Source organism: Bufo gargarizans, chromosome 6, assembly GCF_014858855.1.
Source record: "Bufo gargarizans isolate SCDJY-AF-19 chromosome 6, ASM1485885v1, whole genome shotgun sequence".
NCBI classification, from domain to species: Eukaryota; Metazoa; Chordata; class Amphibia; order Anura; family Bufonidae; genus Bufo; species Bufo gargarizans.
Window position 1 is genome coordinate 291564780 of NC_058085.1, and position 72089 is coordinate 291636868.

The 72089-nt window shown below is 43.0% G+C and overlaps 1 protein-coding gene across 1 annotated transcript; it reads right to left on the bottom strand.

The window, feature by feature from the left end:
• Window positions 1-39503: 39503 nt before the first annotated feature.
• LOC122942574 (taste receptor type 2 member 9-like) lies at window positions 39504-40593 on the bottom strand. Its single transcript, XM_044300233.1, has one exon. The coding sequence runs from the start codon at window positions 40518-40520 to the stop codon at window positions 39573-39575; it is 948 nt and encodes a 315-aa protein (XP_044156168.1). The 5' UTR covers window positions 40521-40593; the 3' UTR covers window positions 39504-39572.
• Window positions 40594-72089: the final 31496 nt, after the last annotated feature.

The following is a 72089-nucleotide window of genomic DNA, read 5'->3' on the forward strand; positions in this document are numbered from 1 at the left end:
CTCCTCAGAGGAGAAGACCCTTCAATCAAAGGTTGGTCTGATGCACAGGAAGAGGCCTTTTCTACTTTGAAAAGGGACCTCTCCTCTGCCCCTGTATTGGCTACCCCCCATCCTGAAGGGGAAATAGCCATACAGGCGCATGCAGGGACGGAGTCTATCTCAGCGGTCCTTCTACAGCAGATAGGGTATGACACTAGACCGCTGGGATACTTCTCCAGGTTACTTTCGCCTGTTGAACGAGGGTTCGATGAGTGTGCCAAACAACTGGCAGCCATACACTATGCCGTCAAAACCACTGAGCATATTGTAGGCTTCAGGCCCCTCACTTTGCAGACTCCACACTCTCCATTGGCCCTCCTGCTCCGTGATACACTCCCTGGAGTCTCCCAACAGAGATTTGGGAGGTGGATTATGGATCTCAGTGGCCGGAGCCTACAGGTGAACCACAAAGCCAAGTATGTTCTGTCCCAGTTACTGAACCTAACTGGCACCGAACATGACTGTGGCCAACCAGCGCACATCAACGCACCACAAATTTACAGGACCGATAACCATCCAGAAGACAGAGTCATCTTTGTTGATGGCTCTCGATTTTTCATGGATGGGACCTATGTCACAGGTTTTGCTGTGCTGGATGAGACCACAGGTACCCAGAATCTTGTCAAGTTACCAGGTCACATGTCGGCACAGCGGGCGGAACTGGAGGCAGTCAAGAAAGCCTTACTTCTTCAACCCCCAGGGAAACGAACTATATATAGCGACAGTTCATATGTAGTTTGTTCTCTCACCCTGCACCTGGACACATGGAAAAGACGAGGATTTGTGGATAGCCAAAACAAACCTCTGGCTCATTTGTCGGTCCTGAAAGAACTTTGGGAATGGGGCATGGCACACCCGGCGGAAGCAGCCATCATAAAAATCCCTGCGCATCAGAAAGGGGATGAGCCTTTGACGCTAGGTAACAACAAGGCGGATGAATTGGCCAAACTAGCGGCAGTATCTGGGATCCTTCAGGAAACAGACACTGAGCCAATACCGGCCTACCACATTGCAATTCGTACCAACCTGAGTAAAGGCCCGGTGTCATTTGAGGAGGAACAAGCAAAAGACCCTCTTCTAATGACACACCTCACATCTCCTCAGCATCCCTGGTCAAGACTAGTGTTGAGCGCGAATATTCGAATTGCGAATTTTTTTCTCAAATATCGCAATTTCGAGATTTCGCGAATATTTAGAATATCGTTCTATATATTCGCGAATTCGAATATTCGTCTTTTTTTTTTTTTTTTTATTATTATAATTTTTTCCTTTCCCACTTCCCTAAAGTTGTTCTTACCTGTCCTTTGGATTCCTGGCTTCCTGGCTGCTCCAGTCAGTGGCGTTTTCAACTTACTGCTATATTCAATATTAGCTAAATTACAATCTAATCTATATGTGTATTTTACGAAATTTCGCAAAAGCCGAAATTGCGATGCGAGTAATATAATACGAAATAATCGCATGAAGATTTCAACTTAGCACTGCTATATTCCATATTCTAGCCTAATATGGAATATAGCTGTGCTAAATTAGCACTGCTATATTCCATACTAGGCTAGAATATGGAATATAGCAGTGCTAAGTTGAAATCTTCATGCGATTATTTCGTATTATATTATTCGCATCGCAATTTAGATTTTTTCAAATGTTCTTATTATTGCTCTAACTTCGTCTTTTAGAATATTCGTAATATTCTGAAAGACGAAGTTAAAGCAATATTACGAATATTCTAAAAGACGAAGTTAGAGCAATATTACGAAATTTCGTAAAATACACATACAGATTGTAATTTAGCTTATATAGTGCTATAATCCCTTTTTTTTCCTCTAAGTTTTTTTTTGCCTCTTCTGAACTTAAGTTTTGTAAAATATGTACACTATTAAAAAATATTACTATAGCAGTATATTAGCTTAAATACAATCTATGTGTATTTTACGAAATTTCGTAATATTGCTCTAACTTCGTCTTTTCGAAATTTCGTAATATTGCTTTAACTTCGTCTTTCAGAATATTACGAATATTCTAAAAGACGAAGTTAGAGCAATAATAAGAACATTTGAAAAAGTCGAAATTGCGATGCGAATAATATAATACGAAATAATCGCATGAAGATTTCAACTTAGCACTGCTATATTCCATATTCTAGCCTAGTATGGAATATAGCAGTGCTAACTTAGCACTGCTATATTCCATACTAGGCTAGAATATGGAATAAAGCAATGCTAAATTGAAATCTTCATGCGATTATTTCGTATTATATTACTCGCATCGCAATTTCGGCTTTTGCAAATGTTCTTAATATTGCTCTAACTTCGTCTATTAGAATATTACGAATATTCTAAAAGACGAAGTTAGAGCAATATTACGAAATTTCGAAAAGACGAAGTTAGAGCAATATTACGAAATTTCGTAAAATACACATATTAGCCTAGCCATTGTCAATTAGCATAGGAACGTTGCCTTATACTATCAAGATAAATAATCGCAATACGCGAAAATTTTTATTCGAATATTATTCGCGATAATTGGAATAATTACGAATATTCGATTTCGACGAATATAACACGAATATTCATTCGAATATTCGCGAAATATCGCGAAATCGAATATGGCACCTCCCGCTCATCACTAGTCAAGACAGCAAGGGATCCTGTGTTATGATACCGGTACACAACAACTTCCTCTTCCCGTGGTTCCACAGCATCTGCAAGCAGAACTGACCAGATTGAACCACCAACTGTTTGGACACCTGGGCCGGGATAAACTCTTGTCTCTCCTGAGAGACAAATTATACTGGCCGGGAATGTCCAACACAGTAGAGGAAGTAACACAACAGTGCCTGGTATGTGCTCAGGTTAACCCAAGGGCGTCAGCCCTGAAGCCGGTGTTGCAGCGAGTCCCTCCTGCAGATGGTCCATGGTCCGCACTACAAATAGATTTTATAGGACCTTTACCAACAGGAAGTCGTAACTATCGTTACGCACTGGTGGTAGTGGATGTTTTCTCTAAATGGGTAGAAGCCATCCCCACGGTTAACGATTCGGCTACAACCACTGCACGTGTTCTCTGGGAACAGGTTCTGTCACGATGGGGTATCCCCAGATTGATAGAGTCAGACAGAGGGACCCATTTCACGGGTAAGGTAATGAAGGCGCTTTGTGGTCTTTTAGACATAAAGCAAAGATTTCATGTGCCTTACCACCCTCAGTCAGCGGGCATCGTGGAGCGGATGAACCGGACCATAAAAACACGACTTTCTAAAGCACTACTGGAGAAAGGTTCCTCATGGGTAACCTCTCTGCCAGCCGTGCTAATGGGAATCCGAGCTACCGAGGCTACCAGTACCGGTATCACCCCGTTCGAACTAATGACCGGACGCAAAATGCCCCTATGCCTGCCCAATGAACCCCTGGTGTCAGAACCGATGAAGAACGCCATCGCCAGAGATCTATTTCTCCAACAGGTACAACTAAACCTGAAGGAGTTATTGCCTCATGCAGCAATACGGCTACACAGACCGTATCTACAGGGGGAAACACCAATGCCCTCTGTAGGAGAGCTGGTGATGGTGAAAATCTTCCGTCGGGCCGGCCCCTGGGATGCAAACTGGGAAGGACCCTATCAGGTCCTTGAAGTAATGGGTGACACCATGCTAAAGGTGCAAAGGCCGATGACGACCAAGAAAAAGTCACGTAGGCGGCAGGGAGTTTTATGGATCCATATCGACCAGGCCAAGGCCACCCGAGCCTCCCCAACTCAATAACAGGAACCCTCACAGAGTTGGGTGACCGGGGGGGGGGGGGGTGTGTATTGGTGGGTCAAGGGTGGATCCATGAAACTAATTACACACACATTGAATTAACAGATCACAGGAGGGAGACTCACCAAGGCTACGACTAGCCTGAAAAGATATAGAGATCCTCTGAGCATGGCATATCCCCAACTTGTGGCACTGGTGGTAAGCATGATGATGGCGGGCTCAACCTCTTCGGGGGAGGGCCTGGGAGTTAATAAACCCGGCCTTTTAATGGTGGAATGTTTGGAGGGCAAAATCTTGAAACCATACGAGAACTTTTCCTTTATACCAGGACAGTGGTATCTGTATGGTTCCCAGAGGGAGAGTTTTGCCCAAGGTGTAATTCAACATTATACCCCTGTGGAGAATGTGTCTGCCATACAACATGATTTACATGCCCTCTGCCTCAAAGAATTCAGACATTTTTGGGACTCTGACCCTACTCCTATGAGATCCTCAAGATGGGTGTCTAGGGACCCTCACTTGCATCCTTACAAACAAGTGGAAACCAACACTACCACAGTGTTGTGTACCAAGGAGGGGGTTCTGAGTCCCGAGGATGTCACGGGTGCAGAATATAGTGGCTGGTATATCCTTAAAGCTACCTTCATAAGGAGGGATAGCCAAGATGGGCTGAGGGTAAGGACATATTTTGACAGACCCATTCCGGTAAAGGGCACCCTAAAAGCTTATTGTATGTTAAGAGATTCCCAGATGATTATCACTAGGGAATCCAGTTATGTTCAGGGACATGTGTCCACAGATTACATACGAACCAGTATAATGATGCTAAAGTTAAACTGCAGTAACTCTGGCCAGGTCCTATGGAATGACCAGAGTGGTCCGGTAAAACTGGAAGGCTTTTACCGAGCCACCATTTTAAAAGTACGAACAGATGCCAAGGATCTCAGGTATGCTCAGTTAAAGGGATCTCCATCCATACGGTCTTTTATGATCACCATCATGAGAGACAATTGTGTTCAGGAGGTGACTGGATATTATTTCATCACCTATGCCCACTGGGAACAAGATACCCAGATGGTAACCTTGGACACTAATCCCTGGAGATGGGATTTGGTGTGCAATGGAGTGGATACCCCTACAGTGGATGTATGGATGGACGGTACCCCTATGAATGAGGAATACCGGGGTAGGTATGTGTCTTCCGATTGGAAAGACCCCAGTAGCAGGGATATTAACTTTGACATCAATATAGATGGTTCGTTTAGATGGCCTTTTTGCGAGGCAGTAGATGAAGGGTGCTGGACCTTTACACAATGGGTCTATCTGTCTAAATCCAAACCCGTAGGAAAACTAGTGCTACAGGTTGGAGAAAGTGACCAATGGTATCCGTTCAAAGGTAGAGGGCAAGTTTGTGTAACCGTGGTGAGGATCCCCTATGAAGCAACAGGTCTCCAACCTGTAAAAATGCATTTAGACTCTTGCAACGCCCCTATCCATCAATTGGCAGATCCTATAGCTCCTCAACTGTCATCCCCATGGAAAATCATCACGGGGACAAAATTCGTCCTATTTACTTGGAGAATTTCCGTAGATGACTTCCGAGTCGACCAATGGGATCACAGATGTGGGGAGTTTGTGAGGAACCAAATTGACATGATAAGAGGTTGGATAGAGGCGGGGCAAGAGGTAAGAAAGGATGATCTCACACACAGGAATCAAAGGGGAAGAAGAGATCTGATAGCCATGGGACTAGGCGGAGGTGCATTGGGAGTGGGCGCCCTGAACACTATGGACATGGAAGTCCTGAGAGGTAAACTTGGGGATGTTGCGCGACACGCCGGAGAAGGATTCGAGACCCAGCTTGATGTAAACCACGTCTTAGAGGGTTTGCAGCATTCGCACATAGATGCCACTACCTCTCTATCTTCTGCTTTACGAGAGAAGTTTAGAAGGTTAGTCGTGGGTCTCTTGGAAGAACAGGATAGAGCTCAGCTCGCTCTGGCGTGTACGCAAGTCCAGAGTGAACTCTCAGGCAACCTTAAACATATTTTATCATCATTGTACAGCGGCCACTTTCCATTTAACCTCCGCCAACGTGTAAGTCCTCTTATATCTCCTTTTGCAGCCAATCACACCAACTGGTGGGTAGTACAGTGGCACGGCTGTAGGAATCTCACTTGCACTGCTTCGTCATTGGCTCCTGTATCTGGCCATCTTAGACAAGGTTACAGTGCAATTAACTTAGGGGTTGTCATAAATAACCAGACGGTGCTTCATCCACAGCTCCCCGCGGGCGTTCTAACCTATGAGAAAGGCCATCCTTATCTGTTAGACACAGAGGGATGTTGGAAGAAAGGGGATGCTATCCTCTGTCAAGGTAGTCAGGATCGGGTGTTAAGACACCAATGTTGGAGCACCGAGGGGTCCTGTGAGATGAAGGCCAGCCCAATACCCTCTTCCCTTAAATACTTGGGACAGGGGTATTGGTGCTGGTACCAAAGGCAAAACATGTCTTATACAATCTATGGAACTAACTGCACTGAGAGAGGAGTACTCCTCCCTGGAGCGTATTGCACCCTTAGCCCCGTCCTAGGTTTAGATGTCGCAGAGATACAAGGAAGAACACCAATCACCCCGGAGAAGAGACTCGACATCCGCCCCGACGTACCCGTGAGACTCCAGAAAATTCCTCTTGGCTTTGGGGTAGAACTCAAACATCTCCTGCTGGACTTCAGCCAAGAAGACAAAATACTTAAGAATCTTCGAGAAACAGAGAAACAGGCCACCATCCAACTGACGCACGACAAGAATAAAATTACGGCAATCACAACCGCGTTGGACAAAGACTCCAAGATCTCCTGGTGGGAAAGTCTGTTCGGCTACAGTCCAAAGGCAACATCCTTCTTCAACCTATTGATTCATCCGGTGATAGTTCTTCTGGTTCTGGTAATAATCATGTACACGGGACTGTGTCTAATCTACAGGAGGGTCAAGAGACTTGCGGACCAGCTAAACCAGAACCAGACAGAACTTCACGAAGTTAATCGCAGGAGGCTCAGGATTTAGCTCCAACAAAGTCCTGAAGCCAGAGATCGCATGGACATACGGTTTCCTATGAAGGTCGGGATGAAAATCCAAAAGCCATCCTGTGACCTCATAACATTGTGTGTATGCATACACGTATTGTAGTAGATTTTCGTAGGAGGATTCGGGGTATAATCATAGACCACCCTGTGACCTCATATATTGTGTATAGATTTACATTGATTATTTGCATATGAGTTCCTGTGTACCCATGGACACTCTAGGTGCAAATGGGCGACAGCCATACTACAATATGGCTGGACGCACACGTGCATCCTATAGTCATTTTCCCAAGGACACAAGGGTCTGTTAACTACCAGTGTCTTGGGAGGTATAGAGAGTAAGGCCAGGTGGCATGAGTCTCTATGGGTACACACTGAATTGAATTGGACCGTATTGGGAGGGATATGACATGTTTGTATGAGTGGGGTAGAGTAGATTCCTTAGGGTCAGGCCCCTCATCACTAAGGTATTTGCCGCTTCAATATCGACAATGGTGACTTTTTGTAAGGGTTGGACTGAATGATGGTAGTGCGGGGTTCCTTCCCGCAGGTAGAATTTAGGTACTATGACATCACCTCTCACCAGAAAATCTGACCTGCCTTGTAAAAACCTATGTATCTGTCCCGGAGAGAACCTCTCCAACAACTGAGTCTTCTATTACAATGAAAGTCATTAAAAGGTCAGCCTACGGCCGTCCGTACCCCATAAGGAGGTGCTACATTAATTACCGGCACTAACATTGGGGGTAACGGACGCCAGAAGAACAAAACTGGCAAAGAGAGAGAATACGGTCGCTGAATGGAGTGATCTAAAGACTGCAAGGGTGAAGCCACTCCGGAGTCAGGAATAGACTACGTTGGGAGTGGCTGACACCTGAAGATCATAGGATACCAAGAAAGTTCTCCAAGGAGAAGAAGATGGGGTATTCGGGGGATGGAGACGTTTTAATGAGAGGCAGGATGGAGCACGATGGGTGATGTCCAGGTACCTAAGAGTCAGATTATTTTAGTCCTCCCGGAAATGTCACCAAGGGTAGATTGAAGAGGCAAATGCATGCCTACCCTTCCCCCAAAATGTTTATTGTCGTATTCCCGACAACAGGGGGATTGTTGAGGGAAGGATCATATTTATATATATATATGTATATATGCCGTGACATATATACATATATATATTAGCCCTTGTCAGATATGTGCCCCCTTGTCAGATATGTGCCCCCTTGTCAGATATGTGCCCCCTTGTCAGATATGTGCCCCCTTGTCAGATATGTGCCCCCTTGATGTATAATCAACCCTATAATCCATATATGCTCATAGATGTGCCCCAAGCATCTATGAGCATATATGGCCTAGCCACCTACCTGCTGGGGAGGGGGAGTGGAGGAGACGAGGAGACCGACAGTTGGACAATTAGGTCCAGCGTCGGCCTCTACAAAGGACAGAGGATCAATAAGATCCTCTGCCCTTTGTCACCATCTCCGGCAGCGCCGGAGGTGGTACGCCTCACAGAGACATGGGAACAAAGAGTTCCCATGCCCCTGTGAGTGGCTGACCTCCGGCGCTGTAATTACAGCGCCGGAGGTAAGCGTCCGCTTCACAGGCGGGAGGATCAAAGGATCCCCCCCCTGGGAAGCGCGCTCCGAGATCCTCGGGCCGGCGCGGTGACGTCATATCACCGCGCCGGCCCACGTATTGAGGCTGGCGGTGCGCATGCGCATGGCGCCAATAGGGAGGCTGCGGGCGGGCGCCGCGAAGTTTAAATAGACCGGCGGCGCCCCGCTCAGCAGTCGGGTTAGATACCAGCCAGTAACATCATCCCCTGGACTGACGAGCCCCCTGGACGGACGAGCCTCCCCTGGACAACGAGCATTAACCCTAAGTATCCTGCTCTATACCCCCCCTGCTACTCTATACCCCCCTGCTACTCTATACCCCCCCCTGCTATACCCCCCCTGCTGCACTCCACCAACGCTACCCCCTTCTATAAACCTATCTATCTCCCCCTATACCACCAACGCTACCCCCTTCTATAAACCTATCTATCTCCCCCTATACCACCAACGCCCTTCTATCTCCCCCTATACCACCAACGATCTACCCCCTTCTATAAACCTATCTACCCCCCTATACACCCTCCTAACCTCTTGTCCCTTATTTTCCCCCATACCCTTACTATAATATCCCCTCATCCCCTGTACCCCTGGTGACCCACATCTTCCCCTGTCCCAGGTCCTGTTCCCTGGTGTCTTTACCCCCGCGGCGGCCCTGCTTACCCCAGCAGCACCTTTACCCCGTAGGGATAGTATATAGACAGGTTTGGGTGGGCGTCCGTTAAAGTGTATGAATTGTCGTTAATACTAGTTAGATCTTGGGGTGGATTTGGGACTGTGTTAGTATAGTTAGTACCGTGTTAGTGTATTGTATTAGTGTGTGTATTTATATTGTAGTGCGCGGTTATAACAATATATATCTATCCCCTTGTTATAGATATATATAGTTATAAACCTAATACCTTCTTGGTTTGTAAAGTATCGCCGCAATAGAGTTAGTATATTGTTGGCATTGCATTACTAATGTATTATTAATAAATACCGTGTCATTTATCCCTATTGTGTAACGTGTGATTACTAGTGGTAGTCAGTAAGGCGCGTGCAGCTAGTTTAGTGATTAGTGTAGGGCAATCAGTAGCGATTTGTTATTCATTAAGGCTTAAATAGGCAGAGTCATCACAAGACGATTACGCCTATTTATGAATATTAATTATCGAGATTTGCATAAATATCAATAATTAATATCCCCTTTAACAATGGGTATCACTAATATCATGAAAAGAAGTAAAAAGGGGTATAAACTCCTATAACTACATATAAAACCAAAATCCAATCACTACCTAATGAATACTATTTAGACCAAATAGACTATGCTTTGTATTAAGAGGGTAACGTACTCCTTCTAAATGAGCGGTCTCTGCCTCCAGTGTTGCAGAAGCTTTCACCGCAACTAACCTATCAATAAGGTACCGTATTTCTTCTAATGGAGTGGTTCCTGTCTTCGTTATTGCAGAAGCTTTCACCACACCTAACCTGTCACAAAACTCCTTCCTTAGCCTGAAATGCAGCGATCCTGGGGACTTCAGTACTTCTCTCTCCACTCCCTTTATAGTTCTTTCTTGTACCATGATTGATTTATGGTCTAAGTTTATTTCATTATACCTAAATAATCGGATAGATAGTTTGGGATGGGAATATTCCTTTCGCTATTCGTTTGACATTCTTACATGCATTCTCAGGATCTTGCAATATCATATCATACATACAGAATTTATATCCCATTCACTATTTAAACCTGTGGACTGTACAGTCGTGGCCAAAAGTTCTGAGAATGACACAAATATTAGTTTTCACAAAGTTTGCTGCTAAACTGCTTTTAGATCTTTGTTTCAGTTGTTTCTGTGATGTAGTAAAATATAATTACACGCACTTCATACGTTGCAAAGGCTTTTATCGACAATTACATGACATTTATGCAAAGAGTCAGTATTTTCATTATTGGCCCTTCTTTTTCAGGACCTCTGCAATTCGACTGGGCATGCTCTCAATCAATTCCTGACTGATAGCAACCCATTCTTTCATAATCACTTCTTGCAGGTTTGTCAGAATTAGTGGGTTTTTGTTTGTCCACCCACCTCTTGAGGATTGACCACAAGTTCTCAATGGGATTAAGATCTGTGGAGTTTCCAGGCCATGGACCCAAAATGTTAATGTTTTGGTCCCCGAGCCACTTAGTTATCACTTTTGCCTTATGACGCGGTGCTCCATCGTGCTGTAAAATGCATTGTTCTTCACCAAACTGTTGTTGGATTGTTGGAAGAAGTTGCTGTCGGAGGGTGTTTTGGTACCATTCTTTATTCATGGCTGTGTTTTTGGGCAAAATTGTGAGTGAGCCCACTGCCTTGGATGAGAAGCAACCCCACACATGAATGGTCTCAGGATGCTTTACAGTTGGCATCACACAGGACTGATGGTAGCGCTCACCTTTTCTTCTCCGGACAAGCCTTTTTCCTGATGCCCCAAAGAATCGGAAAGAAGCTTCATCGGAGAATATGACTTTGCCCCAGTCCTCAGCAGTCCATTCACCATATTTTCTGCAGAAGATCAATCTGTCCCTGATAAATTGTTGATTGAGGTGCAATCTTAGTAGCCACAATATCCTTGCCTGTGAAGCCATTTTTATGCAACGCAATGATGGCTGCACGCGTTTCTTTGCAGGTCACCATGGTTAACAATGGAAGAACAATGATTTCAAGTATCACCCTCCTTTTAACAGGTCAAGTCTGCCATTTAACCCAATCAGCCTGACATAATGATCTCCAGTCTTGTGCTCGTCAACATTCTCACCTGAGTTAACAAGACGATTACTGAAATGATCTCAGCAGGTCCTTTAATGACAGCAATTAAATGCAGTGGAAAGGTTTTTTTGGGATTAAGTTAATTTTCATGGCAAAGAAGGACTATGCAATTCATCTGATCACTCTTCATAACATTCTGGAGTATATGCAAATTGCTATTATAAAAACTTAAGCAGCAACTTTTCCAATTTCCAATATTTATGTAATTCTCAAAACTTTTGGCCACGACTGTAGTGTACCCATGTTGTAAATCCATTCTGCTTTCTTTTTATTTATCTGTTTTACCGGATCTCCCCCTCACCATTTTCTACGCACCAATTCCACCCCGGTGAATTTTAGCCCCGAAGGATTTTTTTGGTGCGCTCTTTTAAAGTGTGCAGAGACACTGTGAGTCTCCAAACCTTTTTTAATATTTGTACATACCGGATTCCCAAAAAGTTGGGACACTATACAAATCGTGAATAAAAACTGAATGCAATGATGTGGAGGTGCCAACTTCTAATATTTTATTCAGAATAGAACATAAATCACGGAACAAAAGTTTAAACTGAGAAAATGTACCATTTTAAGGGAAAAATATGTTGAATCAGAATTTCATGGTGTCAACAAATCCCCAAAAAGTTGGGACAAGGCCATTTTCACCACTGTGTGGCATCTCCCCTTCTTCTTACAACACTCAACAGACGTCTGGGGACCGAGGAGACCAGTTTCTCAAGTTTAGAAATAGGAATGCTCTCCCATTCTTGTCTAATACAGGCCTCTAACTGTTCAATCGTCTTGGGCCTTCTTTGTTGCACCTTTCTCTTTATGATGTGCCAAATGTTCTCTATAGGTGAAAGATCTGGACTGCAGACTGGCCATTTCAGTACCCAGATCCTTCTCCTACACAGCCATGATTTTGTGATTGATGCAGAATGTGGTCTGGCATTATCTTGTTGAAAAATGCAGGGTCTTCCCTGAAAGAGATGACGTCTGGATGGGAGCATATGTTGTTCTAGAACCTGAATATATTTTTCTGCATTGATGGTGCCTTTCCAGACATGCAAGCTGCCCATGCCACACGCACTCATGCAACCCCATACCATCAGAGATACAGGCTTCTGAACTGAGCGTTGATAACAACTTGGGTTGTCCTTGTCCTCTTTGGTCCGTATGACATGGAGTCCCAGATTTCCAAAAAGAACTTTGAATCGTGACTCGTCTGACCACAGAACAGTCTTCCATTTTGCCACACTCCATTTTAAATGATCCCTGGCCCAGTGAAAACGCCTGAGCTTGTGGATCTTGCTTAGAAATGGCTTCTTCTTTGCACTGTAGAGTTTCAGCTGGCAACGGCGGATGGCACGGTGGATTGTGTTCACTGACAATGGTTTCTGGAAGTATTCCTGAGCCCATTCTGTGATTTCCTTTACAGTAGCATTCCTGTTTGTGGTGCAGTGTCGTTTAAGGGCCCGGAGATCACGGGCATCCAGTATGGTTTTACGGCCTTGACCCTTACGCACAGAGATTGTTCCAGATTCTCTGAATCTTCGGATGATGTTATGCACAGTTGATGATGATAGATGCAAAATCTTTGCAATTTTTCGCTGGGTAGCACCTTTCTGATATTGCTCCACTATCTTTCTGCACAACATTGTGGGAATTGGTGATCCTCTACCCATCCTGGCTTCTGAGAGACACTGCCACTCTGAGAAGCTCTTTTTATACCCAATCATGTTGCCAATTGACCTAATTAGTGTTAATTGGCCTTCCAGCTCTTCGTTATGCTCAAATTTACTTTTTCCAGCCTCTTATTGCTACTTGTCCCAACTTTTTGGGGATTTGTTGACACCGTGAAAATTTGAATCAACGTATTTTTCCTTTAAAATGATACATTTACTCGGATTAAACGTTGGATCTGTCATCTACGTTCTATTACAAATAAAATATTGACATTTGCCATCTCCACATCATTGCATTCAGTTTGTATTCACAATTTGTTTAGTGTCCCAACTTTTTGGGAATCCGGTTTGTAATATGCTCACTAATTCTTACTTTTAACTTTCCAAATGTTCTGCCCACATATTGGAGTTTACAGGGGCATTTCAAAACATATATAACTCCCATACTTTCACAGGATAAATCACCTTTCACCTTTAACTCCCTTTGGTTTGCTGTCACAGCAAGGGTATTTCTAGTTCTGTTCTTTTTTTCCTCTTTAGATCTATTTTTGCACCCTATACAGAAACCGCACCATGTGAACTTGCCACTGATGGCCTGAGGTTTCTCCTTCCTCAAACAGCTGTGTATAATCTTGTCCTTAAAGGGGTTTTCTCAACACGCTATTTGATACTTACCTGCTCCCGGCGCGCCGTCCACTTCCTGGTTTCGGCACTCGGCAGGGGGCTCCATCTTCATTGATGTCTTCCCCCGGCCGGGCCGCTCGCTGTACTGAACGCGCGCGCCGAGTCCGCGCATGCACCCTGGTGACTTCTTCCTGGCCAGTATAGTATACTTGCCAGGAAGAAGTCACCAGGGCGCATGCGCGGACTCGGCGTGCGCCTTCAGTACAGCCCGCGGCCGGCCAGGAGAAGAAAAGAAGTCGTCTGCGCACGCGCGGCCACCGCGATTCCTGAGAAGAGCGGTGGCCGTAACCAGGGGAGACGGAAGACAACAGTCAGGTAAGTATGGGTTTATTTTTTTCTAAGGGGTGGGGATTTGTTAATGAAATATATTTAGAAAAATGATCACTGTTAAATCATTAACAGATTAAACAGTGATCATTAAGATGATAATACCCCTTTAACTGTGGATGCTCGTTTGAAAATAAACAGAGGTCTATCTGGAATGAGGGGGCCTATTACATCGTAATTTTTTAAAATTCCCCAGTTTTTTTGAATGATGTGTTTAATCTGAGGGCATACTGTAGAATATGTTGAGAAAGCAAATTTATATCTTTCCCCATCTACCTTTATCTTATTTTTTAGCTCCCCACTATCTTGTTGCACTGCTTCCAAATGGATTTTCAGTATTTCCTTCTTATATCCCTTCTCCTTAAATCTGTCTATAATAAGCTCACTTTGTTCATCAAAGTCCTTTTACTGGAAACAATTTCTCGTGGCCCTCTGGAACTGGCCTTTAGGTACGTTTTTTATCCAAGGACTATAGTGGCAACTTTTCGCATCTATATAACCGTTTCGGTCTCTCGGTTTGAAAAAGGTTTTATTACGTATTCTACCCTCTATCACCATTATTTCCAAATCCAAAATATTTACTAATATTTTCAGTGAATTTGATGTTCCAAGTATTATTATTAATATAGATGGTAAAGTCCCTCAGGGAAGTCTCCTCCCCTCTCCAAATAAATAGACAATCATCTACTGTATATATCTCTTCCACATGATGAGGTTGCTGTTCCCCCTCTCTCCATCCAGTAAGGAGTTAATATAAGCAGACTCCCAGTACGCCATGAACAAATTCGCAAAACTCGGTGCGAATTTCGTACCCATCGCTGTGCCTATAGTCTGAGCATAAAAATCATCCCCGTACCAGAAGTAGTTGTGGCTAAGACAGTAATTCATACAGTCCAATATAAATATTTTTTGGTTTTCTTCCAGAGTGTTATCCTCATTCAAAAAGTATCTCACTCCTTCCAACCCAGTCATCTTAGGGATGATCTTATATAAAGATGTAACATCTACTGTTACTAAAAACATATCATCTGTAAATATCCGTTGTTCGCTCAAAACTCTCAGGACTTGGCCAGTATCTTTCAAGTAAGAGGGTATAGTAGGTACATATTTTTGGCGTGTCCACATACCAGGAGCAACCCCTTGCGGCAACCTCCCTTGCCAAGGGCTAGGTGTTCCGCAGTCTGGCGCTTTTTTGAGGAAATTGTGGATGATAAAAGAATTGTCATTTGCAAAATGTGCAGTAGCAAAATGAGCAGGGGCGTGAAGACTAGCAACCTCACCACCACCAGCATGATCCGCCACATGGCATCAAAGCACCCTAATAGGTGGGCCGAACACCTGAGTCCACAATCAGTGTCTGCGGGTCACACCACTGCCTCCTCTTCCCCTGTGTTACGTGCTGGCCAATCCCCTGTCCAAAATGCAGGCCCAGATGCCTCACGCCCTGCACCTGGACCTTCGCAAGCACCATCAGCTAGCACATCTACTTCTGTGGGCCAGCGCAGCGTACAGATGTCCATACCCCAGGCCTTTGAACAAAAGCGCAAATACCCAGCCACCCACCCACAGGGCATAGCACTAAATGCGCACCTTTCCAAATTGCTAGCCCTGGAAATGTTGCCATATAGGCTTGTGGACACTGAGGCCTTCCGCAGCTTGGTGGCGGCTGCGGTCTCCCGTTACTCAGTCCCCAGCCGCCACTATTTTTCCCAGTGTGCCATCCCCGCCTTACACCAGCATGTGTCCCTTAACATTACCCGTGCCCTGACCAACGCAGTTATTGGGAAGGTCCACTTAACGACTGATACATGGACAAGTGCTTTTGGCCAGGGACGCAACATTTCACTGATGGCACACTGTGTGAACGTTGCGGAGGCCAGGAGCGAGTTGTACACAGGTGCTACCAACACAGGGATGGCACAGGTGCTACCGACACCAAGGATTGCGGACCCTACTTCCATCAGGATTTCCGCCATGACCTACATTAGTGGATGCAACACCCCTTCTCCTCCTCCACCTTCTCCTCCACTACCACCTCTGAATTCTCATCTTGCAGCACCAGTCATCCATCAGTCAGTAGCTGGAAGCAGTGTAGCACTGCAGTGGGGAAGCAGCAAAAGGCTGTGCTGAAACAAATTTGCTTAGGTGACAAACAGCACATCACCGCAGAGCTATGGAAGGGTATAAGGGACCAGACTGAGCTGTGGCTCTCGCCACTCAACCTAGAACCAGGTATAGTTGTGTATGATAATGGCCAGAACTTGGTGGCGGCTTTGGAGCTCGGCAAGCTCACACACATACCATGCCTAGCCCAGGTGTTTAACTTAGTGGTTCAGCGGTTTCTCAAAACCTACCCCAATTTGCCTGAGCTACTGGTGGAGGTGCACAGTGTGTCTGCCCATCTACAGCCGGTCTGGCAAAGCTGCAGCAGCGCATGCAATTGCCAGCCCACCGACTGTTGTGCGACATGAGCACGTGCTGGAACAGCAGAGAGCAGTAGTGGAATACCAGCTTCCTTTCCAGTCATCTTCTGCTCTTCACAAGCAACGAATGAGCATGGATGTCTGACCTCTGTGAGGTTTTATGCAACTTTGAGGAATCAACACAGATGGTGAGAGGCAAAGCCGCTATTATCAGCGTAACCATCAAACTTCTGTGTCTACTGAAACATTCGCTGCTCACAATAAAGGAGGACGCTTTGCATGTGGAAGCGTCAATTGGATGACGAGGAGGAGGAGCAGGAGACGGTTGCCTCCGCTACAGAGGGTAGTACCCATAGCAGGTTTATTCCATCTGTTCAGTGTGGATAGGCCAAAGAGGAGGAAGAGGATGAGGAGATTGAGATTCATCCCCCTGATGAGGACAGAGAAGTCTTGTCTGTTGGGACTATGGCACACATGGCTGACTTTATGTTATGCTGCCTTTCCCGTGACCCTCGCGTTATTCACATTTTGGCCAACACTGATTACTTGTTGTTCACCCTTCTTGACCCCCGCTACAAAGAGAACTTCTCATCTCTCATTCCTGTGGTGGAGAGGACGAGCAAAATGGTGCAATACCAGAAGGTCCTTGTGGAAAAATTGCTCCAAAAATTTTCAGCAGAGTACGCAATTCCTTCGGCAAACAAGAAGGGGAGACAAGGAGAACAGTAGTTCCAACAGAGGCAAGGCAACACTCTCCAAGGTCTGGGACCATTTCATGACACCACGCCAGCACCCTCACCCTGATGCACGGCCTAGTGTCACAAGGAGAGAAAAGTTTTGGAAGATGGTGAAGGAGTACGTAGCAGACCGTGTCAGGGTCGTCAATGATCCCTCTGTGATTTAAAACTATTGAATGTCCAATCTGGATACATAGTAACATAGTAACATAGTACATAAGGCCGAATAAAGACATTTGTCCATACAGTTCGGCCTGTCATCCTGCAAGTTGATCCAGAGGAAGGCAAAAAAACCCTGTGAGGTAGAAGCCGATTTTCCTCACTTTAGGGGAATAAAAATTCCTTCCCGACTCCAATCAGGCAATCAGAATAAATCCCTGGATCAACGATCTCTCTCTAGTAGCTATAGCCTGTAATATTATTACGCTCCAGAAATACATCCAGGCCCCTCTTGAATTCCTTTATTGTACTCACCATCACCACCTCCTCAGGCAGAGAGTTCCATAGTCTCACTGCTCTTACCGTAAAGAATCCTCTTCTATGTTTGTGTACAAACCTTCTTTCCTCCAGACGCAGAGGATGTCCCCTCGTCACAGTCACCGTCCTGGGAATGAATAGATGATGGGATAGATCTCTGTACTGACCCCTGATATATTCATACATATTAATTAGATCTCCTCTCAGTCATCTTTTTTCTAAAGTGAATAACCCTAATTTTGATAATCTTTCAGGGTACTGTAGTTGCCCCATTCCAGTTATTACTTTAGTTGCCCTCCTCTGGACCCTCTCCAGCTCTGCTATGTCTGCTTAGCTCACTGGAGCCCAGAACTGTACACAGTACTCCATGTGTGGTCTGACTAATGATTTGTAAAGTGGTAGGACTATGTTCTCATCACGGGCATCTATGCCCCTTTTGATGCAACCCATTATCTTATTGGCCTTGGCAGCAGCTGCCTGACACTGTTTTTTGCAGCTTAGTTTGCTGTTTATTAAAATTCCTAGATCTTTTTCCATGTCAGTGTTACCGAGTGTTTTACCATTTAATAAGTAAAGGTGACTTGCATTATTCCTTCCCATGTGCATAACTTTACATTTGTCAGTGTTAAACCTCATCTGCCACTTATCTGCCCAAGCCTCCAATCTATCCAGATCGCTCTGTAGTAGTATACTGTCCTCATCAGTGTTAATTACTTTACACAGTTTAGTGTCATCTGCGAAAATGTATATTTTACTATGCAAGCCTTCTACAAGATCATTAATAAATATATTGAAGAGAATAGGGCCCAATACTGACCCCTGAGGTACCCCACTAGTGACAGTGACCCAATCTGAGTATTTACCATTAATAACCACCCTCTGTTTTCTATCATTGAGCCAGTTACTTACCCACTTACAGACGTTTTCTCCCAGTCGGAGCATTCTCATTTTATATACTAACCTTTTATGTGGTACAGTGTCAAATGCTTTGGAGAAGTCCAGATACACGACATCCATTGATTTGCCGCTGTCAAGTCTAGAACTTACCTCCTCATAGAAACTGATTAAATTTGTTTGACATGATCGATCCCTCACAAAGCCATGCTGATATGGCGTTATTTGCTTATTTCCGTTAAGATGCTCTAACATAGCATCTCTCAGAAAACCTTCAAACAGTTTACCCACAACAGATGTTAAACTTACCGGCCTATAGTTTCCAGGCTCTGTTTTTGGACCCTTTTTGAATATTGGCACCACATTTGCCATGCGCCAATCCTGCGGGACATTCCCTGTCAATATAGAATCTGCAAATATCCGAAATAAGGGTCTGGCTATGACATTACTTAATTCCCTTAGGATACGGGGTGTATGCCATCCGGTCCTGGCGATTTGTCTATTTTAATCTTTTTAAGTCGCTGTTGCACTTCTTCCTGGGTCAGACAGGACACTTTTAATGGGAAATTTATTTCAACATTCGGCATGTCATCTGACAGTTTATTTTCCTCAGTGAATACATTGGAGAAAAAAATATTTAACAGCTTTGCTTTCTCCTCGTCGCTCTCTGCGACTCCCCCCTCATTACTCTTTAACGGGCCGACACCTTCAGATTTATACTTTTTAACATTTATATAATTGAAGAACATTTTAGGGTTAGTTTTACTCTCTTTGGCAATTAATCTCTCGGTCTCTAGTTTGGCCGCTTTTATTTGTTTTTTACATGTTCTATTTTTTTCTTTATAGTTTTTCAGTGCTTCCGTGCTACCTTCCTGTTTTAGTGTTTTATATGCTTTACGCTCTACGCCTTGGAGGTGCTGGCTTGCCCTGCCACCAGCATTTTGTCAGAGCGGGTATTTAGTGCTGCTGGGGGCATAATAGCTGATAAGCGCATCTGACTGTCAACTGGAAATGCTGACAGGTGGACTCTTATCAAAATGAACAAGGCCTGCATTGCCCCTGACTTCTCTACTTCAGCACAGGAAAGCGGCTGAACATAAAGGCACTTTAAATGTGGCTTTTATGGTGTATTAAATACACTGTGTTCCTATGCACCTCTTCCATCACAAAAAATGGTATATGGTTCAATCTACCTTTTCTCGTTCTCCTTCTCCTCCTCCATAATATCAACATGCTGATAAGGCTGCCCTCGCTACTAAGGGCAGCTCAGCAGCAGGTTTGACCATGGCATCTGAGAGATTAAATGTCTCCGATCGGCATTACCAAAACAGCACGCGCCCGATTGCTATAGTTGCTATGGCGCCCGCTCCGCTCATCTTTTAAGACCTGACATCTGACAGAATAGTACGTCACATGTCGGGAAAGGGTTAAATCTTTTTTGCACTCATAGTTATACCAATGTACCATCATATGATAATGTAAATTTTAGGAGCAGATGTGACTGTCTATTTCTTATATATGTGTCATTAACTTCCATTGGCTGTTAGAATCATTCTGGGCCCACCATCAAGTCTCTTTGCAAGCACATGAGATTTAAGAAAAACACAAAGAAACAAATCAACTAGAGATGAGAAAATGGATTCTAAACTAATTGAATTAAATTAGAATATAAAAATCTAAAAAATTCTACTGTGAAATGAGTCCAAAGTTTTGGCGATTTGCTTTAGACAAATTGTGCAAACTAGCAATCACGCCATTTCAGTGTGAAAATTGGCAGGGAAACATCAGGAAGCATGAAGGTATAGGAATGGATCACATGACCCTTGGAGGGAGGGGGCTTCCTTTGTTTGACAGACAACCTCTGAGCCAATCAGGAGCAGGATTTTGGAAGGTCCTTCAGCCTCTGTGCTGGAAAAATGCCATTCTGAGTGCAGCTTTCTGATCTGAGAGCATGTGTCTTGCCTGTGTCTGCCAAAAAGCAATTACAGACACAGGCCAGTGATCTAGGTGTGATAGGGAGGGTATAAGGCCAGTATAGGGACATATTTGATTAGGTAATAATTTATGGTTTTGGCAAAGAAACCATAGTGAGGGAGGAACTAGGCACTAAGGGGGTCATTTATTAAGATATACATTTTAGACGCTGGTCTTAATACCCCTTTAGCTGGTAATGGGTGCACCAAATTTATGTAGAGGTGCCAGCCTCTACATAACTTCAGTGTATCTACAGCCTGTCTAAATCTACTCCAGCTCCCTTGCTGGCATAGGTTTAGACCATATTCTACACGTAGAAAATGATAAATGAGACAGGCCTGCCTGTCCGCCTCCTTCCCCGCCCACACCACGCCTCCTTTTTTAGACCTAGCATGAGCAGGGAAAAGTCACATGTTTTTTGCGCCGCAATATGCGACAGATATATGCCAAAAGTGGCATATATCTGTTTGTAAATGACCCTCTAACTGTTCTGTTTTACTACAGCTGCTGGTCAGCGAGAAGTTCATGTTGCAGTGCAAATTAAATCAAAATCCTGCAGTAACCAAATTTTTTCTGTAAATGAACTGCAACTTAAAACTAGCTGTCATATGAGACGGTCACCAAACAGGGGCTGTTGCTGGTATGGGGTAACAGTATCAGAAGGTGTGGCCCGCCTTCTCCCTTTTGCCGCCCCACTGCCTCTTCCAGCCTGTTGCGGTGCTGCGGATCCCCCCCCCCTCTGCACTGCTGTCCTCGCTTGGCTTTCCCCCTTGATTTCATCGTCCTCTACCTCCTCTTCCACTTCCTCACTCTAGTCATCCTCCTGACTTGTTGACCTAACAACAACCTCACTTATTGATAACTGTGTCTCATCCTCATTATCAACCTCTAGAGCAGTGATGGGCAAATTACGGCCCGCGGGCCGTATACGGCCAGGCAGACCTTTTTATCCGGCCCGCAGAGTGTCTGGAGGCAGCAGGGGTGGAGAGCTCATCTCCATATTCAACTGTATCGCCGTCCTCAGGACAGCGATACAGATGAATGGTGCAGAAGAGCAGGGGAGAGGCGTCTCGCCTAGTGCCTGTAGCCTATCAGAGGCTGGTGCAGGCGGCGCGATGACATCATCGCGCCACTTGAGCCCAGAGCCGTCTTTAATATTGATTGTACCCTGGGCAAAAATTTACTTGGGCCCCCTGGATCCCGCCTTCCCACACCCTAGCATGCAATCATGCCCTCCACCACAACACACACACAAAAAATACACACACCTGGTAGAGTACAGTGAATGACTGTAAATACTTCCAGTTCTGAAGACTTCAGCGGCTCAGGATCAGTGCTCTGGGCAGCTGGGCTCAGGCTGGAAGTGGGCACCGCTCTGCAGGAAGGAGACCGGGGCTCGGCTCACCCTAGCGTTACAGTGCACCCCAGCACCCCACAGTATGCAGTATAGCACCCTATAGTATACAGCACCCCACAGTATGCAATATAGCACCCTATAGTATATAGCACCCCACAGTATGCAGTATAGCCCCCTATAGTATACAGCACCCCACAGTATGCAGTATAGCACCCTTTAATATACAGCATCCCACAGTATGCAGTATAGCACCCTATAGTATACAGCACCCCACAGTATGCAGTATAGCACCCTATAGTATACAGCAACCCACAGCATACAGTATAGCACCCCATAGTATACAGCACCCCACAGTATGCAGTATAAAACCCTATAGTATACAGCAACCCATAGTATGCAGTATAGCACTCTACAGTATACAGCACCCCACAGTATGCAGTATAGCACCCTATTTTATACAGCACCCCACAGTATGCAGTATAGCACTCTATAGTATATAGCATCCTACAGTATGCAGTATAGCACCATATAGTATACAGAAACCCACAGTATGCAGTATAGCACCTTATAGTGTACAGCACCCCACACTATACAGTATACAGTACCCCACAGTATACTGTACCCCACAGTATACAGCACCCCACAATATACAGCCCCCACAGTATACAGTAGAGCAGTATAGCACTCCACAATATACAGCACCCCACAGTATACAGCCCCCCACAGTATACAGCCCCCACACTATACAGTAGAGCAGTATAGCACTCCACAATATACAGCACCCCACAGTATAAAGTAGAGCAGTATAGCCCTCCACAATATACAGCACCCAACAGTATACTGTAGCTTACAGTATATTAGCATAACAGCCCCTGTCACCTTTTCCTGATGTAATCTTTACAAAAAATGCTCCACAGTTAAGGCAAACTTCTCCTGCAGCAACACTCCTGGAAGAAAGAAAGGACCTTTGATGACCTCATAGCCATGTGACCAGTAATATTGCTAGGATACTGGTCACATGGTGATGATGTCATCTAAGGTCCTTTCTCCTAAGAGAATCACAGCTCTAACCGTTTGCTGCCAGGAGTGCCGGCAGGCAGGCATGGCATGGCAGCACCCCCCTGTTTAGCTGACAGCCTGCCACCCGGCGCAGTGGCTTGCAGGGCTCAAGAGGCAGCTGCCTTGGGCCCCCAGTAGCAACTGGGCCCGGGGAAGCTGCCCCTTTTGCCCCCCTCTTAAAAACGGCCGTGGTCTCCGCAAGAAATGTTCCAAAATTATCTATTTTAGACCAAACCTACCTAAATTAGGCAATGCTCAACTACACCCAGTAAGCAATCCTATCTCATCTACTGAGATACTGAAAGCTATTAACTCTATTTTAGGATTTCGGCGGTCATTTCGCGGCAAACTTTGCTCGTTCGCTGTTCGCCGAACGGGCGAACATATGGCGATATTCGCGCCCGCCATATTCTTTTATATTGTGAAGACATTTGACCCATGACACATTCATCAGGTGGTACAGGACATCCAATTCAGACATTTCAGCACATGGACATAACCCCTACCTTATAAATAAACCTGATCTGGGCACCATTTTGCATTCAGTCTTTTGCCAGTGTAGGGAGAGGTTGCTGTGTGGAGCTGGGACAGACTGTTAGGGACACAAAACGCTAGCTAATAGGGCCACAAAAGTCCTTTTAAGGGCTGGTATAGGTGTGCTATCGATACGTGTGACATACTGAGGGGTGTAATATACTTATAATATACTTTCTGACATAGAATGTATATTATAGTGCAATTGTATTGTGCAGCAGTTGTGTGCGGTTCTGCTGCAATACTGCAGCCACACAGAGTGCCAAACGCTATTGGAACAAATAATTTCTACTGGTGTGATATACCAGTTGCCCCACAAAAAACTGATTGAGGCAGGGGTGTTATATACCAATATATAATATACTTTCTATATAGTGCATTTAGGTAGTGCAGCATTTGTCTGCTGTTTTTCTAATTGCAACTGTTGTGATTAGAGATGAGCGAATCAAAGCTGACAAAGTCAAATTTTCAGGAAAAACTTGATTCTGAACGAATGCGAATTTCCTCACGCTTCGTGGTAACGAATCGCATTATTAGCAAGAGTATAACGTGCCCACATATAGCACATAGTTGGACACTGCATCAGGATGAATGAGGCGTGGATCAGCCAGGATTTCAATACACCAATGCCTCAGACTAGATCATCCATGGTGCCACACCAACATTTTGACAAAGGAGACCGTTTTCTTCTGGCTACCTGCCCCAGCTACTATTCTGATGCAGTTACCCGCCTGATGCCAAACATCTGATGTCAAGTGCTCCTTCTTTCACCCACCATCTTCAGTGAGTACTAGAATTGCCACCCACCTCCACACTATGTCACCTTGCCACTTTGTTTCCTACTGATGCTGCCATGTCCACACTATGTCACCTTGCCACTCTGTGGCATCCTGGTGCTGCTATGTCCACGCTATGTTACAGTGCCACTCTGTTGTATCATGCTGTTGCGGCTGCTGCCATGTCCACACTATGTCACCTTGCCCCTCTAGCCTCCTGATGCTGCCATCTCCACACTATGTAACCTGGCCACTCGCTGGCCTCCACATACTGCTGCCAACTACATACTCTGTGATTGTGCCACTCTGTAGCCTCCTCATACTGCTGCCACCTCCACACTGTCATTGTGCCACTTTGTGGCCTCCTGATCCTGCCGCTACCTCCAGACTTTGTCATTGGGCCACTGTGTGGTCTTTTCATGCTGCTTCCACCTCACCACTCTGTCATAGGGACACTCTGTGGACTTCTCATGCTGTTCACACCCTACCCACTTCATAACTGGGCCACTCTTTTGACTTTCGGCCTGGCTGACATCATTATTTATTTAAACTTTCTTCTGATGTGTCATGTTGTGCATTTTCATACGTATACAATATTATCTAATGACATTATGATCAAAATGTATGCTCATCTCATTGCCTTTAAGAATAAAATCAGCCTGAACCAAAGTTCTATTATGTGGCTGAGGAAGCCAAGATGAGTTCATGGCAAGTTCAGTTTATAAAAAAATAATTGTGAACATAAACAGACATTGTGTTTAAAAGTTATTGCTAAAGATATGGGACCATCGGGTTCGTACCGAATTTTGGGGTGTCCGTGACACGGACCCGAACCCGAACATTTTCGTAAAAGTCCGGGTTCGGGTTCGGTGTTCGTCGCTTTCTTGGCGCTTTTTGAAAGGCTGCAAAGCAGCCAATCAACAAGCGTCATACTACTTGCCCCAAGAGGCCGTCACACCCATGCCTACTATTGGCATGGCTGTGATTGGCCAGTGCAGCATGTGACCCAGCCTCTATTTAAGCTGGAGTCACCTAGCGCCGCACGTCACTCTGCTCTGATCAGTGTAGGGAGAGGTTGCAGCTGCGACGTTAGGGCGAGATTAGGCAGTGATTAACTCCTCCAAAAGACTTAATTCAGTGATCGATCTACAGCTGTGGATCATTGAACTGCTGCTATTCAATTGCTCACTGTTTTTAGGCTGCCCAGAGCGTTTTTCAGTCACTTTTTTCTGGGGTGATCGGCGGCCATTTTGTGTCTTGTGGTGCGCCAGCACAAGCTGCCACAAAGTACATTTAACCATCAATAGTGTGGTTATTTTTTGGCTATATCCTACATCAGGGTCAAGCTGTCACCAAGTGCATTTAACCATCAATAGTGTGGTTATTTTTTGGCTATATCATACATCAGGGTCAAGCTGTCACCAAGTACATTTAACCATCAATAGTGTGGTTATTTTTTGGCTATATCCTACATCAGGGGAAAGCTGTCACCAAGTGCATTTAACCATCAATAGTGTGGTTATTTTTTGGCTATATCCCACATCAGGGGCAAGCTGTCACCAAGTGCATTTAACCATCAATAGTGTAGTTATTTTTTGGCTATATCCTACATCAGGGGCTTGGCTGTGCTTGCTATTTTATTGAGGGGTGAAATACAATTGCCAAAATAGCAGTACCCTAAATCTGGTGTTTCAGCTGTGGCCGGCCAATTGTAATACTGTCTGCTGTCTGGCAAAGGATATATTTTTGTTCAGGGTTGAAATACAATTCCCAACTTAGCAATTTCCTAAATTAGTGGTTTCTGCTGTATCAGGGCTACTTTAAATCTATTAATTAAAAGGGTATATAAGATTCAAGGTGCAGATAGGGTCATTCTCAATAACTTCACACACACGCTACTGTGCAATTCCAAGTCTAATTCTGTGTGTAAACGTATACCTGTCACCCAGCGCCTAAATACTAGGCCTCAAATTTATAGTCATCTAAATCTGTCATTATTGCTGTGGCTGGTCAAGTTATTTAGTGTCCGTCAAAGCACAGTTTTTGTTCTGGGTTGAAATACAATTCCCAATTTAGCAATTCTCTAAATTAGTGGTTTCTGCTGTATCAGTCCTACTTTAAATCTATCCCTAAAAGGGTATATTAGTTTCAAGGTGCAGATAGGGTCATTCTCAATAACTTCACACACACGCTACTGTGCAATTCCAAGTCTAATTCTGTGTGTAAACGTATACCTGTCACCCAGCGCCTAAATAATAGGCCTCAAATTTATATTCATCTAAATCTGTCGTTATTGCTGTGGCTGGGCAAGTTATTTAGTGTCCGTCAAAGCACAGTTTTTGTTCTGGGTTGAAATACAATTCCCAATTTAGCAATTCTCTAAATTAGTGGTTTCTGCTGTATCAGGCCTACTTTAAATCTATCCCTAAAAGGTTATATTAGATTCAAGGTGCAGATAGGGTCATTCTCAATAACTTCACACACACGCTACTGTGCAATTCCAAGTCTAATTCTGTCCGTAAACATATACCTGTCATCCAGCGCCTAAATACTAGGCCTCAAACTAAATCTGTCGTTACTGCTGTGCCTTTATTAGTGTAATAAGGTACCTAAATAGATAGCCAGATAGTGTTAGGAGTCTGTAAAAAAAGGCCTGAATTTGATTTCAGTACATGGGGCCAAATGATATTTTTGTTATTGTGGTGAACGGTAACAATGAGGAAAACATCTAGTAAGGGACGCGGACGCGGACATGGTCGTGGTGGTGTTAGTGGACCCTCTGGTGCTGGGAGAGGACGTGGCCGTTCTGCCACAGCCACACGTCCTAGTGTACCAACTACCTCAGGTCCCAGTAGCCGCCATAATTTACAGTGATATTTGGTGGGGCCCAATGCCGTTCTAAGGATGGTAAGGCCTGAGCAGGTACAGGCATTAGTCAATTGGGTGGCCGACAGTGGATCCAGCACGTTCACATTATCTCCCACCCAGTCTTCTGCAGAAAGCGCACAGATGGCGCCTGAAAACCAGGGAAACTGTCTGAGCCTCAAGTTATGCAGCAGTCTCTTATTCTGTTTGAAGACTCCGCTGGCAGGGTTTCCCAAGGGCATCCATCCACCTAGCCCTTCCCCAGCGGTGGAAGACATAGAGTGCACTGATGCACAACCACTCATGTTTCCTGATGATGAGGACATGGGAATACCACCTCAGCAGGTCTCTGATGATGACGAAACACAGGTGCCAACTGCTGCGTCTTTCTGTAGTGTGCAGACTGAACAGGAGGTCAGGGATCAAGACTGGGTGGAAGACGATGCAGGGGACGATGCGGTCATAGACCCCACATGGAATGAAGGTCGTGCCACTGACTTTCACAGTTCGGAGGAAAAGGCAATGGTGAGACCGAGCCAACAGCGTAGCAAAAGAGGGAGCAGTGGGCAAAAGCAGAACACCCTCCGCCAAGAGACTCCGCCTGCTACTGACCGCCGCCATCTGGGACCGAGCACCCCAAAGGCAGCTTCAAGGAGTTCCCTGGCATGGCAATTCTTCAAACAATGTGCTGACGACAAGACCCGAGTGGTTTGCACGCTGTGCCATCAGAGCCTGAAGCGAGGCATTAACGTTCTGAACCTGAGCACAACCTGCATGACCAGGCACCTGCATGCAAAGCATGAACTGCAGTGGAGTAAACACCTTAAAAACAAGGAAGTCACTCAGGCTCCCCCTGCTACCTCTTCTGCTGCTGCCGCCTCGGCCTCTTCTGCTGCTGCCGCCGCCTCGGCCTCTTCCTCCGCCTCTGGAGGAACGTTGGCACCTGCCGCCCAGCAAACATGGGATGTACCACCAACACCAGCACCTGCGTCACCAAGCATCTCAACCATGTCACACGGCAGCGTTCAGCTCTCCATCTCACAAACATTTGAGAGAAAGCGTAAATTCCCACCTAGCCACCCTTGATCCCTGGCCCTGAATGCCAGCATTTCTAAACTACTGGCCTATGAATTGCTGTCATTTAGGCTGGTGGACACAGACAGCTTCAAACAGCTCATGTCGCTTGCTGTCCCACAGTATGTTGTTCTCAGCCGGCACTACTTCTCCAAGAGAGCCGTGCCTTCCCTGCACAACCAAGTATCCGATAAAATCAAGTGTGCACTGCACAACGCCATCTGTGGCAAGGTCCACTTAACAACAGATACGTGGACCAGTAAGCACGGCCAGGGACGCTATATCTCCCTAACTGCACACTGGGTAAATGTAGTGGCGGCTGGGCCCCAGGCGGAGAGCTGTTTGGCGCACGTCCTTCCGCCGCCAAGGATCGCAGGGCAACATTCTTTGCCTCCTGTTGCCACCTCCTTCTACTCAGCTTCCTCCTCCTCTTCTTCCACCTGCTCATCCAGTCAGCCACACACCTTCACCACCAACTTCAGCACAGCCCGGGGTAAACGTCAGCAGGCCATTCTGAAACTCATATGTTTGGGGGACAGGCCCCACACCGCACAGGAGTTGTGGCGGGGTATAGAACAACAGACTGACGAGTGGTTGCTGCCGGTGAGCCTCAAGCCCGGCCTGGTGGTGTGCGATAATGGGCGAAATCTCGTTGCAGCTCTGGGAATAGCCGATTTGACGCACATCCCTTGCCTGGCGCATGTGCTGAATTTGGTGGTGCAGAAGTTCATTCACAACTACCCCGACATGTCAGAGCTGCTGCATAAAGTGCGGGCCGTCTGTTCGCGCTTCCGGCGTTCACATCCTGCCGCTGCTCGTCTGTCTGCGCTACAGCGTAACTTCAGCCTTTCCGCTCACCGCCTCATATGCGACGTGCCCACCAGGTGGAACTCCCCCTTGCACATGCTGGACAGACTGTGCGAGCAGCAGCAGGCCATAGTGGAGTTTCAGCTGCAGCACGCACGGGTGAGTCGCACTGCGGAACAGCACCACTTCACCACCAATGACTGGGCCTCCATGCGAGACCTGTGTGCCCTGTTGCGCTGTTTCGAGTACTCCACCAACATGGCCAGTGGCGATGAATCCGTTATCAGCGTTACAATACCACTTCTATGTCTCCTTGAGAAAACACTTAGGGTGATGATGGAAGAGGAGGTGGCCCAGGAGGAGGAGGAGGAAGAGGGGTCATTTTTAGCACTTTCAGGCCAGTCTCTTCGAAGTGACTCAAAGGGAGGTTTTTTGCAACAGCAGAGGCCAGGTACAAATGTGGCCAGCCAGGGCCCACTACTGGAGGACGAGGAGGACGAGGATGAGGAGGAGGTGGAGGAGGATGAGGATGAAGCATGGTCACAGCAGGGTGGCACCCAACGCAGCTCGGGCCCATCACTGGTGCGTGGCTGGGGGGAAACGCAGGATGATGACGATACGCCTCCCACAGAGGACAGCTTGTCCTTACCTCTGGGCAGCCTGGCACACATGAGCGACTACATGCTGCAGTGCCTGCGCAATGACAGCAGAGTTGCCCACATTTTAACGTGTGCGGACTACTGGGTTGCCACCCTGCTGGATCCACGGTACAAAGACAATGTGACCACCTTACTTCCTGCACTGGAGCGTGATAGGAAGATGCGCGAGTACAACCGCAAGTTGGTAGATGCGCTACTGAGAGCATTCCCAAATGTCACAGGGGAACAAGTGGAAGCCCAAGGCCAAGGCAGAGGAGGAGCAAGAGGTCGCCAAGGCAGCTGTGTCACGGCCTGCTCCTCTGAGGGCAGGGTTAGCATGGCAGAGATGTGGAAAAGTTTTGTCAACACGCCACAGCTAACTGCACCACCACCTGATACGCAACATATTAGCAGGAGGCAACATTTCACTAACATGGTGGAACAGTACGTGTGCACACCCCTCCACGTACTGACTGATGGTTCGGCCCCATTCAACTTTTGGGTCTCTAAATTGTCCACGTGGCCAGAGCTAGCCTTTTATGCCTTGGAGGTGCTGGCCTGCCCGGCGGCCAGCGTTTTGTCTGAACGTGTATTCAGCACGGCAGGGGGTGTCATTACAGACAAACGCAGCCGCCTGTCTACAGCCAATGTGGACAAGCTGACGTTTATAAAAATGAACCAGGACCTGTCCATCCCTTGTGCAGATTAGACATTAACTACCTCCCCTTAACCATATATTATTGTACTCCAGGGCACTTCCTCATTCAATCCTATTTTTATTTTACCATTATATTGCGGGGCAACCCAAAGTTGAATGAACCTCTCCTCTGTCTGGGTGCCGGGGCCTAAATATATGACAATGGACTGTTCCAATGTTGGGTGACGTGAAGCATGATTCTCTGCTATGACATGAAGACTGATTCTCTGCTGACATGAAGCCAGATTCTCTGTTACGGGACCTCTCTCCTCTGCCTGGATGCCGGGGCCTAAATATCTGACAATGGACTGTTCCAGTGTTGGGTGACGTGAAGCATGATTCTCTGCTATGACATGAAGACTGATTCTCTGCTGACATGAAGCCAGATTCTCTGTTACGGGACCTCTCTCCTCTGCCTGGGTGCCTGGGCCTAAATATCTGACAATGGACTGTTCCAGTGTTGGGTGACGTGAAGCATGATTCTCTGCTATGACATGAAGACTGATTCTCTGCTGACATGAAGCCAGATTCTCTGTTAAGGGACCTCTCTCCTCTGCCTGGGTGCCTGGGCCTAAATATCTGACAATGGACTGTTCCAGTGTTGGGTGACGTAAAGCATGATTCTCTGCTATGACATGAAGACTGATTCTCTGCTGACATGAAGCCAGATTCTATGTTACGGGACCTCTCTCCTCTGCCTGGATGCCGGGGCCTAAATATCTGACAATGGACTGTTACAGTGTTGGGTGACGTGAAGCATGATTCTCTGCTATGACATGAAGACTGATTCTCTGCTGACATGAAGCCAGATTCTCTGTTACTGGACCTCTCTCCTCTGCCTGGGTGCCTGGGCCTAAATATCTGACAATAGACTGTTCCAGTGTTGGGTGACGTGAAGCATGATTCTCTGCTATGGGACCTCTCTCCAATTGATATTGGTTAATTTTTATTTATTTTATTTTTATTTTTATTCATTTCCCTATCCACATAGAAACATACATAGAAACATAGAATGTGTCGGCAGATAAGAACCATTTGGCCCATCTAGTCTGCCCAATATATCTGAATCCTATGAATAGCCCCGGCCCTATCTTATATGAAGGATGGCCTTATGCCTATCCCATGCATGCTTAAACTCCTTCACTGTATTTGCAGCTACCACTTCTGCAGGAAGGCTATTCCATGCATCCACTACCCTCTCAGTAAAGTAATACTTCCTTATATTACTTTTAAACCTTTGCCCCTCTAATTTAAAACTGTGTCCTCTTGTGGTAGTTTTTCTTCTTTTAAATATGCTCTCCTCCTTTACCGAGTTGATTCCCTTTATGTATTTAAAAGTTTCTATCATACCCCCTCGGTCTCTTCTTTCTTCCAAGCTATACATATTAAGGTCTTTTAACCTTTCCTGGTAAGTTTTATCCTGCAATCCATGGACCAGTTTAGTAGCTCTTCTCTGAACTCTCTCTAGAGTATCTATATCCTTCTGGAGATATGGCCTCCAGTACTGCGCACAATACTCCAAGTGAGGTCTCACCAGTGTTCTGTACAGCGGCATAAGCACTTCACTCTTTCTACTGCTTATACCTCTCCCTATACATCCAAGCATTCTGCTTGCATTTCGTGCTGCTCTATTACCTTGTCTTCCCACCTTTAAGTCTTCTGAAATAATTACTCCTAAATCCCTTTCCTCAGATACTGAGGTCAGGACTGTGTCGAATATTCTATATTCTGCCCTTGGGTTTTTACGCCCCAGGTGCATTATCTTGCACTTATCCACATTAAATTTCAGTTGCCAGAGTTCTGACCATTCTTCTAGTTTTCCTAAGTCCTTTTCCATTTGGCGTTTCCCTCCAGGAGCATTTGTTTGCAGGGGATTTATCTACATGTTGCTGCCTTTTGCAGCCCTCTAGCCCTTTCCTGGGCTGTTTTACAGCCTTTTTAGTTCCGAAAAGTTCGGGTCCCTGTTGACTTCGAACCCGAACATTTCAGGGAAGTTCGGCCGAACTTCTCGAACTCGAACATCCAGGTGTTCGCTCAACTCTAGGAGTAAGTCAACTCCCTAAGACATATCTGTCTGGAGGGAACAAGGTTACTTGATAAGGTTTTTATGTCCTTGAGGCACACCTGCTATATGAAGTTCAATTTATATATTCATAATTATATTATATATATCTCTGCATGGTATATTTAGTTTACAACATATGTTAATCAATAATTCATATAATGTATTATCTATGTGTAACAATTTATCGATTTATATATATATATGTCATACCATGTATTTACCATTTAGAAGGTATTGTAGAAGCTATAGAAACAAGTAAGTTTATGTTTAATTGGATTTCTGGGAAGAGTAAATGCCATTTCAAAACAATAGTTATTCATGGATGTAGATAAGTGAAATGTACAAGTTCCGATGCCAAGCATCAAAGCAGTTATATAAAATTTTCATCAAGTCAATTTATATTTCAAAAAGATAGGAGAAGACAGTCAACTCCAACAAGTCCAGGATATAGGTAATTAAAAGTGTCAGGGAAAGACCTTCCTCAATGATTTATATAGAAAGGTCAACAAGGTCCTGAAAACGTATTATTAGATATTTAATTTTGTATGCTTAAAGTTGTGATGTTCATTTACAATACTGCAGTGCCATCTGGAGATGGACAATATTATATTATTTCATTATTTGTTCTTTACCATATTAGGAGTTGATATGACATCATGGTGTTATTAGCATGCAAGTACACCCACCTTACCTGATTGGGAATCCCTAACCTAAAGGGGATGATTCTTAGATAAGGGGGGGAATAATTACTAGTGTGTGGGGTAGCAAGAGAGAACTAGAGAGAGAGGGAAAAAAAATCCATATATCCATTGATCCATTCATTTAATCAAAAAGAAAAACTTTATCAGAAGAAACTTGGATTATTCTTTTTGGATTACTAGGAAAGTTCTTCAGAACTAGTCCCATCTGAACTCTGTCTACCTTTGACCCGGTAACGTATATTTTGTTTACTATTCATGATATTAATAAGATATTTATCTCGGTATATAGCCAAGAGTTCCCATACTGTGGGAATATATAGTGTTAAGTGCCTCCATAATGCTGATTATTCTCTTAGCAAAGATGCATATTGTTAATGGAAGATCTGACATTATTTGAAAAGAGAGCTAAATCCTTGGAAAGTTATTTTCCTTAGTCTGATTGCCGAGCTGAATATTTTATCATATTAATATCATATATTTTTGATTGGTCAACGGAAAACAGAGTCAAGGGATATAAATCTGTAAATCCGTGTTTTATTGTTATAGCCTGTTTGATAACAGAAGATACTAAGTTTCTCTTGGTATATGAGTCTGTTTGTTAAAAGTATGACACTGGTTGTCATCATACTGTGCTGATCAGATAGGGGTGTGTCAACACCACCGTGTGGTACATTTTGGGTGTTACTTTGTAACTTCATCATTTGTTTTGCAGTTGTATTGTTTTATATTCTTGGTTTTTATAATAAACGATTATATATTTTGCATATACAATTGTTCCTTTGTTTCACTGCTTGCACAAATCAAATTAAGATACTTGATAAAAAGAACTTAGAGGCGTTTTTTTTATGTCCGCCTGAAGGATAATATAAAAAAAAAAATGTATCCTCTCTTTTATATGAAGATTCTTTCATATAGAAGATATATGACAGTCAGAAGGAAGGAAAAATGAGACGCACAACAGATCCTGTCTGTGTAGCAGCTGTAAGGCCTGTATGGTCCCATCAGACCATAAGCCAGAAGAAGCGCACACACGCGCAAAACGGCTGTTGCTCATTGCTGTGTTTGCACTGTATGCACCCCCCTCCTGCAATGGAATAAAGTGTACCTTTCTACAATCAGTGATTGCCGCTCGTTTTGAATATTCTCCTTTGTTTGAAGATATTTGCATATTTACTGCTGCTATAGGCTGAGCACCACCGGAAGGCATCACTCCTCGGTATTGGTATCCAAAATAACTATAGGTGCGGTGTAGTGCCACTGGTTACCTCTTCTACATTCTGATATGTATGGTCCCATCAGAATTGGCTTATAATTTGGTAGACAAAACACAGAAGACATAAAAATATTCCATTCACGTGTCATCTCTGTTTTAGATCCACTCCTGTTTTTATTTGCATTAGCAATACTGAGCAAATGCTGACCGGGTAAAGGCATATGCTCCAAAGACAGGATCCGTTTTTTGTGGATTATTGTTCTGACGAATCAGAGGAAGGGCAAATTAATCAGTGACGTCAACACAAACTTACTGCTGACATCCTCTCCACTCAGGGGGCTCTACTTTTATAAGCGTGTAATAGAACGGGTTATGTAGACATCTATGTGGAATCAGCTGACAAGGGTGTAAAACAAGTGCACTTCTTTTTGACACTAACATCGACCTATAAGGCAGAGTTCATACTTGAGTTATTAGGATAGTTTTGGAAAATTAAGGTATACTTTCTTATCATTTTAATCAAGTTTTGGTTTAATAAAATCAATGTTAAAATATTTAATAAATTTTATAATAAAAATTAAATGTTGCGTAAGACAGGAGAGAATCGGCCGGTCTTCTGTTTATTCAACAACGTGGTGTTGCGATAGAGAAAGCATTCCAAAAAAAATATTACTCTCCACCTGGAGCTGAATTCTTTCAAGATTGATGCAAGTGCGGTATTGGCTGCTCATACAGCAAGATACTTCTGGGGGAACCTGCCTGGCATGCTTAGGCCTCTACTAGCGACAGACAATGAGAAGAAGACAAAGCTTCAAGATTGCTTGGAACCCGGAAAGTTGCAAATTTAATCACAATTTAAACCAACTAGGGCCCAGTCTCTTCGTCAGGGGTTCCCAGTCATCATGGAATGGAAATTAGGGCATCCTTATTATATTTAATAAATGTAATAATAAAATGTTTAATACATTTTATAATAACAATTTAATTTTTCCTAACACAGGAGGAGGAGGACATCCTGTGGTGCACGGAGATGGAGATGGTCTTTGGATTCCCACACAGACGTCTCAGAAATGAACCGCGGCTCCCAAAAGCAGCTCCTGGGAAGATCATGGAGCGTCCTGATCATCGTCATCTATTCGCCCCACTTTATTTTGGAAGTGTGTAGAACCCGTGTGGGACCCCCATATATATGGAATAAATTTCATAATAAAATAAATTTAATAACATTTCATTTTTTTATTAGTAAAGAATCTGACAGTCTTCAGTTTATTCAACGACGTGGAGGGTGTTGCAATGGAGAAAGCATTCCAAAAAAACAATTTCTCTACACCTGGAGCCAAATCCTTTCAAGATTGATGCAAGTGCAGTATTGGCTGCTCATCCAGCAAGATACTTGTGGTGGACCCTGCCTGCCATGCTTAGGCCTCTACTAGCGACAGACAATGAGAAGAAGACAAAGCTTGTTCTTTTCTGAACATTGAATGAATAATTTTTGGGGCCTATACTCCACTGGCATGCAGTAAAATTCATATCTAATGACTGTCTAATATGCCTCCAGCCACATAATCACTTGATGTTTTCTGTCCGGTGAATGCCTAATGTTTAGGGCCTGTACTCCCGTGGCCAGTGGCGTAACTAGAGTGTTATGGGCCCCAGTGCAAACTTTGGATCGGGCCCCCCCCCCCCCATTTATACAAAGAAGCGGCAGAATTTCTTACTAAGGGCTCTTTCCCGTGCGGCTAGTCCGCTGCGTGAATGAGAGCCAAGCCCCATTCCGGACAGCAGAGACAGCTCCGTGCCTCTCTGTGACCTTTTTACTACAAAATCACAATGAGATAAAGTTGTCACCGTGATTTTGTAGCAAAACGATCACAGAGAGGCAAAGAGCATTATCAATCATGTTACTACTCAGTGTCTCTGCTGTCCGGAGCGGGGCTTGGCTTTCTTTCACACAGCAGTTTAGCCACACGGGATCCGCTCGTGTTAAAGAGCCCTAAGCCCAATGCATGGCTACACTCACCCAGTCCTAATAAAATCTGGTCCTACCTCATCCAGGGTGTCTCTGGCGTCGGCGTGATGTCCGCTGGATCCAGAACAAGGTTCCTGTGGTGATAGAGAAAAAAAGAATAATCACATAAGGAAGGGATGGTGACTGCCCCTATGAAACTACTAGCAGGGGGCACTGTGCTGGCCTGGTAGACTGAGCTATGCCAATGTATAGCAGGGTAATTTAGGACATTTCCCCTAAGTGCAACCACACAGTACTAATGTCTACATTGTGGCCCCTCACAGTACTAATGCCCACCTTGTGGCCTTTCACAGTAATTAAGCCCACCTTGTGGTCCCTTCACAAAAGTTATGTCCTTCTTGTGGCCCCTCACAGCAGTTATGCCTACCTTTGTTCCTGTCACAGTAGTTATGCCCAGATATGTGTCCCTCACAGTAGTTATGCCAAATATGTGCCCCCTAACAGTAGTTATGCCAAATATGTGCCCCCTCACGGTATTTATGCCAGATATGTGCCCCCTCAAAGTAGTTATGCCCAGATAAGTTCCCCCTCACAGTGGATATGCCCAGATATGTGCCCGCTCACAGGGGTTTGCCCAGATATGTGCCCTCTCACAGTGGTTATGCCCAGATATGTGCCCCTCACAGTGGATATGGCCAGATATGTTACCCCTCACAGTAGTTATGCCAGATTATGTGCCCCTCACAGTAGTTATGACCAGATATGTGCCCCCCTACAGTGGTTATGCCAGATTATGTGCCCCTCACATTAAATATGCCCACATATGTGCCCCTCACAGTGGTTATGCTAGATTATGTGCCCCCCTCACAGTAGTTGATATATGTGCCCCCTCATAGTTATGCCTTTATATGTGCCCCCCTCACAGTAGTTATGACATATTAGGTGCCCCCTCAGTAGAGATGCCCACTTTTGTGCCCCCTCACTCTAGTTGTGCCCATCAACCCCCTTCCCCTTTGCCCCCAGTCTGCAGTGTTAGGAAAAGAAAATAAAAAAACACATACTTACCCTCTTCCCTGGTGTTGCGGTGCCACACTCACATGGCACTGCTGGCTGTGCTGAAGGCAGTTTCCCGGGCCTTCAGAGCTCCTCCCACAGCCAGCAGCGCGATGTGCGGCCAGCAGAGGGAGCTCTAGAGCTCCTGCTTCACTGATGATCTGGATACAGCCTGGCAGTGACAAGAAATGCCGGGCGGACTGTATGTGAGTGAGTGAGTGCGCGCGTCCCCCCTCTTCCTCCTCCCCCCCTCTGCGCAAACCTCCCCCACCTTGCTTCATATTAAACATGTAATGGAGCACCCTGATGGGGGCCCGGCATTGTCACTGTACTTCATGCTGGGCCCCGTCACAGCGCTTCATTACATGTTAGTACAGCGGGCCCCTCCCCCCGCCGGGCCCGGTCGCAGTCGCACTCCCTGCGACCGCGATCGTTACGCCCCTGCCCGTGGCCTAAAATAAAACATTTCTAGGCTCCAGCAGGGCACATTTTTGAGAGTTTCAATTTAAGACGCATAAAAATGGCCCCTAATTAAAATACATATTTTTTGTGGGAATTTTTGCCATTGATCCCCCTCTAGTATGTCACTGTCCATGTTGTGGGACGATTTGTGCACTTCTTGTAAGTATTTGGTGGCTGAAAATAGGAGCTGAAGTTTTTTCAGGTTCGCCTGCCATTAAAGTGAATAGGGCCTGCCGCGAACTTGCGGTTCGCGAACCGTCCCGGCCGATGTTCGTCCATCACTATTTCAGGGTACAAGGCACCTGGAGCCGATTGCTTTACCAAATATTAGTATAGAAAGTTATCCCATTTATTTACTTCAATTATATAAAGTGGACATATTCCACAACACTTTACAGCCATTATCATTGCTTGCGGTCCCCCAATGAAGCTCACAATCTAAGTTCCCCGTCTGTATGCCTGAGTACCTGGAGGAAACCCACCTAAACACGGGGAGAACATACAAACTTGATACAGATGTTGTTTTTGGTCGATATGAGCCTTGGTCTTTAGCGCTGAAAGGCTTCAGTGCAAACCACTGAGCCACCTTGCTGCCCATCCCATCTATTTATTCCCAATCTGCATTTAGCAGCCAAAACTGATAAATTCTCCTATGGCTAGTTTCACACTAGCGTTCATCAGTATCTCATCAGTATTGTCTGACTCTCTGTATCCGGCATTGCTGGAAGCTACATGGATGCTGTCAGACCCCATTAACTATAATGGGGACCAGTGGAGACCCGGCCACAACTCGGCAGAGAATCGGCTGGACAATTATCGCTGCATGAACACCAGTGTGAAACTAGCCTAAGAAATATTGACAGCTTTGATCATCAATATTCCCAAACCAGAGACATTCCCAGATACTCTATGTTTTTGTTGCCCTTTTTAACTTTACTGTTGATTGCTATGGACTTGTTTCCATTGTTTCTGAATGTAGACAGCTGGTTATCCACCTTCTGATGTCAACTAAACTGATCATTATCAGGTACTGGAAATTCTCATCTCAACCTCACATAAATTAAGTTATTACTTTGGTTAACACAACATGTGTACATGAAAATATTTTTTCTTGCACAAAATTCTTATAAAAAAGTGGGAGGTTTAGATTAACAGCACATACAGTATTACTCAGCCTTTTTTTCTTCACATGATAACTATCTGCAGTCATGTCTTTGTTTCATTTTAGCTTTCATTTTTTGTTTTTGTTTTTCATAGCATGTATTCTCTTCCTTATGAGAATAGTTTTGTGATAGTCTGACAAATGTTATCCAAGGACTATATTCATGTACTATTAATCTGTGGAATTAAATATTGAAAAATATATTTAGCTTCTTATCTCTATCCATGTTACTTATTTTATAGCATTTGTACTGTGATGCTTTAGTGTAACCTGATCATTCTTTGAGACTAACATCTGTTATACATGTAGTTCAATAATGAAAGGTGGAGCATATATTTACCATACCCATCTTCTTATCTCCATCCATATTCCTTATGTCATAACATATTGCACAATATTTCATATGCATACAATTTTAGGATCTTGCAGGGGCACACATAAACATACACTGTCCTTTCGATGACCAATTAACTCATAAAATAATTGATAAGTAAATTTAAACACTACAGAAAAAGGACCATTTATTTGTTACAGAAACAATAGGATTATACACATCATAACATCTTTTATAGTTCAATAATGAAAGGTGGTGACAATCATTGTGTAGATTAATCAGGATATAGAGAAGAAGTAAAAATTGCCTAGTAGTGGAGGGTCAACATAGATAATGTTAGTAGGTAGTTATAGTAACTTCAGTGTTAGCAGCAGTTAATCTCATACATAAAAGGTTCTTCATGCTGTTTGATAACTTCCGGTTCCCCATTATCAAAATTATTGAATTAAATGTTGGAAAACTGGAAACCACAATAAATGAAAGGAAAAATATTAAGCTCCTAGCATTCTCCACTTCACTAAATAATGAACTCAGAAAACCAAAAAATATCAAATACAGTAGAAGAAGAGAAGTCACTGTTTTAGCCGCTGATAAATGAGAATGAATTCTTGAATTTCCTGAACCTTCATTGCTTTTCTTCATGCGTATCATATGCTTACACAAAGAGGTGATGATGGATCCAGCAGTGATAAATATTATAGAAAAAGCAAGAGCAGCAAACAACATATACATCTCAAATAGACATTTGCATTTGCTTTTAAGAGTGGCAGAAAATAATAATGTTGCATTGTGAGCTGTAAGAGCAGGCATAGGCTTAATGTCCATGTATAGATCCCAGTAGGCTGGTACCCCAACTGACCAAGATACAGCAACAGAAATAATGAGTAACCATGGTACAACTGCAGGAATCTTTGCCTTGAGCTTGTGAAAAAAGGAGCTGCTGAAATTGATTATCTTAATGAAGTAGTAGAAGCATAGACAGGTGGAGCACCAAAGGCTTGAGAATGCCAATGAAGACATGATGATGACCAAAGGATTTACCACCCAGACTTGTATGTAGAACTCCACAAACATGAAGCTGGCGACCTCATTAAATGCAACTGCTCCTTGGAAGAAGAGATTGATGAGGGCAATGCTGTTGATTATAAGTGTTGCTGGGTTGGAATCATGGGTTTTTAACCAGTCTTGGAAATTAACTATCAGGATGAATAAATTTGCTAATACGCCAGTCACTAGAAACAAGGTATGAATACCAACTGCCAAATGAGGACCAATAAAAGACATGCTGAGTCAAGTTGGCTTGGGAATGATACCGACTCCTTCCTTGTAGAAGTATGTCATCTATTGACCTGTGCAACGAGTATTCCGACTTCAATAATGCATATGCATTTTGTACAGTCAGTTTATCATACTTCCTTCATCTTGGTAATGAGAAAATGCAGATTAATCATAGATGATTGCCCGTATATGAAAAGTCGCTTTGATCTTTTAAAAAGTGACAAAAGAAAAGGCAAATATAGTTGACAGATTCATTTGGGCGTTTTCTTCCTGTGTACAGCATATTGTATGTGTTGTTGCTAGCACATGGCAATTACTTTAACCACAACCTGTTTTGGATACAGCATTGTAAATAGATATTACCACCCAATACTGCACATAACACGGCACATGGAAATGTTTGCAAATTAATCAGTTCCCATTGTGACATGACCATACAGTATGCAAAGAATACGGATTTCTCTTTTATAGCAATTATGACCACACAGGGCATGAATAATGGCAACTTCTATTATTTTTACAGTGAAGCTCACATGGATCTGAAAATTACTTTAACTCACTGCTAGGTAAGTGCAGTGATCTCAGTACAGGGCCGTTTCTAGGGGCGGGCGGGACGGGCGGCCGCCCGGGGCGCTGTCAGAAGGGGGGCGCCGGCAGGGGCGCCCTCTTGTCGTTTCTCGGCCATGCTCCCTGGCTCCCTCCCTCTGACATCTCGCCTGACCTGCGCCCGAGTGCCGAGTCCTCTCACTCTTCAGACAGTGCGGGCGGCACTTACTGACGTCACGCGCCTGCTCCTCCCACTAGGCGGCGCAGGTGCGTGACATACAGTTAGTGAGTGAGCGCCGCACTGCCTGCCTGTTACCGCCCGCCCTGAGCCCCTGAGCAGTGCTGATGCCTGCTGTGAGGCGAGTGATGGTCTGGGGGGGCATTAATTACAATGGGGGGGGGGGGGAGGGCATTAATTACAATGGGGGGGCATTATTACAATGGGAGGGCATTAATTACAATGGGGGGCATTAATTACAATGGGGGGCATTAATTACAATGGGGGGCATTAATTACAATGGGGGGGCATTAATTACAATGGGGGGAATTAATTACAATGGGGGGGCATTAATTACAATGGGGGGGCCACTGTGGGAGACATGAAAATGGGGGCCACTGTCACTGTGGGGGAAATTAAGTTTAATAAGGATCACTATGGACATTATTTAGAATGGAGGCTGCTGTTGGTGTCATTACTCATTATAACTGTATAATGTCTGATAGGCCTAGTCCTGAGCTGAGTTATATTACCCTGCCCATGCCCTGTATAATAATGTACCTATCCCTGATACCCCTTAGTTATATTACCCCGCTGGAGTAATATAACTAAGGGGTATCAGGGTACATTATTATACAGGGCAGGGTAATATAACTCAGGACTAGGCCTATCAGACATTATACAGTTATAATGACATCCACAGCAGCCTCCATTCTAAATAATGTCCATAGTGATCCTTATTAAAAATAATGTCCCCCCACAGGCAGGCAGTGCGGGCGGCGGCGCTCACTCACTGTACCTCACGCACTGCGTGACGTACAGTGAGTGAGGTGAGCACCGCCGCCCGCACTGCCTGCCACCGCCCGCCCGGAGCAGTGCTGAGAAAGAAGCCTGCGTCTATGGGACAGTGGGTCACTGGGTGCGTCACTGTGACCGTCCGGGGTGGGGGGGGAGATTTTTTGACACTCGCCCTGAGAGAAATTTTACCTAGAAACTGCACTGTCTCAGTAACACAGGACTGTTACATCACAGGACCTGTAGTTTTAGATCAGAGTTGTCAACCACACAGTAGTGCCACTTACATTCATAGTTTATTTAGTTTGATTTATGTTTTGTGATGCTAGATCGACAACGTACCCAGTGAATAATAACTGGAGTTGCCTATAAATTGCCGGAGTGTCATAAAATAAAGCATCAAGTTGGACTTTAATCTTGTCGTCTGCAAACGAATCTGTCACCGCCGCCCTGGTTGAGAGAGCAACCCCTTACAATTGGTGGAGGATGCGGACAAGAGCAAGTTGCTAGGGGTAACGGCATGACACTTGATGCGTTATTGTCCTGGGTGAAAGCTGCAGCTTTGCAAAGTTCGTCGACTGCAATGGAGGAAATCCTGAAGCAGCAGGTACTGGCCCAGGCCCAACAGCAGGAAACCAATCGTTTACTGGTGGAGCAGATTGCTGTATTAAGAGAGACTGTTGTAGCTCCAACCCAACGAGTGGCGGTAAGCCCCCCAGAGACTTTTAATGTGAGAAAGGCTGTGTAGCTGAAGATGACATTGAGGCCTACCTATCACGACCGGCGTGCCTATCACATACGTGACACAAAGGGAGGGAAAAGGGAAGGCTCTGTCCAAGGGAGAGGGAAAGGTGGTGACCCCTATCTCACCTTGAGGCTGGCACCTGACTGCCCTGACGTCCCTAGACGGGTTCCTCACCCGTACGCCGATCGCGTGCCTAAAACCCTGGCTTTCCCTAAGATGAGCCCTAGATAGTGAATAGGGTGGTGGGAACACTAGTCCGCACCACTAACTCTAAAGGAAAACACCAAGGGGAGGACAGACAATACAGACAACATATAATCCCAGGTGGGCGACAACAGAAGACAACAAAAAGCCCAGCAGGGATCTGGAGGGTAACACTCTGGAACAACAACCAGGATTCACAGCTCCAGTGGGTCAGTATAGAAGTCCAGGCAGGAAGCTCTATATCTGGCAACCAGAGAAGTGAGAGAGGATAATATAAGGAGATTGGGAGTGACAGACAAGAAACAGCTGAGGAGGAGAAGCTACGGATCCCTGAGTGAGACAAAAAGGATAGTAAGGTAAACACAGAAAACTATCATTAAGAAACAGCGTGATCTTTAGACATAGAGCGCGCAGCCACCCGCTGTGACTTCCTGACCCCGGGTATAACGGAGCCAGACGTGGCTCTTGGCACCCTCGTGACACTACCTGACAGTGTTTGAGAGAGTGGCAGAGAGAGAGACCACCATTAGCAGAGTGGGCAGAGGTCCTTGCGCACTTTCTGTCCGGTGAACCACAGAAGGCCTACTATGACCTCAGGGAACAGCACATCCGGGACTATGCCAAGTACAAAATGGAGGTCCTGGCTTGCTTGGGCAGTTCGTGCCCAGAGGGTCACGTGGAGCTACACCATAGACATGCCTGCCCGGTATCAGATGTATGATCCATCTAGTATGAAAATAGCTGGAACCCGAGTCTTCTACACCGGCCCAGATCGTGGAGAAAGTAGTAAAATAGTAACATAGTACATAAGGCCGAAAAAAGACATTTGTCCATCTAGTTCGGCCTGTCATCCTGCAAGTTGATCCAGAGGAAGGCAAAAAGAAAAACTATGAGGTAGAAGCGAATTTTCCCCACTTTAGGGGAATAAAAAATTCCTTCCCGACTCCAATCAGGCAATCAGAATAACTCCCTGGATCAATGACCCCTCTCTAGTAGCTATAGCCTATAATATTATTACACTCCAGAAATACATCCAGGCCCCTCTTGAATTCCTTTATTGTACTCACCATCACCACCTCCTCAGGCAGAGAGTTCCATAGTCTCACTGCTCTTACCGTAAAGAATCCTCTTCTATGTTTGTGTACAAACCTTCTTTCCTCCAGACGCAGAGGTTGTCCCCTCGTCACAGTTACAGTCCTGGGGATAAATAGATGATGGGAAAGATCTCTGTACTGACCCCTGATATATTTATACATAGTAATTCGATCTCCCCTCAGTCGTCTTTTTTTCTAAAGTGAATAACCCTAATTTTGATAATTTTTCAGGGTACTGTAGTTGCCCCATTCCAGTTATTACTTTAGTTGCCCTCCTCTGGACCCCCTCCAGCTCTGCTATGTCTGCCTTGTTCACAGGAGCCCAGAAATGTACACAATACTCCATGTGTGGTCTGACTAATGATTTGTAAAGTGGTAGGACTATGTTCTCATCACGGGCATCTATGCCCCTTTTGATGCAACCCATTATCTAATTGGCCATGGCAGCAGCTGCCTGACACTGGTTTTTGCAGCTTAGTTTGCTGTTTATTAAAATCTTAGATCCTTTTCCATGTCAGTGTTACCGAGTGTTTTACCATTTAGTATGTACGGGTGACTTGCATTATTCCTTCCCATGTGCATAACTTTACATTTGTCAGTGTTAAACCTCATCTGCCACTTATCTGCCCAAGCTCCAGTCTATCCAGATCGCTCTGTAGTAGTATACTGTCCTCTTCAGTGTTAATTACTTTACACAGTTTAGTGCCATCTGCGAAAAAAAATGATATTTTACTATGCAAGCCTTCTACAAGATCACAGACATTTTCTCCCAGTCCTTTATTCTCATTTTATATACTAACCTTTTATGTGGTACAGTGTCAAATGCTTTGGAGAAGTCCAGATATACGACATCCATTGATTCGTCGCTGTCAAGTCTAGAACTTACCTCCTCATAGAAACTGATTAAATTAGTTTGGCATGACCGATCCCTCATGAAGCCATGCTGATATGGCGTTATTTGCTTATTTCTGTTGAGATGCTCTAACATAGCATCTCTCAGAAAACCTTCAAATAGTTTACCCACAACAGATGTTAAACTTACTGGCCTATAGTTTCTAGGCTCTGTTTTTGGACCTTTTTTAAATATTGGCACCACATTTGCTATGCACCAATCCTGTGGGACATTCCATGTCAGTATAGAGTCTGCAAATATCCGAAATAAGGGTCTGGTTATGACATTACTTAATTCCCTTACGATGCGGGGGTGTATCCCATCCAGTCCTGGTGATTTGTCTATTTTAATCTTTTTAAATCGCTGTTGTACTTCTTCCTGGGTCAGACAGGACACTTTTAATGGGGAATTTATTTTGACATTTAGCATTTCATCTGACAGTTTATTTTCCTCAGTGAATACATTGGAGAAAAAAATATTTAACACCTTTGCTTTCTCCTCATCGCTCTCTGCGACTCCCCCCTCATTACTCTTTAAAGGGCCGACACCTTCATATTTATACTTTTAATATTTATATAATTGAAGAACATTTTAGGGTTAGTTTTACTCTCTTTGGCAATTAATCTCTCGGTCTCTAGTTTGGCCACTTTTATTTGTTTTTTACATGTTTTTTTTCCGTGCTACCCTCCTGTTTTAGTCTTTTATATGCTTTCTTTTTGTCATTTATTGCTTTCTTTACAGTTCTGTTTATCCACATTGGTTTCTTTTTGTTCCTTAACCTTTTATTCCCATATGGTATGTACCTCTCACAATGAGATTTTAGGATGCTTTTAAAGATATCCCATTTTGTGGCTGTATTTTTTTTTTTTGGAGGACTTTGTCCCAGTTAGTTAGGCCTATGGCCTCTCTTAGTTGGCTAAATTTAGCTTTTTTGAAGTTTGGTATTTTTGTTCTTCCCTGTAGAAACGCTTTTTTAAATGATAATTGGAAGGTTATTACTTTATGGTCACTATTTCCCAGGTGTCCTCCAACCTGCACGTCTGTTGTTCTGTCAGGCCTATTGGTTAATACTAAGTCCAGTATGGCCGTTCCTCTAGTTGGGTCCTGAACCAGTTGGGAGAGGTAATTGTCTTTGGTTATTGTCAAGAACCTGTTTCCTTTATGAGATATACAAGTTTCAGTTTTCCAGTCTATATCTGGGTAGTTGAAGTCCCCCATAATAACCACCTCATTATGATTTGCTGCCTTGTCTATCTCATTTAGTAGTAGATTTTCTGTGGACTCTGGTATATTAGGTGGTTTATAGTAAACTCCTATTACTAATTTATTATTGTTTTTAGCTCCATGTATCTCTACCCACAGTGACTCCACATGTTCATGTCCCTCACTTATATCTTCACGGAGTGTGGGCTTTAGACAGGACTTTACATAAAGGCAGACCCCTCCCCCTCTCTGGTTTTGACGATCCTTTCTAAACAGACTGTAACCTTGTACATGAACTGCCCAGTCATAGCTATCATCCAGCCATGTCTCAGTTATTCCCACTATGTCATAGTCCTTCTCACACATCACTAATTCCACTTCCCCAGTTTTATCAGTTCCTCAGTTTACCCTACACCTTTCCTTCTGAACTGTTCTAGTACCTCCTTCCATTCCTCCCCCAGTCCCACTACCTTGCCTCCGGTCTCTATCTGCACTATCTTCGCCTCCTATAATGTAATTTCCCTCCCCCACAGTCCCTAGTTTAAACACTCCTCCAACCTTCTAGCCATCTTCTTCCCCAACACAGCTGCCCCTTCCCCATTGAGGTGCAGCCCGTCCCTACGATAGAGCCTGTAGCCGATAGAGAAGTCGGCCCAGTTCTCCAGGAACCCAAACCCCTCCTTCCTACACCAGTTCTTGAGCCACTTGTTAATCTCCCTAATCTCCCACTGCCTTTCTTGTGTGGCCTGCGGTACAGGTAGTATTTTGGAAAATACTACCTTTGAGGTCCTTGCCCTAAGCTTTTGACCTAAATCCCTGAAATAATTTTTAAGGACTCCCCACCTACCCCTAACTTTGTCATTGGTTCCGATATGGACCATGACTGCTGGATCTTCTCCAGCCCCTCCAAGTAATCTGTCAACCCGATCCGCTATGTGTCGAACTCTAGCGCCAGGTAGACAGCACACTGTTCGGCGATCACTGTCTTTGTGACAGATTTCCCTATCTGTTTCCCTAATAATGGAGTCTCCCACTACCAGCACCTGTCTGGCCTGCCCTGCTCTCCTGCTCACCTGCTTACTGTAGATGACATTCCCCTGAATGGCAGAGGAAGTGTCCGGCTGCAGCAGTGCCGTCCCTGGACTGACATCCCCCTCATCTGCCAAACGTGCAAACTTGTTGGGGTGTGTCAGATCAGGGCTAGCCTCCCTGGCACTCTTCCCTCTACCCCACTTTCTAACTATTACCCAGCTAGCTACCTTACTTTCCTCAGCCTCCTCTCTGTCACTCTCCCCCTCATCTACCCCAAAGAGTGCTTGCTCGGTGAGAAGCAAACTCTTTTGCAAATTGTCAATGCCTTTCAGTTTTGCAACTTGCACGTTTAGAGACTCGATTTGCGATTCCAAACTGGTAATTTGCTCACATCTTGAACAAAGATATACACCCTATTTTAGAGCCCTCCCTGCAGAGCTATAGCAGTGGGTTGGACATGGGGACCCCAAAACTGCTGACCAGCTCGTTAACCTGGTGGAAAGGTTCCTAGCAACTGAGGACTAGCACTGTTATGTCCCTGCCGCACCAACATCTCTCTGGAGTATCCGACCCGTATCATCTATGGGTAAGAGAGTTACGGCTGTTAGGGGTGTATGGAAGGGTGCAAGAGGGAGCAAGGCTCTAGAGGTTGGGGGCGTGGGCCTAAGACTGAGTCCCATGGGCAGTCTGATCCTGGAGAGGTCTTCCCACCGAGGAGACATTCGATGCTCCAGTGCTGGAGGTGCCGTGAGTGGGGACACATTGCTGCCCATTGCCCTCTTACCTCAAAGCCCATGGAGTGTGAAACTAGCTGGAGACAGTCGCTCTATGCGGTGCTAGTCTGTGCGGCCTCACCAGGACTAGAGGCTGAGCCGCAGATATGTACTCTGGTGGTAAATGACTGCTCCATTAGGGCTTTTTCGGACTCTGGTAGTCTGGTCACCTTGGTGCATGCCAGCTTCGTGGCTGGGAATTATGTGCTGGACAAAAGCATAAATGTGCTGTGCATCCACGGGGATGCCAAGTCTTACCCCGTGGCTCGGGTTAAGCTGGTGACTCCGACTAGGACTGTAACCTATAAAGTCGGGGTAGTAAAAAGACTGCATGATGTGATTCTGGGCAGAGACTTCCAATTGTGACTCTTATGCAGCCAGGGAAGAAACCCCTGCAGAATCTGTGCCTTCCCCTTTAAATGGTGTAAGGGAAAAGACCATTGAAAACAATGGTGCAGGTGAGGTTCATAATAAAAATGTGAAGTTGTATGAAATATATGATGATGATGATGACACTTTTCTGTTGCAGGTGTTAGCGGGGATAAAGGAAGCTTCCCCATCGGGGCAAAATGTATTGGACTTAGAAGTGTCTCGAGGTAATTTTAGAATGGAGTAATTTAGAGACCCCACTCTCATGAGTGCTTGAGGAAATTTTACAGTGATATATGGTGTACCACAGGAACCAGAAGCTGACCAGAAATTTCTGAATCGATTAACTAAATTAACAACAAAATTCTGAAGCAGCTTCTGGTACCAAAACCCTATCACCGTATGGTACTAGATCTGGCACATAGTCACTTACATGGCAATCATTTGGGCGCTAGCAAAACACAAGAGAGAGTACTACAAAGGTTTTACTGGCATGGAGTGTATAAGTAGGAAAAATTATACTGTGACTTATTGCCCCACCTGCCAGAAAACTGCCCTGGCCCCACATTTTTGTAGTCCTTTAGTACCTCTTCTCATCACTGAGGTACCTTTTGAAAGAATTGCGATGGATTTGGTGGGTCCCATTGTTAAGTTGGCTAGGGGACACAGTATATCTTGGTTGTGTTGTACTATGCCACTCGGTACCCGGAAGCAGTGCCCCTACGAAACATGGACATGTGGCTCAAATGCAAGACCAGATAGCGACCGTGATGCCCATAGTTAAATAGCATCTGCAAAGAGCTCAGAAGGCTCAAAGGAAAATCTACAACAGATCTGCCAGGGTAAGGAGCTTTAATTCCGGGGACAGAGTCCTGATCTAAATTATCACTGTAGAGAGTACGTTTCTGACAAAGTGGCAGGGTCCCTATGATATTGTGGAAAAAGTGGGCGAGGTGAACTATATGGTGCACCAACCAGGAAGGGAAAACCCTTCCAGATTTACCACATAAATCTGATCAAGTCGTGGAAAGATCGGTAATCCTTGGTGGCCACACAGACCATGACTAAGGAGGTGTCGCAACCAATTCCCCCGGTAAAAATTTTATCACCATTGACTGACTTAAAGAAAGGCCCTAAGTCGGTGAAGTGGACCCCAGAGGCAGAAAAGCCTCTGTCAACAACCAGTGCTCATTTCCCTGGATTACAGAAAGGCGTTTCTGGTCCAGACGGATGCGCCTGATGCAGGCTTGGGAGCGGTCCTGTCACAACTAGTAATAAATGGGTAGGAGCACCCAGTGATGTACCTAAGCAGGAATTTGACCCTGGCAGAGAAAAATTATGTGATAGTGGAACGAGAATGTCTGGCCATTAAATAGGCTCTGGAGTCACTTAAATATTACCTGCTGGGGAGAAAATTTTGGTTGGTGACAGCTCATGCTCCTTTAACCTGGATGAAACAAAATAAGGAAAAAATGCAAGAGTAACCAGGTGCTTTCTCTCCCTGCAAAATGATAATTTCAAGGTTGAGCATAGGCTGGGGAAATTGCAGGGAAACGCAGATGCATTGTCCAGGATACACTGTATGGTGGCTGAAAGTGCCCAGACCTCTGGTCTGGAGAAGAGGGGGCGGATACAGTATGTGGTAAAGTGTATAAAAAAGTCTTGGAAGGGGTGTATATCTTACCCAGTTTCCTCAACTAGGTGAGGTAAGTAAAATCCAGAAAAGCTAAAGTGATTTTAGCAAAGTGTAGGTTGCTGAGACAGTTTTGTTAAATGTTCAAGGGCTGGATTTTATTTGGATTGGGAAGGTAAGTTTGGTAGTGGGACCTCCCCAGTCTACCCCATTCCAGGGCAGATTTTTCCCCTAGCCTGAGGGATCCTCAGGTGTAGCCAGCTGGGATCGTTAGTGGGAAATAAAAGCACAATCCAGGCTGTCAGTCAGGGGGAATTATGCCTGGAAGATGTCTAGGAAGCTGGCTGCCTTGCTGGCTAGAGACACCGGATTCTCTGTGTGTGACCTGCACTCAATAGGTGAGCTAGGAGCTAATCTGTATTAGTTAGAGCCCAGATGAGAAGGAGTTTATTTTGTTTGATTTATGTTTTGTGATGCTGGATCTACACCGTATCCAGTGAATAATAATTGGAGTTGCCTATAAATTGCCGGAGTGTCATAAAATAAAGCATCAAGTTGGACTTTAATCCTGTTGTCTGCAAACGAATCTGTCATGGCTGCCCTGTTTGAGAGAGCAACCTCTTACACAGTATTCAATTAGCATACAAAAGGGTGCAACAGAAGCATGTGTGACAAGGAGAAATTGTCATGGTGGGGAGTGGGGAAAAACCCCCACTGTATAATGAAGGGAATAAAGGAAGTAACCAGGCCAGTAAGCAAGGATAGGGAAGATGAAAACCTATACAACCCTCATTCTAGCCCTGATCTCCTTACTGTATGAGCGCCCCCTAATGGTGGGAGGATTTATACACTGGAACCTGGGCCCTACTGACCCTAACAATCCCTAGAATAGGGGTCAGGAATAAGAGACAACCAGGTTCATCCACGACACGGATGAACCGTAGTCTCCCACGGGCCTAGCAACAAAGGAAAAGGATACCAAGTAGAATGACAGGTAAGTAACCAGTGGCCAGAGACAGATGAACCAAGAACAACACTAAACCTGGTCACTTACCTGCCGCAGCTGCTGGAAGGCACCAAAGAAGAACACACCGTAGAAAACTGGAACCCATACAAACGCACTTCAATCCAACACCGGAACCAGAACTCTAGCGACTGCACATCCTAGACTTCTGGTTCACTCCTCCAGGAAACCAATAGGGCCCCCGTTCGGAGGAAACAACAGACTGGGGAAATGTCCAGCAGACATGCTGGACACTACATCAACAAACCAGACATGTAACAACATACTAAACATACACCACACCCAGAACATAAACCCACACCAGACATACAACAAGAGAGGTGAGGGTACATAGAGGATACAAGGGGACACAATTTATGTCCAACAAGGTGCCCCTCAAGGACAGGGCAGATTCACTCAGATGAGGGGCAGAGCTCCAACACCAAACAAGGCTTGAGTACTCCAGCCAGGAAGCCACTGGTAATACCCACAAAATGGCCACACCCAGGACACACCTAAATCCCCACCAGCTAGAAGAAGATGAACCCCTCGCTCACCAAACAGCAGGGAGTCACACCTTAAAGGGTAAGTGCGAGTGCAAACCGAAAACTACACGTTGCCCCCGGCAATCAGTCTGCACGGCAACCGTGTCACGGTCAAACAACAATACGACCGTGACAGAAATGTTAGGTTAGGAATAAAGAAAATGCTGTCCAAAACATATAAACAGCATTTTTCTGCTCACACATGCTTCTACCATACTTGTACCCCTTTTTATGCATCTCATTTGTGCTGTTGCGCTGTTTCTAGAGACATGAAAATTTGCGCACAGCAAGGTGAGCTGATCAGCTGTATACTATATAAATACTTACCAATGAGTGCAATTTTCTCATATTGCCATTGCTGTTGGGAAAATTGAAGGTGCCCCAGAGTGCCATTACCACTCTTTGCTCCTTACTGCTGTCTCCAATGTACTAATTTATGTAATCAGAATGTATTTCATGCCATCTCTAAATAATGTGCATATTTATTCCTGTGAACTGTTTATGTTCATGTAATTATCTGGTTTACCACAAGATGGCAGAATTTCTGGCAGAGCTGTATTAGATAGAGTGGAACCTTTCTTCCACTCTATTCCACTCTATTCCCCTCTCTAGAGGGAAGAGTTATAGATTAGTTAGGAGTGAATTCCAGCCTACCTTTCCTAGGGAGAGGTTGTGTGTCTAACTTACCCCCTGCTAGGGGAAGTTCCTTAATCAGACCTTGTCCCTGCCGGACACGCCCTGCCTGTGAGTTCTAAATGGTTGCATGTCCCCTCCTGGGCTTGCATTGCCTATGCTGTTATGGAATATAATGGACACTTGCTTGTCACTTACAAAATGGTGTCTGTCCGAGAGGCAACTGCTAGTATGCATTCTATTATTGAAACTATTTGCAGCAAAAACTTGAAACTGTCAGGAATTCCTCTGAGTCTATTATACATATGCCTTAAACTTATTTCCTGTTTACATTCCTTCTTGCTAAAAGACCAATCATGTGAGCCCACTCCTCTCACTAATATGGAGGGTATATAATGTGAAGCCCCACCTAATAAATTAGAGTTATGCTTTGACCTTATATAGAGTGTCAGTGTTATTTCTCTCGCCGTGCATGCACGTATCTATCTATCTAATTTGGAGCAGTGTATCAACCTATTGATCAGAACCAGAACAAAGCCAAGCTAAGGAAGCTTTAAACCAGGAAGAAGTTTTTCTAGGATTACAGTGAGAGTCAGACTACAGAAAGCTAAGTAGCAGCCTACAACAGAAAGCAGAGGAAAAAGTTCCTATTTAAAGGGTTTCTGTCACCCTAGATGTGAAAATGTCACCTGAATTTAACTCTGCATTTCTTTTTTTAAGTATGCTCCTGTTTTCGTGTAATGTTAACTTTTATTATATGCAAATGAGCCTCTAGGAGCAGGAGGGGTGTTGCACCTGCTCCTAGTGGCTCCATTCGCCCACCTTATTTCCACGCACTTCTGCCTTGATTGACAGGGCCAGGCCAACATTGGTTCTCCTGCTGGCCCCGTCTGCCGTGTAAATCTCGCGCCTGCTACTAGAAGACAGTCAGCAGCTACTGGCAAGCCAAGATGTGGAGGAGACATCCGCCGCTTCCTCCACTAGGCAGGCAAGTAGTGATGAGGAGACTGGCATGGGAGCTGGTGTTGCGAGCGTTCAGTCAACTGACCCAGAGACGGTTGCGGAGGACATCTGTACATGATGATAATGATGTAGCTGATCACACTTGGGAGCCAGGTGACGAAGGGGCTTCCTCATCAGGAGAAGAGAGTGGCAGCTTATCTTGCCCAGACAGGATCAGTTTTTTGGGGGTTATTGTTCTGACGGATCAGAGGAAGGGCAAAATAATCAGTGATGTCAACACAAACTTATTGCTGACACCCTCTCCACTCTGTCGGGGGGCTCTACTTTTATAAGCGCTTAATAGAACAGTTTCTGTAGACATCTATGTGGAATCAGCTGACGATGGTGTAAAAGGAGTGCGCTTCTTCTTGGCGCTAACATCGACCTGTAAGGCTGAGTTCATACTTGAGTTATTTGGTCAGTTTTGGCCACGTGACTGCCCAAATAAGTGAAGTGTGCAGTGATTCTAAGGGTCCATTCACACGTCCGCAATATCGTTCCGCATTTTGCGGAACGGAATTGCGTACCCATTTATTTCTATGGGGCAGCACGATGTGCTGCTCGGATCCGGAATTGAGGATCCGCACTTCCGGGTCCGCAATTCCGATCCCGAAAAAAATAGAACATGTCCTTTGCGGACAAGAAAAGGCATTTTCTATGAGAATGCCGGCGATGTGCGGTGCGCAAAATACGGAACGCACATCGCTGATGTCCGTGTTTTGCAGATCCACGGATCCACGGATCTGCAAAACACACACGGACATGTGAATGGACCCTAAGAGCGACGCCTGTCATCTGTATGTCATACTGACTCAGTATTATTTCACTACCAAAGCAGACTCCCTATGCGTGTTACTGCAAGGCACAGTGTTCTACATGATTATAAAGGCTATCAGCAGCCAGGAAATAGCAGTTTTTTAACACGATTAAAAAATTAGCTCATCTCTGGTAAAAATGTCATTGGATAATTGAAAGAAGTCCTTGTTGTTTTTTTTCTCTATAGAGATTGAAAAGATTATAATCAAAATGTATCTTCGATACTCCTACCAGACTGCATCATTTATTTCCTCTTCATTCAGTTTTCTGTTGGAGGAATTGTAGGAACGTGCACTCTTCACACCAGATACTCTGGAAATGTAAGGCCCCTTTCACGCGGGCGAGATTTCCTCACGGGTGCAATGCGTGAGGTGAACGCATTGCACCCGCACTGAATCCAGACCCATTCATTTCTATGGGGCTGTGCACATGAGCAGTGATTTTCACGCATCACTTGTGCGTTGCGTGAAAATCGCAGCATGCTCCTCTTTGTCGTTTTTCACGTAACGCAGGCCCCATAGAAATTAATGGGGTTGCGTGAAAATCGCAAGCATTTGCAAGCAAGTGCGGATGCGGTGCGATTTTTACGCACGGTTGCTAGGTGATGATCGGGATGGGGACCGGACCCGAACATTATTATTTTCCCTCACCATGATCCATCACCATAGTGATGGATCATGTGACGGACAATGTGATGAGTGTAGTGACGTCATCAAAGGTCCTATTCCTCACAGAACAAGATAGAAGAGATGCCGGCTGCGCGAACAAGTGGATTAACGTGAGTTAAATTATTATTTCATAACCCCTCCAGCGCTATTGTACTATGCATTCTGTATTCAGAATGCTATTATTTTCCCTTATAACCATGTTATAAGGGGAAATAATACAATCTACACTACAACTAACCCAAACCTGAACTTCTGTGAAGAAGTTCGGGTCTGGGTACCAAAGTCAGTTTTTTATCACGCGCTTGCAAAACACATTGCACCCGCGCGATATAAACTGAACATCGGAAGCAATCGCAGTCAAAACTGACTGCAATTGCGTACCTACTAGCGCGGGTTTGCCGCAATGCACCGGGACGCATCCGGACCTAATCCGGACACGCTCGTCTGCAAGGAGCCTAATTGTTTACAACCTTTATGGTCAGCAAACTTTATAATAACTGTTATTCTTACATGAAAATGTGTGGTTTTGTCACCCTTTTTAGCTTTAATGTTGATTGTGATTGATTCCATTTTTTTCTGAATGTAAGCTGCTGGTTGCCCAACTAAACTGTCATTACCAGACAGTGGAAATCCTCATCTCAACATAACATCAATTTTTACTTTGAGTGAAACAACCTGTGTACATGAAAAAGGTTCTGTTCTTACACAACATCCTTATGTAAAATACAAAAAAATTGGGAGGTTTGATTAATAGCACATATTACCCTGCCTACCTTTTTTTTCTTCACATAACTATCTGCAGTCATGTCTGTTTCTTTTTTTTGTTTTGTTCTTAGAATGTATATTCTTCCTTATGGGAATAGGCTTTCATGATATTCTGACTAGTTATGAGCGGCAGAGGCTATATTTGAATTTGCAATATTTCACAAATATTTTGTAGAATATTCGTTATATATTCGTGAATTCGCGAATTCAAGATTATTTTATTGAATTCGAAAAATCGGCAATGTAAAAATCGCGTAATACGAATTTGTAACGTGAAATACAGGAGTGAGTCACTTTGGCTACATTTTTCAAGCTGCTAGAAGTTTCATGAGTTTCTCCTGAGACTGGAGAAAATGGTTGGCACGGCAGAACATTACAATAGATTTATATGCAGATAGAGTGCTCCAACATATTCACGATTGCGCTAATCGGCAGTGATTAGAATATTTTTTGGCACTACGTTCAATTTCACATTTGAGCAGGTCTGACTACAGATTACAGATTGGTGCACTAAGTGTTGTTGTGAACTTGACATTGCTTGCTTCTCATTTGCCCACAAGCATGTGTTCAGATGGAAAAAAAATGCAGACTATTCGATATAACAAATATATAGCACTATATTCTAAATATTCGTGAATTTTTGAAGTGGCAATATTCGCGATACAAATTCGCTATTCAAATATTCGCGCTCAACCTTAATTCTGACAAATGTCATCCAAGGTCTGTACTCGTGTAGTGTCAAACTCTGGAATGGAATATGGAAATATATACCGTACCTATCTTCTCATCTCCATCTATATTACTTATGTCATAAAGTATTTCATAATATTTCATATGCATCGAGTTTTAGGATCTTGCAGGGGCACATATAAACATACACTGCCCTTCCAATGACCAATTAACTCATAAAATAATTGCTATGTAAATTAGAACACTACAGAAAAAGGGCCATTTATTTGCTACAGAAACCACAAGATTATACACATCATAACATCTGTTATAGTTCAATAATGCAAGGTAGAGACAATCACTGTGAAGATTATTCAGGGTATAGAGAAGAAGTAAAAATTGTCAATTAGTAGAGGGTCAACATAGTTAAAACCCTCTAGTAGGTACTAGTTACAAAAACTTCAGTATTAGCAGAAGTTGATCTCATACCTAAGAGTTTCTTCATGCTGTCTGATAACTTCCGGTTCCCCATTATCAAAATGATTGAATTAAACGTTGGAAAACTGGAAACCACAACAAATGAAAGGAAAAATATTAAGCTGTCAGAATTCTCCACTTCACTAAATAATGAACTCATAGATCCAAAAAATATCATATACAGTAGAAGAAGAAAAGTCACTGTTTTAGCCGCTGATAAATGAGAATGTATTCTTGAATTTCCAGAACCTTCATTGCTTTTCTTCATGCGTATCATATGTTTACACAAAGAGGTGATGATGGATCCAGCAGTGATAAATATTATAGAAAAAGCAAGAGCAGCAAACAACATATAAATCTGAAATAGACATTTGCATCTGCTTTTAAGAGTGGCAGAAAATAATAAAGTTGCATTATGAGCTGTAAGAGCTGTTGTAGGCTCAACGTCCATGTGTAGATCCCAGTAGGCTGGTACTCCAACTGACCAAGATACAGCAACAGAAAAAATGAGTAACCATGGTACAAGTTCAGGAATCTTTGCCTTGAGCTTGTGAAAGAAGGAATGACTGAAATTGATTATCTTAATGAAGTAGTAGAAGCACAGGCAGGTGGCACACCAAAGGCTTGAGAATGCCAGTGAAGACATGATGACCACCAAGGGATTCACCACCCAAACTTGTATGTAGAACTGCATAAACATGAGTTTAATTACCTGACTGAAAGTAACTGCTCCTTGAAAGAAGATATTAATAAGGGCAATGCTGTTGATAATAAGTATTACTGGGTTGGAATCATGGGTTTTTAACCTGTCATGGAAATTAACTATCAGGATGAATAGATTTGATAATACGCCAGTCACCAGAAATGAGGTATGGATACCAACTAACAAATGATGACCAATAAAAGACATGCTGAGTCAAGGTTGGCTTGCGAATGATACCAACTCCTTTCTTCTAAAAGTATGTCATCTATCTATTGACCTGTGCAATGACTATTCCTATTCCAGTTATGTATATGCATTTTGTATGGTCAGTTTGTCATACTTCCTTTTTCTTGGTGGTGGGAAAATGCAGGTTAATTGTAGATGAGTGCCTATGTATGAAAATTAGCTTTGCTCTTTTAAAAAAGTGAGAAAAGAAAACAAATTCATTGGATGTTTTCTTCCTGTGTACAGCATATTGTATGTGTTGTTACTAGCACATGGCCATTTTTTTAACCACTACCTGTTTTGGATCCAGCATTGTAAATAGATATTACCATACAAAGCTGCACGTAACAACATAGCACATGGAAATGTTTGCAAATTAATCTTATTGTGACATACCATATGCAAAGAATGTGGATTTCTTATTTCTAGCAACTTTGACCATGCACAGCATGATTTCTAGCATCTTCTATTATTTTTCTGGTCAAGAGCACATGGATCTGAAAATTAATATAACCTCTTAATTGATGGGCCCATTTTTGGTTCATTTTCCATTCATATAGCTATATGAGGGCTTATTTTTTTGCGGGATAAGTTGTATTTTTAAGGGCACCATTTAATTTACTATGTGTGTTCTTGGAAAATGGGGAAAAAATTATTTGTGGGGTTAAATTGAAAAAACAAAACAAAACACTATTCCACCAAGGTTGTTGGGGGGGTTTGACATCACAGCATTCATTGTGTGCTAAAAAATCACATGACATTCTTATTCTGCGGCTCAATAAGAATACAGTGATACCAAACTTGTATATTTTTTTTTTGTACTACTTAAAAAAATAGAAACCTTTGAAAAATCCCCAAATTTTTTGCATAGCCATTTTCTGACAGACAGATGTTTTATATTTCTATCCACAGAGAAGTATAGGGCTTTTTTTTGGGACGAACTGTAGTTTTTATTGGTACAATTTTTTTGTGGTACGTACGACTTTTGAATCACTGTTATTCAATTTTTTTGGGGGAAAGGTGACATAAATATTTTTATAGTTCAGACATATTTTGATGCAGTGATACCTAAACTTTTTTTTATTTTTAATATATTTTTATATGTAAACTAGGGAAAGGTGCTGATTTAAACTTAATATTATTAATATTTAAATGCTTTTTATTTTTAAACTTTTTATTTAAAAACTATTACCCCCCTTTGGGGGCTAGAACCTGGAATCTTTTGGTCTCTTGTCCTATTCACCCTAAAAGAGATTTACAGGGTGATTCAAAGTCTGCTACTCACTCTGATTGATTACATTTCCTTGTAGGGTTATTTATGATCAGAAATACGCCTATGTTAGGCATATTTCTGGCACAGATTGCAGCTAAAAGGTTATTTGCACTGCAATCTGCGACTTTTCCCTGCTCACGCCAGGTCTAAAAGGTGGTTGTAGTGTGGGCGGGGAAGGGGCCCATCTCATTGATCATTTTCTATGGCCGTTTTAGGCCAGGAAGCTGGCTTACATTTAGACTGGCGCTGGATACACCGAAGTTATGTAGAGGCTGACGGTCTTAATAAATGACCCCCTTTGTTTTCTGGGTTTGATATTTTAATGCATAACAATAAAGTATTACATATTACCCTTTTTGAATGATTTAAGCTCAAGCGAGTTATCAGTGAATTCTTTATTGTGCAACTGCTGAGCAGACAAGAATAATTCCAGATTCAATGAATTCATTCACACTACCTTCTCTGATCTCATTCTATAAATACTAACTTCTAGAGGCCACAAAAAACATTGAACATGTCCTATTCTTGTCCGTCTTACAAACAAGAATAGGCATTGTGACTAGTGATAAGCAAAGCGAGCTTTGGATCCTAGGTCCGAAGTTTCTTCACTCAAAACTTTAGATTAATGCTCTATGGAGATCCAGCTCCATACAGCATTAAAATGTATGGCATCCAAACTCGGCTTCAGTTCCGACTAGTGTTTTTCCACTTTAAAAATCAAATACCAAAGTCAATCAACAAAATCTTGCGCAACTTCGGAGGCTATACATTTTAATGAAATGGAGATCCATCTCCGTACAGCAAATTTGATGTTTTGAGTTAAGCTACTTTGGATCTAGGATCCAAAGCTTGCGTTGCTCATCACTAATTGTTACAATGTGTAATCCATGTTTTTGTGGACAGAAAAATACATGCAGTCATGTGAATGCACCCTTAATAAGATCCAGAGCAATGTTCTTCATAAAACTTACACCTTGAATTCCATTCCATACTTTTGTAATTGCAATTATACATTTAGCGCCACCTGCTGTTTGTTTTTATCTTATTTATTTGTCTGGCTCATTGAGATGGTCACACATGCTCAGTGTCATCCTGAACAGCGAGAGAGATGCAAGAGAATGGTTGCGCTTCCTGAGCTGCAGCAGAAAATAAACTACCCCTGAGCTGTCAGCTTGATATAAATCTAGCAGAGCAATGAATTGAGCAGCTCTGGATCCATGTGCGGTACAGGGCTGGTTCTAGCTTTGTTACATAGAGATTCGCATGTACTATATGATGTCTGATTTAAATGTTTTACATTAGTCATGGAATTAGTCATGGAATTTTCTTTTGACAAAAAAATAAAAATAAAAAGGATACAGCGGCTCACTACTACTTCGTATGGATAGGTGCTCACCCTCAGGTCCTACCCTCAGGACCAGAAAAATTGGTGTAACGTAAATGTATAGATGAGGGGGCACACTCACAAGGAAAACACTATTGGATGATGTAAATTAAATTTAATAAAATAAAAACAAACCCCTAAAATACACATAAAACATACATCAAAAATTCTGAATATGCAATATGCAGCAATCAAATGCAATGAATAACAGCAAATAGCACCAATGTCCCACTTGTAGTTCTAGGTAAAGGGATCGCTGCCGTATTGTTAGGTATCTGACACACAATATGATGGTAAGATAACCTATAATGTTCCAATTGGAAATTGATGGAGACGTCTAAATTGGTAGTAATCAGTGTCCCTCACTGTAAATACAGCAATGAAACCCCTTAGGGTGATGTTAGAAAGCCCGCACTGTGCTGCAGCTATGGTGCTGTGGCTCTGGACAATATTCCAACTGGAAATCAGGTATAGATGTCTTAATGTTGAAGTCCTGTGCCTTTAGATACGTATGGCACTGCATCCACTTGGGGTGCTAATGGTAACTCGGATCAGAAGTCAAAGTCCGGTATTAGAATTATACAGAGATGCGTGTACACCCTCCAAGTTACTTACTGGTTCTCGCCGCTATAGCTTCCTATTCTGACCCCTTCTTGCTGCGGAACTGCAGCGCTGGTCTCCCAGGTAGCCGTACACGGCCGGCTGTGGCGTCCCACGTGACCTGGTCTCTGGGGTTCCGGGTAGACGCTTGTATATGACGTCACCAATGTGCGGCTGTAACTTTGATAGTGGAGGTAAATCGCTGATGTTTTTAGATCGCTGGTATTTTTCGATCTTGCTGATGTCCAACTTCTTTTGTCTGTTGTTTGGTATCCACGCTCACTCTGATATGCCAGACGCGTTTCAAGGTCTTACACCTCTTCCTCAGTGGCCACCGAGTGAGTGGATTCTCACTCCTTAAATATCGTATTGTTCCACCCATCAATTAGCTCTCCTGTGCTTATTCTAATGCATGGGGTGGATTTAGTTGCTGTTTTTCTTCCATCGTAATATAAAATATCACAATTTAAATAACATTCACAATAATGAATATAATAAAAGTATAAATATTACCATATATCTTAAAACATACTTAAACTGTTCTATGGGTAATCTGCATAATCAGGACTTAATTTTTAAGAAAACCGCATTAGAACCGCATCAATGTGAATTGCGTCTCACATGCGGTTTTCATATTTTTATATCCAGCAGGATCCAATAGTCCCTTTTAAGGTCAATGGACCCAAAAACGCATCAATCTGTGTTGTTATTTGGTGCGTCTTTATGCTTCCTTATTCTTATTTCATCAGTGCACTCATTTTTAAGGGGTAGTATCTAGGGGAAGCTGCTACCCCTTAAAAATGAGTGCACTGATGAAATAAGACGGCTACCTGGGAGACCAGCGCTGCAGTTCCGCAGCAAGAAGGGGTCAGAATAGGAAGCTATAGCGGCGAGAACCAGTAAGTAACTTGGAGGGTGTACACGCATCTCTGTATAATTCTAATACCGGACTTTGACTTCTGATCCGAGTTACCATTAGCACCCCAAGTGGATGCAGTGCCATACGTATCTAAAGGCACAGGACTTCAACATTAAGACATCTATACCTGATTTCCAGTTGGAATATTGTCCAGAGCCACAGCACCATAGCTGCAGCACAGTGCGGGCTTTCTAACATCACCCTAAGGGGTTTCATTGCTGTATTTACAGTGAGGGACACTGATTACCAACAATTTAGACGTCTCCATCAATTTCCAATTGGAACATTATAGGTTATCTTACCATCATATTGTGTGTCAGATACCTAACAATACGGCAGCGATCCCTTTACCTAGAACTACAAGTGGGACATTGGTGCTATTTGCTGTTATTCATTGCATTTGATTGCTGCATATTGCATATTCAGAATTTTTGATGTATGTTTTATGTGTATTTTAGGGGTTTGTTTTTATTTTATTAAATTTAATTTACATCATCCAATAGTGTTTTCCTTGTGAGTGTGCCCCCTCATCTATACATTTACGTTACACCAAAAAAATAAAAATGGATCCCTGGTCAAACATATTGACTTGATTTTGAAAAGAATTAGCAAATTATGTTGCTTAATTGCCAAATGGTTAAATGTTTTTGTAAACCTGGTATAACATACAGCAGTTAAGCTTTGTGATTGCTTTGCATAATAAAGCAATTCTGTGTCTAAAGGTGGATTTACACATGGTGAGCAGAAGCCGATTTTAGGAAGGAAGCGTTCCTCTCCGACAGTCCCCTGCGTTTTGAGTGGAGGTGAAGCAATTACATTGTAGCGATATCCTCCACAGTATGAGGACGACCAAATTCTGCTGCTATAGCTTGTCCTCATGCAAAATTATTGCTCCTGGGCAGCAGAGTGCTGTTTAGACAGCATGATCTGCTGTTCGGGAGCGATGATTGAAGTGTCCGCACCAGTGATCATTTTATGCAATGAAAGATAATTTTTCTTGTTCATCAGGTTATCTGCAGAACTTTTAGATGGATTATTGTGAATGAGCATAGGAATGTTCGTTCCCGATAACCAACCCAAACATTGGGCCATCTAAAGCTACCTTACAGAGGACCTGTCACCGCTTCTGACATGCCTGTTTTAATAGCGTCATGTATTCCCCATGTAATAACAATTCTGGAGCTTCTATTCTTATGGCTCTATGTTGTGCCATTCCTTTATTATATCTACTAGAAGTTATGAATGAATTGCTAGCAGTCTGCAGTAAGGGTACAGAGGGGTGGTAACCAGTTGGGGGGGGTGTACCTGTACAAACTCTATCCAATCAGTGCTGCCATTATCAGACACCCCCCCCCCCCCCCAACTTGTTACCACCCCTCTGTACCCTTACTGCAGACTGCTAGCAATCCATTCATAACTTCTAGTAGAAATAATAAAGGAATAGCACAACATAAAGCCATAAGAATAGATTCTACAGGATTATTATTTCATGAAGCTGTTTAAACAGGCATGTCTGGAGTCGTGAAAGGTCATCTTTAAGTAATGTGTTTAGATTCACTTAGTCTTGAGTGAATGAAAACAGAAGAAAGAGCTAAACTCAATGGATAATGCTCTTTTCACACTACATTTGGAGAATATGCCATGGTGTATGTGTTTCCCAATGCACTGTTGGACTGGAATACTTTTGGCCCACTAGTGGAATTGATTCTGAAGGAACAATCTTCTATCCATTAAAGAAATATAATAACAATAATACCATAAATATACATTATATTACCTTTTACTGTACCCCAGTATAAGATTCTGTGCATAGTAACAATGATTTACATACACATTACACACATGTACACATTCATATCAGAGATATATTCATATACAGTACAAATATACATATATATATATATATATATATATATATATATATATATATATATATATATATATATATATGTGCATTACATACAAACACATCAAACACATTACGTGCATTTATATACAGAACATTGCATAGATATTAGACATACAGTACAGACCAAAAGTTTGGACACAACTTCTCATTCAAAGAGTTTTCTTTATTTTCATGACTATGAAAATTGTAGATTCACACTGAAGGCATCAAAACTATGAATTAACACATGTGGAATTATATACATTACAAAAAAGTGTGAAACAACTGAAAATATGTCATATTCTAGGTTCTTCAAAGTAGTTACCTTTTGCTTTGATTACTGCTTTGCACACTCTTGGCATTCTCTTGATGAGCTTCAAGAGGTAGTCACCTGAAATGGTCTTCCAACAGTCTTGAAGGAGTTCCCAGAGATGCTTAGCACTTGTTGGCCCTTTTGCCTTCACTCTGCGGTCCAGCTCACCCCAAACTATCTTGATTGGGTTCAGGTCCGGTGACTGTGGAGGCCAGGTCATCTGGCGCAGCACCCCATCACTCTCCTTCATGGTCAAATAGCCCTTACACAGCCTGGAGGTGTGTTTGGGGTCATTGCTCTGTTGAAAAATAAATGATGGTCCAACTAAACGCAAATCGGATGGAATAGCATGCCGCTGCAAGATGCTGTGGTCTCCATGCTGGTTCAGTATGCCTTCAATTTTGAATAAATTCCCAACAGTGTCACCAGCAAAGCACCCCCACACCATCACACCTCCTCCTCCATGCTTCACAGTGAGAACCAGGCATGTAGAGTCCATCTGTTCACCTTTTCTGTGTCGCACAAAGACACGGTGGTTGGAACCAAAGATCTCAAATTCGGACTCATCAGACCAAAGCACAGATTTTCACTGGTCTAATGTCCATTCCTTGTGTTCTTTAGCCCAAACAAGTCTCTTCTGCTTGTTGCCTGTCCTTAGCAGTGGTTTCCTAGCAGATATTCTACCATGAAGACCTCATTCACACAGTCTCCTCTTAAAAGTTGTTCTAGAGATGTGTCTGCTGCTAGAACTCTGTGTGGCATTGACCTGGTCTCTAATCCGAGCTGCTGTTAACCTGCGATTTCTGAGGCTGGTGACTCGGATGAACTTATCCTCCGCAGCAGAGGTGACTCTTGGTCTTCCTTTCCTGGGGCGGTCCGCATGTGAGCCAGTTTCTTTGTAGCGCTTGATGGTTTTTGTGACTGCACTTGGGGACACTTTCAAAGTTTTCCCAATTTTTCGGACTGACTGACCTTCATTTCTTAAAGTAATGATGGCCACTCGTTTTTCTTTACTTAGCTGCTTTTTTCTTGCCATAATACAAATTCTAACAGTCTATTCAGTAGGACTATCAGCTGTGTATCCACCTGAATTCTCCACAACGCAACTGATGGTCCCAACTCCATTTATAAGGCAAGAAATCCCACTTATTAAACCTGACAGGGCACACCTGTGAAGTGAAAACCATTTCAGGTGACTACCTCTTGAAGCTCATCAAGAGAATGCCAAGAGTGTGCAAAGCAGTAATCAAAGCAAAAGGTGGCTACTTTGAAGAACCTAGAATATGACATATTTTCAGTTGTTTCACATTTTTTTGTTATGTATATAATTCCACATGTGTTACTTCACAGTTTTGATGCCTTCAGTGTGAATCTACAATTTTCATAGTCATGAAAATAAAGAAAACTCTTTGAATGAGAAGGTGTGTCCAAACTTTTGGTCTGTACTGTACATAGATACACACACATTGCACACATTTGTACAGATCACACACATTGCACACATTTGTACAGATCACACACATACATACACATTACACACATATATAGACATTGCACACATATATATTTACACACATTATACACACTTTCATTCCTCATATGGACATTCCTCAAGTAGGCACAATGTACACAGTGCCTAATCAGAATTGAGTGTATTAGCAGTGAGCCCAACAGAGAATACCCTGGTACCTTGTTGGGTTAGTATGACACTAGCCAAACATACAGCATATGCATCTGACATTTGCAACTGCATCACCTTTATATGAAAAGTGCATTTTACCTTGGCTTTTATTAGACATGAAATGTATTTTTAATATGTGATATACAAACATCATTTTAAAAAAATACATAAATGTTAATAACTTTTAATCACATTTGGGTAAAGTGAATGAAACCTTTTCTTGTTAATATAATATTCTTTTCTCCATAAGAAGCAGTTCATACATTTTATTAATGCATGTATGAATTTAGATTAGAATATAAGAAAATATTTCCTTATAGTAAATAGATAAAGATAAATATGAGAAAGACAAATATGAGATTTATATTAAAGTTGGCCAATAAGTCAAATGCTTTTATCATTGCCTATGTTTGCAATGTTTTATTAAACATACTAAAAATGTTAAAACTAACGTGTAGCTACAGTGACTCACTTTAACTATACCTAAAATTTGTTTGCGAGTATTTGTTATTTTCCAATTCCCTGTAATTCAATATTGGAATATACTGTAGTGAAATGTAACAAAACACTAGGAAAATATTAAACTGCTCACCATTTCCATTGCATTAAATAATAACTTAAGAGTCCACAAAATTTAAGTAAATGAAAAGGAATGTGACTGTTTTTGAGCTAATAGGTATCATATGCTTATATAGAGAGGATATGAAGACCTTAGCTGGGAAGAAAATAATGATAAAAGCCACACCAGATAATAACATGTACATCTGAAAAAAGCAGACATGTTTGATGTTAAATTTGAAAGAAATGAATGCTGTATTATTCCCTGTATATTTAGCTGTAGGAAATGAGCTATCCCAGGTATATGTCCCCTGTAGACCTTCAGTCCAAAACATTCAATATCAACAAATTATAGAATTACCATCCAAAGGACCAATGCTGAAAGCTTAGCTTTTAACTTTTGGAGATGTTAAACATTGTTAGCTATAGCTATCATAACCAGAAGGGTATGTACAGTCAATCAGACAGGTGGAATAATTCATAAGATCAAAGAAAAATAATATTTGTATTGTCTACTTGGTCTCTGATAGTAAGTTGCTCTATTGTAAATTCTACTAGATTTGGGTTGTTATATCCTGTTCAACATTTGGTTGTTTCTTAAATGGACAATTACATCAAACTTTTTTTAAATCACATATCACCAACCTATATTTGATTATTCTATGCAATCTTTTTTTTAAATAAAAAATGGGTGGATGGTTTTCTGAATATCATTTTTTAATTCTCTCCATGTATTCTCCTTCTTGTCCTTTAAATTCCTCTTTGTTTGGACTTTAGCATGGCAGACAGTCTCACTTAACTTACTCAGTCAGGCTGTAATTCTGACCAGATACAGCCTCCCTATAGTGATTTAATCAGAACATCACACATTACCCTAATCAAAAATATGCCATTCTATGGGCATCTTTATCTAGGACTATCAAAATAACAATTTAGAGCTGTTGCCTTACATGTAACCATGAACTGCATTGCAGATGCACATAATATAAATTAATAATATGAGTCATTTGCAAAGATTTTTTATGTAGCAACAAAAACTTCAGTATTGCCAGATACATTTTTTACACCCAAGACATACCTCAACTTGTTTGATAGCTTTCTGTTTCCAAAAATCAAAATCACTGCATTTGCTGTTGGGAAACTAGAGGCTACAACAGAGGAAACAATAAAGACTGCACTTCCTATATCTTGGACTTCAGTAAATAAAACATTAAGAGTTCCATAAAAAATTAGGTAAAGTATCAGAAGAGAAGTCACAGTTCTAGCAGCTGATATATGAGCTGATAACTGTCCACGTCTGACACCTTCATTATTTTTCTTGATTTGTGTCATGTGTTTGTGCAGAGTCTTGATGATGGCTCCAGCAGTAAAAAGAATGATGGTAAAAGGAATGCTAGATAATCCTATAAACACATTAAACATGCAGCCACATTTGCTCTGAAAATTCAAGTTATTTGATAAAGTTACCTCCGTAGCGTTACCAGTTTGTCTGTAAAAGTCCCAGTAGGCTGGCAGTCCAACAGCCCAAGACATGATGTTAGATAAAACTAGTAGCCAGGGCACAATTACTGGAAGCTTTGCTTTCAGCTTGTAGAATACTGTCCTATTTAGATTGATTATCTTCACATAATAGTAGAAGCATAGAGTAGTAGAGCACCAGAGACTGGAGAATGCCAGAGAAATCATAATAACAACCAGTGGGTTGACTACCCAAATCTGAACAAAAAAATCCACAAACAGGAAGACACAAATCTCATTGAAAACAAAAGATCCTTGGAGGAATAAGTTTATAAGCTCAATAGAGACAATGATCAAGTCAATTGGGCCCAGTTGATGATTTTTTTGCCAGTCTAGAAACTGTACTGCTAAGATAAATAGGCTTCCAGTCGAACCAGTAATAAGAAAAAAGACATGGAAAACTGGAATAATTGCATTAAAATTAAACATGTTGGACCTCAATAAAATGCAACAAAAAAAAGTCAATTAAATAATTTTGTTTTGGCTGTTATTTTTTCAGAGTACAGACTTCTTCATATCTTGCCTCACTTTGGGTTTTTATCCTTCTATGACATTATACGAAAACATATCAATAATTACCTATATAATACTTCTGTGCTTTCAAGCTTTCTCTCTGCTGGTTGGAAAGGTTGATTTTTGCTAGGACCATTGAAATGTATCATTTGAAAGTAAAATTTGGATAAAAAGAATGTATAATTTATATCATATGGTAAGATTTCTGAAGATTAATTGTTGGTGCTAAAATCTCAACTGAAATAATGGTATATCTGCCCTGCATTTTATAGAAGGACACAATGGTATGAAAATATTTGCAAATACACAATCAATTTGTCATTTATGCATTCTCCTAACATGACATAGAGTAGACATTACACAAATCCTGAGGCTTTCATTCTGTTTTCCATATTGCATGATGCATAACAACAGATAAATAAGTTATCTCTGAATCAACCCCAGGCGGCAACTCATGGACTCCAAATCAGTTTTAAAATGAGCTTCTGCTCTGCCATTGGGATCCCTTATTATGAAAGAACCTGGGCTCACTAAAGGGCTTTATAGTACTGATTGGCTAGTCTGATCCTGGTTACATGTACCCCACATCAGGAGTTAAAAAATCATAAGAAATATACTTTCCTGTTGTGCTACATAAATGTAAGTAAAATATAGATATAATTTTAGGAATATTTTCTGCTGATAAATAGAGATGACTGATTTTGATTATTTTTTTTTTACCTCTTTGGCATTTCTTTCTTCTTTCCTTCAATGTCTTACAGAAGGCAAACTAGGATCCCTATTAGAATATGTACCTTTCTGTAAGACACTTGGAAAAGCAAAATTTAACGGGTTTTATTTTTCTTTAACTGAGTGCTGCAGGAATTAATTATTTTTTTAAACATCCCCTCGGTTGCCCCGATATGATCATCCAGACTTTTTGCGCCTAATATATAAATGCAGAACATCGGTACAGGGAGGAGGAGACCTTAGCTCTCCTCAGTGGACGTCCCATTCTCCCTGGCTGTAACTTTGTCCAATCACAGCAGACCGCGTCACAGCAGGGAAGAAGGGGAGTTGATCTTGTGAGATTTGGTAAATCTCTTGAGAACAGGCTACTGTATGTAAGTACTATACATTCACAGAGTTGTTCATAAGCTACCCCTTTGTTGTCTTGATTGTACTTAGGGTGATTGTTTTGTTGTAATGTGAAACTTTGGCCCAGTTTGAGGTACAGTGCACTCGGCATAAGGTTTTCATTAAGAATATGTCTGTATTTTGCTCCATTCAGCTTTCCCTCAACCCTGACCAGTCTCCCTGTCCCAGCGGCTAAAAAGCATTCCCACAGCATGATGCTGCCACCATGATTCACTATAAGAATAGTACAGGAATAGTATTGGGCAGTATTGGTTTCTTCCAGACATGATGCTTAGAATTGACGCCAAAAATTTCAGTCTTGGTTTCATCAGACTAGAGAATCTTGTTTTTCAATGTCTGAGAGTCCGTTAGTTGTTATTTTGCAAACTCCAGGTGATCTTTGATGTGTCTTTTTACTGAGGAAAGGTTTCTTTCTGGCCATTCTTCCATAGATCCCAGATAGGTGGAATTCTGCAGTGATTGTTGACCTTCTGGAAATTTCTCCCATCTGCAGGATCTTTGGTGCTCAACCTGTTACCATTGGGTTTTTGGTCACCTGTCTTACCAAGGCCTTTCTTCATTAATTAGATTGGTGAGATGGCCAGCTCTAGGAAGAATTATAGAGGCAGCTATATTCTTGGAAACTTTCTGTAGAGCAGAACTTTTTTGTATCCTTTTGCAGATCTGCGCCTTGATACAGTCTTTTCTCTGAGCTTTACGGGCAGGTATTTCCCCCTTCTATAGACCTTATATAGACATGGGTGTGTTTTTTAAAATCATGTCTAGTCAATTGAATTAACCACAAGTGGACACCAATCAAAGTGTAGAAACATCTCAAAGATGATCAAGAGAAACGAAAGACCCCCTGATCTAAATTACAAGTGGTATAGCAAAGGGTCTGATTGTTTTTTTCCATGCAGAATTTTTGTTTTTCCTTTTTAATAAACTGGCAAAAATTTCTAAAATTGTGTTTTGACTTTTGCATTATGGAGTACTGAGTGCAGATTAATGGGGGGAAACAAGATTTTATTTTATTTTAGCACAATGCCACAACATAACAAAATGTGAAGTGTGAAGATATTCCGAATGCATTGTATTTGGGTCACACTCAGGGGACGTCCAGTTGGGACTTCATATCTAGTGTCTGTAGCCTATCAGGCCGAGGCAGGCAGCCCGATGATGTCATATTTTCTGTACTGACACACATAATAAGAAACCATATTTTTTTCTACTGCCACACATTATAAGTTTTTCTCTTCTCTATTGAAACCCTTTACAAGGGGGGCATTTTTTCTACTGGCATTTATAAGGGGGCATTTTTTTCAACTGCCACACATTATAAAGAGGCATTTTTTCTGCTGGCAAACATTATAAGTAGAGATAGTTTATCCACTGGCACACATTCTCACCTGGCATTTTTCTCTACTGGCACACTTCTAAGCGGGCATTTTTCTACTGGCACACCTTGTAAGGGGGCATTTTTTCTACTGAGTAGAAGGGAAGCATTTTTCTACTGGCAAACATTATAAAGAGGCATATTTTATCTACTAGCAAACATTATTACAAGGCCTTTTTTTTTCTACTAGCATACATTATAAGGGGGCATTTTCTCTACTGGCACACATTGTAAGGGGGCATTTTTTCTACTGATACACATAAGAGGGGATTTTTTTCTACTGGTGCAAATTATAAAGGGCATTTTTTCAACAGGCACACATAATAAGGGGGCATTTCTTTCTACTGGCACACATTGTATAAGGGCATTTTTTCTACTGGCAAACATTATAAGGGGAATTTTTTTCTACTGGCAGACTTTATAAGGGGACTTATTTTATCTATTGGCACACAATATAATGGGGCATATATTATCTACTGGCACACATTATAAGGTGGCATTTGTGCTCTACTGGCACAAATTATAAAGGGACATTTTTTATCTACTGGAGCACATTATAACAAGGCCTTTTTTCTATAGGCACACATTATAAGGGGGAATTTTTCTCTACTGGCACACATTATAAGGGGGCATTTTTCTCTACTGGCACACATTATAAAGGGGTATTTTTCTACTGCCATGCATAAGGAGGCATTTCTCTCTCCTGGCACACATTATAAGGGGTAAATTTTTCTACCGGAAGACATTATAAGGAGGCATATTTTCTCTACTGGCACAAATTATAAGGAGCATATTTTTTCTACTGGCACACATAAGAGTGCATTTTTTTCTACTGGTACACATTATAAGGGAGCATTTTTCTACTAGCATACATTATAAGGGGACATTTTTCAACTGACACACATTTAGGGGGCATTTTTCTACTGGCACACATTATAAGGGGACATTTTTTTTATGGCAAACACTACGAGGGTAATTGTTTCTACTGTCACACATAAGGGAGCATTATTCTCTACTGGCACACACATTAAAAGGGGGAATTTGTCCTCTACTGCCAAACATTATAAAGGGGAAGTTTTTCTACTGACATACATAAAGGGCATTTTTTTATTCAGGCATTTTCTACAAGGGGGCATGTTTTCTGCTTGCATACATTATAAAGGGGCTTTTTGTCTACTTGTACACATTATAAGAGGGCATTTTTTCCATAATGGCACCCCATAATGAAGGGGCATTTTTCTACTGGAACACATAAGGGGGCATTTTTTGTCCTGCACACACACATTTTTTTCTACTGGCAGACATTATAAGAGGGCATATGTTCTGTACAGGCAGACATTATAGGGTGTATATTTTTTTATACTGGAATTTTTTTCTACTAGCATGCATTGTTAGAGGACATTTTTC

What these genes read in the sequence shown, in the direction of transcription:
- LOC122942574 (XM_044300233.1), bottom strand. Translation starts at nt 40,520, where the DNA reads ATGTCTTTTATTGGTCCTCATTTGGCAGTTGGTATTCATACCTTGTTT.